Below are 72,089 nucleotides of genomic sequence, written 5' to 3'. Positions count from 1 at the left end.
GGACTTTGAGGGGAGCTAGCACTCAGCCACAGAGTCGGACATGACTGAGCGACTTCACTTTCACTTTTCACCTTCGTGCACTGGAGAAGGAAATGGCAACCCACTCCAGTGTTCTTGCCTGGAGAATCCCAGGGACGGGGGAGCCTGGTGGGCTGCCGTCTATGGGGTTGCACAGAGTCGGACACGACTGAAGCGACTTAGCAGCAGCAGCACTCAGCCACAACTTGAGAACAGAAACTAGGGAAAACTATTTCTATCATGACTCAGCTCAACACTTTTAAGCATCACATGTTCTCTAAAATGTGAATATGAGTTGAACAGTACTTTTTTTTTTTCACCATTACATCACATTACATTTTTTACCATTACATCTGAGAGTTCTCAACCTCCCAGACCACTAAGTGGTTAAATACAACGATGATGGAAAACAAAAAAATAGGCTATTTTTTAGAAGCATTTTTTGTAAAGAAAAAATTGAAGATATGCCAAAGTACAGAAAACAGTATAACAAACCCCCATGTACCTACTGCTCAGGCTTAACCATTTTCAACTCACAGCCAATCGTGGTTCACATATTATACCTCCTGCCATGATATCTGGGCATTTCATTTATCCAGTTTATATGTATCTTATCTTAAGCATCTCCTCTATTCTAGATACTGTGTACTACGTACATAATTCCATCAAAGCAAGCAGGCTTGCCAGTTCTCCTGTAGTATTGCCACCATTCATCTCATAAGTTAAGCCATTTAATCTTCCAACAATCCTATGCAACAGATACTACCATTTTGCAGATGAAAGAACTAAAACACATTCCCCGGTGCGTTAAGCACAAGAGCTGGGTTTCAAATGCAGGCAGTCTGGTTTTGGAGGCCATGCCTTTACCCAGATACCACCGAGCATCACACAGGAATTTTCATTGCTCCACTGGACACTGAACTGCTTATCCAGAGCTTCTGCATTAAAAGTGTTCCCGCCCTGCTTTCCCCAAGATCAATGAATAAAGCCGTCCTCAAAAGACTTTCATGGGACTTCTCTGGAGGTCCAGTTGTAAGACTCCATGTTTCTAATGCAGGGGCATGGGTTCGATCCCTGTTCTGGGCACTAAGATCCTATATGTCTTGGGGGATGGCTAAAAAGTTAGGGGAAAAAAAAGACTCTTTGGGTGGTCCAACTTCCCCCCAAACAAAATAACTTACCAAAACCATGTTCTAATATATTTGTACTTTTGAAATATCAGCTTCCCTTTCTTCTTTTTTCCTTTTAACTATTACCCATTGCTGCTGCTAAGTCGCTTCAGTTGTGTCCGACTCTGTGCAACCCCAGAGATGGCAGCCCACCAGGCTCTGGCATCCCTAGGTTTCTCCAGGCAAGAACACTGGAGTGGGTTGCCATTTCCTTCTCCAATGCATGAATGTGAAAAGTGAAAGTGAAGTCGCTCAGCTGTGTCAGACTCTTCTCGACCCCATGGACTGCAGCCCACCAGGCTCCTCCGCCCATGGGATTTTCCAGGCAAGAGTACTGGAGTGGGGTGCCATTGCCTTCTCCTATTACCCATTAAGGTTTCATGAATCTTAGAATTGAGTTTCTCCTAGGGCATGCTATTAAAATAAAACTTTAAAAGTTTTCTAAACAAGATTATGAATGTGAAATGTTTTGCATGAGTGCTAAGTCACTTAAGTTGTATCTGCCTCTCTGTGACCCTATGGACTATTGCCCAACAGGCTCCTCTGTCCATGGGATTCTCCAGTCATGAATACTAGAGTGGGTTGCCATGCCTTCCTCCAAAGGATCTTCCCAACCCAGAGATCCAACTCATGTTTCTTACGTCTCCTACATTGCCAGGCGGGTTCTTTACCACGAACACCACTTGAGAAGCCCCAAAAGTGTTTCAGTTCAGTTCAGTTCAGTCGCTCAGTTGTGTCCGACTCTTTGCAACCCCATGAATTGCAGCACGCCAGGCCTCCCTGTCCATCACCAACTCCCGGAGTTCACTCAGACTCACGTCCATCGAGTCCGTGATGCCTTCCAGCCATCTCATCCTCTGTCGTCCCCTTCTCCTCCTGCCCCCAACCCCTCCCAGCATCAGAGTCTTTTCCAATGAGTCAACTCTTCCCATGAGGTGGCCAAAGTACTGGAGTCTCTGCTTTAGCATCATTCCTTCCAAAGAAATCCCAGGGCTGATCTCCTTCAGAATGGACTGGTTGGATCTCCTTGCAGTCCAAGGGGCTCTCAAGAGTCTTCTCCAACACCACAGTTCAAAAGCATCAGTTCTTCGGTGCTCAGCCTTCTCCATAGTCCAACTCTCACATCCATACGCTTATCCAATTATATCGTAATGAAATATATGCAATGTGCCTAATACAGTGCCTGGCAGAGTTCACTACAGATATTAATATCTTCATTTACTGGAATAACCATATAAAGTAGGTTGGACAGGCCCTATTAAGCAGATGTGACAGATGAAGAAACTGAAATATAACGAGGTCCTATTTCTCAGCATTTCATTAAGACCAATTCCAACATGAAGTTTCTCGATTCATGAGGTCTCCCAGTTCACATGTGTATATTAATCAAAGCTTGTAGTTCTTTGGGTCTATACTGTATTTCTTCCTAGAGAAGGAGTTGGATCGCCTTTCTCAGGCTGTGCGTGACCCAATTCTGCTGACCTGGAGGAAATAAGGGAGACAGAAGCAGATCTAAGGACAAACACCATCTCGTGTGGCTCCTGCCTTTGGTGGTGTCATTGCAGGGTCTGCAGGCAAGAAAGACCACTGTCCTCTATGAAAAGGGAGAGCACTGCTTCTGGGGTTAAAGGTTCTCAGGTTTGTCCATTCAAATACTCCCATACCGTGTCTGAAGGTCTACCGTTTCTTCATCTGGGTCCTGACACTGACACCAGAGATTACTAAGGCTGTATTTGTTCTCCGTGGTAACTGTGTTGTGCTCACAATTAAACCCCGGGACTGAATTTCAGCCATCTTCCTGTGGCTAGGGGCAGGAAGGGGACCATCTCTGAGCTACTGGGGGAGCATTCCCAGTTTCACAGCATTCCTTGAGGTTGATAGTTGGCTAGCCAAGCCTGCCAGTTTCCTTTCCTTTTACAAGTCTTCTAAAGACCAGCAACTAAAGTCAGCCGGTTCTACATTCCTGGTCACGAACACTGACCATATATTTATTTTTAATGAGTTTTGACTCATAAAAGATGCTTCATCTTCCATCTTCATGATTCCAGTTCACTGCTGGTGAAAATCTCAGTAACTGTGATGCTGCTGCCTACCAGGGGTTAAGATCACCCCACTTATCAACAAAGATGGGATCCTTATCACTGTTCAATTGGTCCAGTTCTAGAATCCATCTGGAATGTCTGTTTATAGAGCTGCTTGTGGTACCAAGTATTTTAACCTAGGTTCCCAAAGAAACGAGGCTGAGAAAAGTACTTGCCATCAAGAGTTTATTTTGGAATATGATTTCAAGGGAAAAGAATGGGATCTGGGGAGAATAAAACAAGGAAGGAGGACAATCCGATTCAAAGGGTGCTTTATTGAGTTCATCACTGCTGAGAGGAACTGGAGCTTTTTCTGGGGACTGAGGATTCATGTAGAATCAGCCACCTGAGGGTGACTTGAGTATTTTTCTTCTGTTTCTCATGCCCTAGTAGGTAAGCTTGCCCTCTGCGATCTTACTGTGTTAAAATCTCTCATGATGATTGTGGATTTATATATTCCTCCTTGTAGAAGTATTGATTTTTGCTTCATGTGTTTTGAAGTCATATTAAATAGAAGCCAGAATTAGTGTATTTTGCTGGTGATATGAACTTTGACCTTCTTAGTGATGCTTTTTGCCTTAAATTCTATTTTATGTAATAATAGCTACCATGGTATAACTTAATTCCATTATTTCAATCTATTAGTATTCATATGTTGTACATGTGTCTCTTGTAAGTAGTATGCAGTTGGACTTTTTCATTTCACAATTCTTGTATTTTAATTGGAGCATTTACTCCATTTACATTTGATCTTAATGACATTTAGATTTAAATCCACTCTTCCTGTGTCTACTGTCTATCATGCCTCTGTCCCACCACCCTCTAGAGGTTTGTCTTTTTCAGTCATTCTATTTCTGATTCACTCTTAGTGAAAATAATACATTTTGATTCTTTTAATGGTCTCACAAAGCAAAACAGAGGCTTCCCGGGAGGCTCAGTGGTAACGAATCTGCCTGCCAAGCCAGAGACATGGGTTTAATCCCTGGGTTGGGAAGATCCCCTGGAGAAGGAAATGGCAACCATTCCAGTATTCTTGCCTGGACAATCCCATGGACAAAGGGGCCTAGAGAGCTACAGTCCATGGGGTCGAAAGAGAGCTGGATATGACTTAGCGACTAAACAACGAAAGCAAAACATCCACTGCTGACTTACCAGAGTCTAATGAGAATTGACACCCTTACTCTCTCCTCAGGCAGTGTGAGCACTTTAGCACACCTAAACGGAATTCACCTGCTTTGTGATTTGTATGCTAGTGTTAGAGTGTATTTTAGTTCTCGCTGCTGCTACTGCTGCTAAGTCGCTTCAGTCGTGCCCAACTCTGTGCAACCCCATAGACGGCAGCCCTAAATATTTCTAACTCCACATTTATCACTTTCTTTACTCTCTAATCATTCTTGCCTCATTGAATTTTGATCAACTAGAGGATTGCCATTAGAATTTCTTTTGTGCAGGTTTATTGGTGATAAAGTGTGATTTTATCATCTGAAAATGTCTTTATTTATCTGGCTACACTGCACAGCATTCCGGATCTTAGTTCCCTGACCAGGGACAGAACCTGGGCCCTGGCAGTGAAAGTCTAAGCGCTGAGCTCCGACTCGGACCTTCCTTGAGCACATTTCTTCCCTGTCTTTGGCGTCTTCTCCCTCTGAGAAGTTTATTTCTCACTTTTTTAAAGGTAAGTGCCCTCCCCCACTTTTTTGGCCTGCCCTTGAGATTTTTCTCATTGTCTTTAGTTTTCTACTTTCATTACATTGTGGATTTCCATGTCTTTATCTTGCTCGACATTTGTATGGTCTGTTGAGTCTGTGGACTAAAGCTCTTCTCCGTTTCTGGAAAATTCTCAGGTATTATCCCACACAAAACTGACTCCTCCCTATTCTCTCCTGTCCTTCTGGGACTCCAAGTAAACAGGTGGTAGGTCTTCTCACTGTATTCTTCAAAACACTTACTCTTTTGTTTATTCCCCGCTCCCCTGTATGTCTTTCCAGTCCTCATTCTGTATCACTCTTTCTAATCTATCTTCTCATTCACAAGCTCTCTTTAACTGGGTCTTTTACTGTCTCAGTGAATCCTAGACTTCTACTTAGAGCAGAGTTCACTTGTTTTCTCGCGTTTGGGGATACTAATATTTGAAACCTCTGTGGCTCTGTTTTGTGTTTCTGATTGTATGAAGTGTACTGTAATTGAAAATTTATAGAAATAATTTGAAGCCTAAGAGGATTTTTGTTTGCTTCTCATAGACACCTGGTGGGGGCCGGGTGCTTACAGATTTCAAGGTTTTCCATGTTCTCAATGACCCATGTGACATGAAGCCTGGTTAAATAGATTGACAGCTGGCTTAGTTCTGGTACCCTCTGGTTCCCAGGATATTAACCCTTCGGGTTCCAGACCCACGTGGTGATTTATGGGAAGGTTCCCGCCTGGGTAAGTCCTAAACATTGACTTTGTTCCTGTAGCCCAAATGCCGTGAATGTGCAGCCGTGACTCTTGGCTTCTTCCCTAGTTTGGCAAATTCTCTTGAGACAGAAATGTTGGTGGGGAATTCCCGGGAAGTCTAGTGGTCAGGACACTGCGCCTGCCCTGCAAAGGGTACAGGTTCCCTAAGATCCCGCATGTCACGCGACAAGGCGTGGCCAAAAAACAGAAAATTGGTTGTGGATGCTGCTGGCAGTTCTTCACTATATTAGTCGTTCTTCTTTGACTTAAAAGATTATTTGGTCCAGGCTTTTTGGTTGTCTTCTGTGGGAGGATTGGTATAAATTATTGAATATTCTCAGAGAAAGCAATCCACTCCAGTACTCTTGCCTGGAAAACCCCATGGATGGAGGAGCCTGGTGGGCTGCAGTGCATGGGGTCGCTAAGAGTCGGACATGACTGAGCAACTTCACTTTCACTTTTCACTTTCATACATTGGAGAAGGAAATGGCAACCTGCTCCAGTGTTCTTGCCTTGCTCCAGTGTTCTTGCCTGGAGAATCCCAGGGATGGAGGAGCCTGGTGGGCTGCCATCTATGGGGTTGCACAGAGTCGGACACGACTAAAGCGACTTAGCAGCAGCAGCAGCAGCAGCAGCTTTAAATATTCTATTATCAGAAGAAGAAAATCCCTCTGTTATCATTACTTCCTCCCAGAGCTCATGATGGTTAAAGCTCTCTGACAGGATAAAGAACTGTTTTTCTCTATTCTAGTAATACATCAAAACATGCATCTTCAATGTTGACAGTAACAAAGAAAAGTGAAAGGGAGATTTTAGATTCGCCTCATTTTGCCTTCTTTATCATCATAATAAAACTGCAAAAGCTGTGATGTGAATAAAGCATTATGGTTAACAAATATTTTCTCGTGTTTACTTCAAAGTCCAATATTCCAAATAACTAACAAATACTTTCCAATAAAGATGGCAATCCCTAAACCACCCCCTTTTTTGGGTGTTAGTTCTAAAAGATCTTGTAGGTCTTCATAAAACTGTTCAACTTCAGTTTCTTCAGCGTTACTGGTTAGGGCATAGACTTGGATAACTGTGATCTTGAATGGTTTGCCTTGGAGATGAACAGAGATCATTCTGTCGTTTTTGAGATTGCATCCAAGTACTGCATTTCGAACTCTTTTGTTGACCATGATGGCTACTCCATTTCTTCTAGGGATTCCTGCCCGCAGTAGTAGATGTAATGGTCATCTGAGTTAAATTCACCCATTCCAGTCCATTTTAGTTTGCTGATTCCTAAAATGTTGACGGATGTCCTTTTCATTATAGGGGACTGGAATGCAAAAGTAGGAAGTCAAGAAACACCTGGAGTAATAGGCAAACTTAGCCTTGGAATGCGGAATGAAGCAGAGCAAAGACTAATAGAGTTTTGCCAAGAAAATGCACTGGTCATAGCAAACACCCTCTTCCAACAACACAAGAGAAGACTCTACACATGGACATCACCAGATGGTCAACACCGAAATCAGATTGATTATATTCTCTGCAGCCAAAGATGGAGAAGCTCTATACAGTCAACAAAAACAAGACTGGGAGCTGACTGTGGCTCAGATCATGAACTCCTTATTGCCAAATTCAGACTTAAATTGAAGAAAGTAGGGAAAACCACTAGACCATTCAGGTATGACCTAAATCAAATCCCTTATGATTATACAGTGGAAGCGAAAAATAGATTTAAGGGTCTAGATCTGATAGATAGAATGCCTGATGAACTATGGAATGAGGTTCGTGACATTGTACAGGAGACAGGGATCAAGACCATCCCCATGGAAAAGAAATGCAAAAAAGTAAAATGGCTGTCTGGGGAGGCCTTACAAATAGCTGTGAAAAGAAGAGAGGCGAAAAGCAAAGGAGAAAAGGAAAGATATAAGCATCTGAATGCAGAGTTCCAAAGAATAGCAAGAAGAGATAAGAAAGCCTTCTTCAGTGATCAATGCAAAGAAATAGAGGAAAACAACAGAATGGGAAAGACTAGAGATCTCTTCAAGAAAATTAGATATACCAAGGGGAACATTTCATGCAAATATGGGCTCAATAAAGGACAGAAATGGTATGGATGTAACAGAAGCAGAAGATATTAAGAAGAAGTGGCAAGAATACACAGAAGAACTGGACAAAAAAGATCTTCACAACCCAGATAATCATGATGATGTGATCAGTCATCTAGAGCCAGACATCTTGGAATGTGAAGTCAAGTGGGCCTTAGAAAGCATCACTACGAACAAAGCTAGTGGAGGTGATGGAATTCCAGTTGAGCTGTTTCAAATCTTGAAAGATGATGCTGTGAAAGTGCTGCACTCAATATGACAGCAAGTTTGGAAAACTCAGCAGTGGCCACAGGACTGGAAAAGGTCAGTTTTCATTCCAATCCCAAAGAAAGGCAATGCAAAAGAATGCTCAAACTACCACACAATTGCACTCATCTCACATGCTAGTAAAGTAATGCTCAAAATTCTCCAAGCCAGGCTTCAGCAATATGTGAACCGTGAACTTCCAAATGTTCAAGGTGGTTTTAGAAAAGGCAGAGGAACCAGAGATCTAATTGCCAACATCTGCTGGATCATGGAAAAAGCAAGAGAGTTCCAGAAAAACATCTATTTCTGCTTTATTGACTGTGCCAAAGCCTTTGTCTGTGTGGATCACAACAAACTGTGGAAAATTCTGAAAGAGATGGGAATACAGACCACCTGACCTGCCTCTTGAGAAATCTGTATGCAGGTCAGGAAGCAACAGTTAGAACTGGACATGGAACAACAGACTGGTTCCAAATAGGAAAAGCAGTACGTCAAGGCTGTATATTGTCACCCTGCTTATTTAACTTCTATGCAGAGTACATCATGAGAAACACTGGACTGGAAGATACACAAGCTGGAATCAAGATTGCTGGGAGAAATCAATAACCTCAGATATGCAGATGACACCACCCTTCTGGCAGAAAGTGAAGAGGCGCTAAAAAGCCTCTTGATGAAAGTGAAAGAGGAGAGTGAAAAAGTTGGCTTAAAGCTCAACATTCAGAAAACGAAGATCATGGCATCTGGTCCCATCACTTCATGGCAAATAGATGGGGAAACAGTGGAAACAGTGTCAGACTTTATTTTTTGGGGCTCCAAAATCACTGCAGATGGTGAGTGCAGCCATGAAATTAAAAGACTCTTACTCCTTGGAAGAAAAGTTATGACCAACCTAGATAGCATATTCAAAAGCAGAGACATTACTTTGCCAACTAAGGTCTGTCTAGTCAACGCTATGGTTTTTCCTGTGGTCATGTATGGATGTAAGAGTTGGACTGTCAAGAAGGCTGAGCGCCGAAGAATTGATGCTTTTGCACTGTGGTGTTGGAGAAGACTCTTGAGAGTCCCTTGGACTGCAAGGAGATCCAACCAGTCCATTCTGAAGGAGATCAACCCTGGGTGTTCTTTGGAAGGAATGATGCTAAAGCTGAAGCTCCAGTACTTTGGCCACCTCAATGGAAGAGTTGACTCATTGGAAAAGACTCTGATGCTGGGAGGGATTGGGGGCAGGAGGAGAAGGGGACGACCCAGGATAAGATGGCTGGATGGCATCACTGACTCGATGGATGCGAGTCTGAGTGAACTCCGGGAGTTGGTGATGGACAGGGAAGCCTGGCGTGCTGCGATTCATGGGGTCACAAAGAGTCGGACACGACTGAGCGACTGAACTGAACTGAACTGAAACCACCCCCTAGGCTTTATTAACAGTACCCCCTTTCTTTGCTCTAGATAGGTCAAAATCACACTTCCTGATCTTATTTATATACATGCTGTTACCAGCTATTTTTTCAAATTGTTACCCCTAAGTCTTCTTATGTATAAACACAAATTTCTCTATCCACATGCCATCTGACTTTAGACGGTCAACAGCATTGTGTGGCTTTATAATACTCATTTTATAGACACCAAAAGTGAGGTGTAAAGAAGCAGACTGCTCTCATTCCAGCTCCTGGATCCAAATCTAGGGTTCTTCCCATCCTGTCATTTCACCTGTTCACTGTGGGTAAATCAGCTCAAGGCCATCCCTCCTCCTCGTTTTCTTAAAGTCAAGTATGAAGGGACTTCTCTAGTGGTGTCCTGGTTAAGACTTCACCTTCCAGTGCAGAGGGTGAGTCTGACCCCGGCCAGGACACTAAGATCCCACATGCCTCCCACACACCTCCAGGACAAAAAATTAAACAAAAACAGAAGGAATATTGTAACAACTTCAATAAAGACCTTAAAAATGGTCCACAGCAAAGAAAAAAAAAAAAAAGAAGAAATCTTTAAAGGAAAATGTGAAGGTGAGACCATACAACCACTAGCGTCCCCCTTTTATTCTGATGTCTTCTGGGCTTGTTTAGCTGTTGGATTTTGTAGCAGTTACGTAAGAAGGCACAGGCAGAGGAGTGGGCGGGACTCTCTTTCAGTGGGCGGAATTCCAATCTGAGCCTTCTCTGCTGGGGCCGCCCTCATATCATTTGGAATAAATAATGATGGTTTAACCATTTACATGTTCTCTGCTACGCCCATTTGCGGAATGTTTTGTCATTTTTTGACAGAGAGTTAGTGTCTGCACATTCAGATAATGACAGCAGTATATGGAGCGGTTTGTCAGCGAGGTTTGTTATGTGGCTAATGCATTTCATGTCTTAGAGAGATAAGTTTTTCTTAAGATAAGAGAAGGAACAAGTGGAGCTCTGGAGAGTGCAATCTTCTTCATCCTTAGAAAACACTCGCACAGGTTCTCATTCGAGGAGGTGGTGGAAACAGTATCTGGCTTCAGAAATTCTGGACTGAGTTAAAGTCCTCTGCTATTAATTAGCTATGAGACTTTAGGAAAGTCGCAAACTTATTTGGAATTTAATTTTCTCTGTTGGACAATGAGGATGAAATGAGATGTTGCAGATTCTTTGTAAATTCCTGGAATACTATTCAAATGTAAATTATCAGCTTTTTATAACATCAATCTAGACACTGAATAGATTAGTGATGGAGGGCGGGGGCGGGGGAGCGTAATCAGGGGTGCAGCTTTGCTCATCTCCAAAGGAAGGAAAGAAGAGGTAGAGAAAGGAAATTAACGGTTTAGGGCACTTCTTTCGCCTCCTGTAATAGGTTTCCCAGGTGGTGCACTGGTAAAGACTCTGCCTGCCAGCGCAGGAGACACAAGAGACTTGGGTTCCATTCCTGGGTTGGGAAGTTCCCCTGGAGGAGGGCACGGCAACCCACTCCAGGATTCTTTCCTGGGGAATCCCATGGACAGAAGAGCCTGAGGGCCTACAGTCCATGGGGTCGCAAAGAGTCAGACACGACTGAGTGACTTAGCGTGCAGGCACAGGCCTGGTCCAGCTCTATCTGTGCCACCGGCACAGAGACAGAAAACTGCCTAAGCAGTACTTCTTTGGGGTAATAGTGAAGATTTCCTGAGACATCTCATGAAAAAGTTAAGAGTATTTTGGATATTGCAGATGCTCAATAAATGCAAGTTCCAATCTTTCTTTCTAAGAAAGGAATTGCTGCATTTTTGAATTTAATTTTGTTAACCTTTTATCGAGGGTTCATTGATGGAATTCCATACGGAAAGGGAAAACTTAAGGAGAAAAATCTCTCCAGGACTTTTTGCTCTGTGATAATTAGCTGGGGGAAATAATGTGCCAATTAGGGTAAGAGGACAGTGAAGCTTAAATATTATCTGAGTAATTTTGAAAACTGTTTTGAACACAGCTTCCAGTTTGTTTCACAGTCTCTCTTCATCCTTGAGCACTCGAATGTAAAACATTCTTCCTTTCATGGATATGGTTTGCTGTTTAAGAGGAAAAAAAAAAAAAAGGCAAGCAAAATGATGTGTCACTGGCCTTCTTTCTGCCAGCTTCAAATTACCCCCATTTAACCCCAGAAGAACAATCCAAAGAGCAGCATCCTTCAGCTGAAATTTCAGCTTAAATGTTTTGATAGCTTTCCAGCTGAATTGTCATTCGTAAGCCTTTTAAAAATTAATTATTAAAACCATTTCCATTAGTCTTTTGCCTGGCCTTCATGCAATCATTTTTCTTGTGCTGTTTAACAAGTGACAAACCACCAGCATTAGCTATAAATACACGGCACCAGATATGGGAGAGAGGGCATATGACTCATGCTGGACTGTTCCCCAGGGCCACCCCAGTGATGACTGTATTCTGGGAAGTGGCGGCAGGTCCGCTCCTAACCTGCAGGCACATTCCAAGGCAGCCGGCCCTCTGAAAAGGATTCTCTTCTTTGTTCCGTCTGCTCCCCTGCTGGGTTCGAGGTCTTGGGACCCTTCATTCACCTGGTCTGCTGGTAAATTCCTTCTTTTATCTGTCCATCTTCCTGCCCTTCCATCCATCCAGTAGACATTATTCATCACTTTATCAACCACCTGCCTAACACAGGAAGCAGAATATCAAATAACAATGTGTTTCTGCCTTGAAAAAGAGCATACTGCCATGTGGGTGAGTCGGACAAATAGGTGAACCATTACTGTGAAGTCACTTCTCTGGTAGAGGAACCAAATGAATGACCTGGAGGCCCAGACAAGGATGTCAGGGAAGGGTTCTAGGAAAAGTTCAGATCGAGGATAATTAAACGTCATCAACATAAAAAGTCTGGAACATGGGGAAGATTCCCAGTAGAATAATGTATGCAGAGGCACAGAACTGCAAAACAGAAGGACTCTGCAGAAGCAGACAAGGTTAGGTAGGAATGGCTAGACTGGAGAGTTCATTGAGGCCAGTGGCCAAAGATGAGGAGGGTAAGGAAGGCGGCCTTATGCTAGCGGCAGTCAAGTCAGGCTCCTCCCACGCTTCCAGGGATTAGATTCGGGGAGCAGCCTAGCTATTGGGCTCACAGGCGTGTGACTTATGTTGGGTTTTGATGAAAGATTTCTATTTCATTTATGTTTTGGCCATGTGGCATGCAGGATCTAAACTCCCTGACCAAGGATAGAACATACACCAAGAGCAGTGGGAGTGTGGAAACCTAACCACTGGACTGCCGGGGAAGTCCCCGAAAGTTTCCTTTGTTTGTCTGCTTTATTTTATTTTTAATTGAAGGATAATTGCTTTATAATATTGTGTTGGTTTCTGCCATACATCAACATGAATCAGCCACAGGTATACTTTATGTCCCCTCCCTCTTGAACCTCCCTCCCACCTCCCTCACCATCCCACTCCTCTAGGCTGAAGACTGGGCACTGGGTTTGAGCTCCAAGTGCATACAGCAAATTCCCACTGGCTCTCTGTTTTACATATGGTAATGTATACGTTTCAGTGTTACAAGATTTCTTTTTTTAAAGGATATGTTCCCTTATAAGAAATGTTTGAAAACCACCGGCCTAGATAATGAAGCATCTTGTGCTAAGTCGAGGGGCATGATCCTTGTCCTCCAGTGTTCAGAAGGTTGAATGATAAAGACTGTCTCATTTCTGCCTCGTTTTCCACAGGACAGTGACTCTCAACAGGAGGAGTGGGTCTCAACAGATGTTTAGATCAGGAAAAACCCATGGGCTGTTTTAACAATACACACTACAAGAATTGAAATCTGACAAAACTGGCTGGTAGAAGAAGCAAACAAACAGCAACAACAACAAATCAAAAATGCAAAGAAAACAGGCTGATAGAATGCAAGTTAGAATGTTACAAAGCACTGCTGGACAGGTAGGTGCAGGCAGGATGCAAGGCAGGTGCAGGAATCTACCTGCTTGGCAGCTCACGTGCCCTCCTGACTCTGGTAACCAGCAGAGAATGTGCAGCACAGGGGAATTTACCATCTGCACTTTCATTAGTCTTATAGAAACCATGAAAATTGAGCAGTTACAACACTCACAGTGCCTTACGTCCAGAATGAGGTTTCCCTTGGCTCAGAGTACCACTTTTACTTGGACAGTCGGGCTACCAGAACATGATTTAGTTCTCTTTAAAACCAGCGCTGAAAGAAATGAGAAATATACAGATATCTATTTTACAAGTCTTATAAACTTTGGCGGCGGGTGGGGGTGGGGAAGCCTTTAAAACCATATTAGAGCACATGTTATGATAAACTTCCTGTTTTCAACTTTATTATAGCTTTACAGTAGGAATGATGTTGGTGCTGCTGAAACATAAAACTCATCATCTACATCAGTCTTTACATTTCTCGAAGTATTCTCACATTGGTTGTTTTATACCCAAAACCCAAAAGGTAGGAAAGATGTAACTGGGGTTCCATACACTCATACAGTTTAAGAATGCGTAAGTGGACATCTCTGGTGGTCCGGTGGTTAAGAATCAGGGGACATGGGTTCGATCCCTGGTCCAGGAAGTCCCATGTGCTGCAGGGCAACTAAGCCTGTGTGCCACAAATACTGAGCCCGTGCCCTAGAGCCTGAGTGCCACAGCCGCTGAGCCTGGGTGTTGCAGCTAATGAAGCCTGTATGCCTAGAGCCCGTGCTCTGCAACAAGAGAAGTCACCACAGTGAGAAGCCTGGGACCCCAGCAAAGAGCAGCTCCCGCTCGCTGCAACTAGAGATGCAGCACAGCCAAAAATAAAAAGAAATTTAAAATAAATGAAAGTGCGTAAGTGCACATACAGTGCATTGTGTTAAGGGAAGAGGTTTACTGAATTCTACACCGCATCCAGGTCTATTGAATTCTACCCCCCGTGTTTCAAAACCTCAACCCTTCTCCACCTTACATCAACAGCTATTTTATAAAGGATTTTCAAAAGGTACAAGCTTCCTGTTATAAGGTGAACAAATATTGAGGACATAATGTACAGCGTGCAGACTATAGCTAACACTGCTGTAGGGCATATTTGAAAGTTGCTAAGACCGTAGATGCTAAAAGTTCTCATCACAAGGAAAAAATATGTGTTTCATCTATATGATACGATGGGTATTAAACAAACTGGTTGTGGTTATCATTTCACAGTATATGTTAATCACTATGCCATACACTGGGCTTCCCTAGTGGCTCAGTAGTAAAGAATCTGCCGGCAATGCAGGGGACGCAAGAGTCACAGGTTGACCCCTGGGTTGGGAAGATCCCCTGGAGAAGGAAATGGCAACCCAGGCCAGTATTCTTGCCTGGAGAATCCCACGAACAGAGGAGCCTGGTGAACTACAGTCCATGGGGTCCTAAGAATTGGACACGACTTGGCAACTGAACAGCAACAAATGTCAATTATATCTTAATACAACTGGAAGAAAAAATCGAAAAAAAAAAAAAAATGACAGACTTAAGCAAACACACAAGTTGGTTGCCATCCCCATGGTTCTCTGATGTGGCATGTTGACCGCATGATGAGTGTTACAGTATAGGCTCTCTCCTGACCCTAGGGAAACAAGAAGAATCTTTTGCTTCCTGCTTCCTCAGTATCTTCCCCATCTACCCAAGCCCGTTTCTTGTCCTGGGATCAACTGACCACAGAGGCGGCACACCTAGTGCATGCTCCCATTCCCAGGACACACTGCTGGCTCCACCTGGGAGGGAACCTGCTAACTGCTAACCATAGTTCCCACCTTCCCTTGCTGATAATATTCATTCTTCTTCATCTTCTTAATTCCAGCTATCCTCCAGGGCCTCCTAAAAGTCCTGCCTGGTTCCAGAAGCCTCCCTGAACTGCTCCCCTGCCCCCTACACCAGTGTCTTCTTTCACTTACTTCCTCTACTGTTGCTTCTCTTCACCAGACTGCTTAACGTTTGGATCCTAGCTTTCTTGTATTGTAGGTGATTTCTGGAAGCATGTGTTTTGAAGCCAGAAACAACGGGTTTGATGGTTAGCTCTGGATGAAACTGGGATTCAGTTTCCATGTGAGAAACAAGGAGAATACCTCATTAGACAAATCTGAGGACAATTAATACAGTGAGTTCTCAGCTGTCTGACCCCCACACCTAACACGCAGTGGGTGTTCAGTAAATGCTGAGAAAATGGCATAAGCTGTGCTGCACTCTTCTTTCATCTCTCGTGTAACCTTGTGTGAACAACAAAGGAAAAGCTAAATGAGTGTTCATTACTTTTCCTTATTCATAGCTGACAGCTCACCTCTGGTCTCAGAACCGAGAAAGCATGTTTTTCTTTCTTGTCCTTTCACAATTAAAATTAGCCCCCATCAGTGTCATCACAGTAATGATGGTAATATTTTTATGACTCATCCACATAGTAGTTTACCATTTACATAGTATTATAAAAGATTTTTTTTTCCTTTTAAAATGTTTATTATCTCATTTGATTCCCCCAGTAACTCCCTGAATGTAGGTAGGGAAGTGAAAGTGAAGTCACTCAGGCGTGTCCGATTCTTTGCAACCCCATGGCTACCAGGCTCTGCAGTCCATGGGATTTTCCAGGCAAGAATACTGGAGTGGGCTGCCATTTCCTTCTCCAGGGGATCTTCCTAACCCAGGGATCGAACCCGGGTCTCCTGCATTGCAGACAGACCCTTTACCATCTGAGCCACTAGGGAAGCCCTTAAGGTAGGTAGGGTAGGTATCATTAAATTTTATACACTAGAAGTCTGAATTCAGTATGGTTCACATTAGCACCACTTTACCCTAATTTACAGTTTACAAAGCATTTTAAAAACCATTTGCTTATTTGATGAGTACTTCAGATCCTACTAGTATTTAACTTTTAATACCTTTAAAATCATCTAGGTATCAGCAGACAATAAACTTGGCATGATCTCTATAACTGCTTCAAAGAGCAAACATTTTTTAAAAGAAAACACGACTTACGTACATTAATTCAACTGTTAACCTAAATGGGCTCAGAATCCTGCTCCCAGCATAAAGGAAATTAACCCCCGAGAAGGACATGGCTTACTGTTTGTAAAAGAGCTTGTTTTATGAAGTCTCAGAATGTATGCTCCTCTCTCTCCTTACTCATCTAATTGCTCAATGTTAATTTATAGACTGACAAAACTGAAAGAGAACTTGGTATGTCTCTGGAATGTATACCACAGCCCTCATATCTTTATGAGAATCAGTTTCAAGTTTCCACAGTTCAAAATTACTGACCCTACCAGCATGACCATACTCCCCACAGAGGGCCTGTTAAACAAGAATTTAGCATGACCCTGGGCAATTCATCTACCAAGGCCTGTTTCTTAACTGAGGACTTGAGGAATTTGAAGCAGCTGAGGTCTTTAGAACAATCATTCTAAAACTCCAAGATAAGCAGATTTGGTGTATATATATTCGGGCTTCCCTGGTGGCTCAGAGGATAAAGCGTCTGCCTGCAATGCAGGAGACCTGGGTTCAATCCCTGGGTTGGAAAGATCCCCTGGAGAAGGAAATGGCAAGCCACTCCAGTATTCTTGCCTGGCGGGCTACAGTCCACGGGGTCGCAAAGAGTTGGACAGGACTGAGCAACTTCACTTCATATATATATTAGTATCAATAAAGTAAAACCTTTTCATTTGTTTTACAAGACTCAGTCTGTACCATGCCCCATGAATGCGCCCAATCCTACCCGATCAGGGAAGCTAGCACTTGGATGGGAGACACCCATTTCCCACCCCTCGCCCCTTGAATCTCTCCTTTTAAGAATGAAAAAATCTGACAAACGAATCTTACCTTTCATTCCATTTGTTCTCAGACCTCACCACAATCCTAAAGTTCGAGATGTCCTCCATAGTAACCTTTTAGGTTTTACCTGTACTGTTGGGCTTCCCAGGGGGCTCAGTAGTAAACAATCCGCTTGCCAATGCAGGAGACATGGGTTCCATCCCTGGGTTGGGTAGATCCCCTGGAGGAGGAAACGGCAACCCACTCCAATATTCTTGCCTGGAGAATCCCCATGGACAGAGGAGCTTGATGGGCTACAGTCCGTGGGCTCACAAGAGTGGGACACGATATATCGAATAAACAAGCTGTACATTTACTCGTGTGTGTGTTAGTTGCCATTTCCTTTTCCAAGGGATCTCCCTGACCCAGGGATGGAACTCGGGTCTCCTGCATTGCAGGAAGATTCTTTACCATCTGAACTATAATCTTGATAGCTTGAGTTACACTAATAGTATCATTCTGTTTCATTCTTGCTATTTTTTTCACTTAAAACAGTTGGAGCTTTATTTATATCTCTATTCATTCATTTTAACTGATCTGATTTCAATGTATGAAAATAACATAGGTTATTTATTTGCTACATTTCTGCATGAGTTTGCAAGTTTTCTGTATAGGGCCAGACAGAAAATATTTTAAGCTTCACAGGACACATATGGTCTCTACGGTTCTTTAAATTTTTTTCTTTAAATATGTTGTGTCAGGGTCCCCAAGATCACCCTCTAGTTCAGTGTCATAAAACTCAGAAAAGTGACTGACAGCTACAGTCTATAGCATAAAGACAGTTTAAAATCAGTAAATGTAAAAGGCACATAGGGAAGAGTTCAGAAAACCAGGTACAAGCTTCCAGGTGTCCTCTCTAGGAAAGTCACATGGACAGCATTTAATTCTCCCCAGAGTGATGTGGGGCACACATGTAGACTTGTCAACCAGGGAAACCTGCCTAAGACTTCATGTCCAGGGCTGTCATTGAGGGTCAGTCCTCACAGGCATGGAGCACCCACATGGCTGACCTTAAGTCACTCAGCTCCTAAATCCTCTGGAGAGCAAACTGATCCCGCCATTCACAAGGCCCCTCCTGCCAGAAACTACTATTAGGATAAACTGTCTGATGTGATTCAGACCCCAGGCAGACACAGGTACTCAGGGAAGGTGGGTTATTTCAAGAGCTTAAAGGTTATCTCCCAGGGAAGCTGGCCAAGGGTCAGACTTACCTTTGGAATGTGCAGGATTGAGTAAGCCAGACTCACTAAGCCCTTCACTGCACACCTGTAAAGCCATTCTTAGCTTAGGGCTATAGACTGGATTTGACTGGAGCCTCAAGTGCTACATGTAAGTCACCTAGTTTTGCCCCTGTTACTTCAAACATTGCTGTTGAGAAACGTCCCTGTAGATGTCTTAAAGAATGAAAAAAAAAAAAAAGAAAGGAAAGTGTTAGTCGCTCAGTCGTGTCCTACTCTTTGCCAGGCTCCTGCCAGGCTCCTGTCCATGGGATTCTCCAGGCAAGAATACTGCAGTGGGTAGCCATTCCCTTCTCTAGGGGATTTTGCCCACCCAGGGATCAAACAAACCTGGGTCTCCTGCATTGGTAGGTGATTCTTTATAGTCTGAGCCACCAGGGGAGCCCAAATAAGCACACAATATATTGTGGGAACAATAACATAAGTAACTTCCAGAAATAAAAATATGAAGTTAGAAATATGTGACTCTCTTTAGAAATCAATCTATAACGCTAGCCACTAGGATTTAAAAATTATGTGTTTATACGTAGGACTATAAAATCTCAGCCTTTCTTAATAAGGAAAGCGATTTTACAACTAGTGAACTAAATATAAAATCTGTTAGATACTAAGAGATTAATGCAAAGGTCTCAAAGAGATATTAAATTTGAGTCTATGTATTGTATCATAAGCAACAAGTTGCTCTGTTGTGTTTTTATGTGGATGTATGAACTATTTTGTTATTTTATTACATCTCTTTTTTAAAATTATTTATTTGGCTGCATAGGTGCAACGTGAGGGCTGTTTTCCCAAAGCAGGTGGAATCTTAGTTCCCCAACTGGGGGATTGAACTCATGTGGGATTGCTGGGTCATATGGTGGTTTTATTCTTTTTTTTTTTTCTCCTTAGTTGTCAAAGGAATCTCAATACCGTCTTCCATGGATGGTGGCTGTACCAAGTGGCAGTACCAATTTACATTCCCACCAACAGTGCAAGAGGGTTCTCTTTTCTCCACACCCTCTCCAGCATTTACTGCTTGTAGACTTTTTGATGATGGTCATTCTGACCGGTTTGTGGTGATACCTCATTGTGGTTTTTATTTTCATTTCTCTCAAAATGAGCAATGCTGAGCATCTTTTCATGTGTTTGTTAGCCATCTGTATGTCTTCTTTGGAGAAATGTCTGTTTAGGTCTTTTCCCCACTTTCTGATTGGGTTGTTTTTCTGGTATTGAGTTGTATGAGCTGTTTGTACATTTTGGAAATTAATCCTTTGTCAGTTGTTTCATTTGCTATTACTTTCTCCCATTCTGAGGGTTGTCTTTTCACCTTGTTTATAGTTTCCTTTGCTGTGCAAAAGGTTTTAACTAGGTCCCACTTGTTTACTTTTGTTTTTATTTCCATTACATTAGGAGGTGGGTCATACAGGATCTTGCTTTATGTCATTGAGTGTTCTACCTATCTTTTCCTCTAAGAGTTTTATAGTTTCTGGTCTTACATTTAGGGACCTGAAATATTTTTGCGTTAATTGACCTTTTGGGTCTTTCATGTATTACTTTTTTCCCCTTAATTCATCCTTTCTATAATCTGGACGCTTCCTTTGTCAGTTACTGGTAGACACATCGCAAGTTCACTGCAAGTTTGTGGATTGCTTTTTCATATTTAGTGTCTTTTGTAGGATTTAAGTTTCTACGTTTAATACAAACAGATGCATTTATCTTTCTATGCATCATTTTGTGTTACATTCAACTATTACTTTGTAGTAGGTCATGATATTTTTCTATGTCTTTTTCTTTTCTGTCTTTCCAAAGTATTATTTTTTTCCCTTTTAAAAAAAATTATTTTTTTTTACTTTACAATATTGTATTGGTTTTTCCATACATCAACATGAATCTGCCACAGGTGTACATGTGCTCCCCATCCTGAACCCCATTCCCTCCTCCCTCCCCATACCATCCCTCTGGGTCATCCCAGTGCACCAGCCCCTAGCGTCCTGTATCCTGCATCGAATCTAGACTGGCGATTCGTTTCTTATATATTATACATGTTTCAATGCCATTCTCCCAAATCATCCCACCCTCTCCCTCTCCCACAGAGTCCAAAAGACTGTTCTATACATCTGTGTCTCTTTTGCTGTCTTGCATACAGGGTTGTTACCACATTTCTAAATTCCATATATATGCGTTAGTATACTGTATTGGTGTTTTTCTTTCTGGCTTACTTCACTCTGTATAATCGGCTCCAGTTTCATCCACCTCATTAGAACTGATTCAAATGTATTCTTTTTAATAGCTGAGTAACAATCCATTGTGTACACGTACCACAGCTTTCTTATCCATTCATCTGCTGATGGACATCTAGGTTGCTTCCATGTCCTGGCTATTATAAACAGTGCTGCAATGAACATTGGGGTACACGTGTCTCTTTCAATTCTGGTTTCCTCGGTGTGTATGCCCAGCAGTGGGATTGCTGGGTCATAAGGCAGTTCTATTTCCAGTTTTTTAAGGAATCTCCACACTGTTCTCCATAGTAGCTGTACTAGTTTGCATTCCCACCAACAGTATAAGAGGATTCCCTTTTCTCCACACCCTCTCCAGCTTTTAGTTTGTAGACTTTAGAATGTTCTCAATCTACCGAATTTTTTTGTATATGGTGTGAGAAAGGTACATTAATTTTTTCCCACATGGACATGCAATTGTCCTAATGCCATTTATTGAAAACTCCTTTAAAACTATTGAGTCTGCACGCCTAGTGCTCTGTAACGAGAAGCCACTGCAGTGAGAAGCCCACTCCCCTTAATTAGAGAGTAGCCCCCACTCACAGTAACTAGAGAAAACTCGTGTGCAGTAGGGAAAACCCAGCAAATAAAGCCAAAAGAACTTTATTTTCCCACTTTGTCATATGAAGTTCTCATATATCTGGACCTTTATTCTACACAATAGATCTATACATCCCAAACTTGCACCACTAGGGCTGTTTAATCACCATGTCCTGTTGTCTTGCCTAAGATATAGGTGCCCCCCCTTATGATTCTCTTAAAAAAAAACCCCCAAAACTGTCTTGGCTCTTTGTCTTTCCATATTAAGTTAGGTAGGTTTATTGTATTCCATGAAAAATTTTGTTGAGAATTTTGCTTGGAACCTCAGTGAATTTCTAGATGACTTTGGCAAGAACTGACACTTTAATATATTAGCTTTTCCCATCCTGAAACATGGAATATTGCTTCATTTATTTTGGTTCTGCTTTTATATAATTCTTGCACATTTTTTACTAGGCATTTTACTAGCTGTATTATAGTTTTTACTGTGAATGAAACTCTTTTAAATATTACACTCTAAGTAGAGCACTACTAATTCTTGTATATTGCATATTCTAGCCCCGAATCCTCAACTTTCTTATTAGTTACAATACTTTTCAATTTTCCTAGGACTTTCAAATAAACAATTATATTGCCCACTAATAATAATTCTTACTTTACAATCCTTATGTCTATTTCTTCTAATCTTCCTGTGCTGGCCAGGCCCTCAGCGCAATGTGGAACAAGATGCACAAGTCATCCCTGTCCCACTGCTGACGTATCTAGTTACTAGTTACACCATTAACTCATCATGTTATTGTGGCACTCGAGATCAAGCTCCCTGACCAGATCGGAGCCCAGCCCCCTGCTTTGGTAATGCTGCAGTCTTTACCACTGGACCACCAGGGAAGCCCCAAACCATGTTTTTAGTGTGCACGTGTGTTATTAACTCGTGTCCAACTCTTTTGTGACTCCATGGACTGAACCTGAGGTGGGTTGCCATTTCCCTCTCCAGGGGATTTGCCCGACCCAGGGACTGACTTGTCTCCTTCATCTCCTGCATTGCAGGCAGATTCTTTACCCACTGAGCCAGTTACCATTTACCATATTAAGGAAGGGAAAGTTGCTCCGTTGTGTCCAACTCTTAGCGACCCCATAGACTATAATGGAACTCTCCAGGCCAGAATACTGGAGTGGGTACACTTTCCCTTCTCCAGGGGATCTTCCCAACCCAGGGATCAAACCCAGGTCTCCCAAATTGCAGGTGGATTCTTTACCAGCTGGGCCACGAGGGAAACCCATATCAAAACCATATTAAGGAAGCTTCTGTCTATTCATAATCCATCAAGAGAATGTTTCATTTGGCTGTTTCCCCCTATATTTTGGTCACGTCAAGTGGCATCTGGGACCTTAGTTTCCCAATCACGGATCCAACGTGTACCCCCTGCAGTGGAAGCACTTAGCCACGGGAATGCCAGGGAGGCCCTCATTTTGTTGATTTTTAAAATGAGTGCTGCGGCTTGTTTCCTCTTGCATTCATTGAGACGGTATTTTTCTTTATCCATGTGGCATGTTACATGGAAAGATTTTCCCAGTGTCTATCATTCTTCCATTCTGGCAATCAATTTTACTTTCCCACAGTGAGTGTGTTGTAATTGGTGAAAGTGAAATTCTACAATTTAACCATGTTCATGAGAGACTGAACTGTATTACTTTTCCTTCACATACCCCATTTAACTTCAGCGTCACAGTTGAGCTTCCCCCTCCTTTAAAAAATTTTTCTACTACAGTATTTATAAAGGTGGTTTCTTGAATGTTTGACAGATCACATCATAAATCATCTGGTTCTGGTGGATTACTTGGGAGATTTCAAAAAACAGATTCGGTGTTATTTTACAATGATCCACATTTTAAAAAATATTTAAAACTTCAAACTTATCTACAAATATTCACAGTAGCTTTGTCATTAAAAGAAAACACACACCTTAACCATGCGCGTGTGTGCTCAGTCTCTGTAGTCGTATTCGACTCTTAGTGACTACAGACTGTAGCCCGCCAAGCTACTCAGCCCATGGGATTCTCCAGGCAAGAATACTGGAGTGTGTTGTCATGCCTGCCTCCAGATCTTCCCAACCCAGGGATTGAACCCACATCTCCTGCTTTGCAGGTGAATTCTTTTAACAGCTGAGCCACTAGGGAAGCCCCTATCTAGGTAACAACCTTAACTATATCCTTATTCATATCTTCTTTTGTATCAGCTTGTTTTACTGAAATTTGCCAGTATAAACTCTATCCTGGCCCCGTCACCACTGTTGTTTATCTACAAGTCATGTCCCACTCTTTTGTGTCCCCATGGACAGCAGCCTGCCAGCCTTCTTTGTCCACAGGATTTAGTTAGCTTTGAACTTTTTCCCCACGTTATGTGGCCTGTCAAATCTTTAAGAAACTTTCCTAAGTACTGTTGTGTTTCTCCTGACCAACATATAATGCTTTGTTAATTTACATACTAAATGTCAGAAGTTTTAATTGGTGAAATTAGTGGCCTGTAAGATTACATAGACTGGCCAAGAGTGGAGTTGCACACCCACCCTGCAAGAACAGGTCAAGAATCCAGCCTGGTCTGAACCCTCACCCTTTGTGAAGATGTCCTAATACAGGCCCCTGGAAGGTCCTCTGTCCAGCCACGAACAAGGTTTTGTTAAGGGTAACAGAATTCTGCTTCTTGAAGGGGATGTTTAGGTAAGGCAGTAGTTAGGGCATCTCAAAGGCAGAGAACAACTTCCTTAAGCCTACAGAAGAGGCAGTAAGAACTGTTTAATTAATCTGTGTTGGTGATGTAAGTTGCTAAGAAACTGTCTTCCTTATGACCTGGCTGTTAGGGGCTGATGGGAGGGCAGGAGAGTGTGTGTGGGGTGAGTGGGCATCTACCAAGGGTAGTACATGAATACACAGGTTTAGGTCAGCTCACAACTGCCACACCTATTTTCTCCTGCTTAAAACCCCTAAAATATATGTGTACTGGATCTTCCTTGTGTGAATCATTTTTTCCCACCTCTTTTAAGCTTATTCTTATTCCTGCCGTTTCAAAGACTATCAGGTGTGTCTGATCTGTACAATAGTAAATTCCTTCCCAGTGGCATAGAAGAGAGGCCTCCAAGAGGGCAGACATCTGTTTTCTTCAGTGCTTCACCACCAGCACCCCACTGCACCCGCACATTAAGGGGGCGCGCACAGCAATTCCTGAGCTGAGCTTGGATGCTGGGAAAGCAAGACTGCACCGGACATTTCAGCTCTTCTCACCGGACCATTCCTTTCCCTCCCCCTAGTGTCAGGTTCAGAGGCTGCTGTGCAGCGCTCTGCACCCCGGTCCTGGAGGCTGCAGCACCAGCGGGGGTCTCAGGCCCCCTTCCCGCAACTGTCAGGCTCTGTCTCCCTATAAAAGCCCCACAGTTCAATGTCTCAGCCAAGATGATGATCCTGAAGGTCAGTGTCTCTTCCAGTTCCTCTGTGTACTGCTCTGTTCTCTCTTCACTTCTGGTAGTTGGGACTTCCTTTCCTTCCTTTTGCTGTTGGCTGTGTACAGGTTATATTTTATTTTGACATTTGAGTTTGGAGCTTTGGGATGGTTATCTTAGCTCAGCTGGCCTTTCCATTGAGATTCCTGGAGACAAACCACGGAAGAGGGTAGAACAGTAAACCGCCATCTTAAGCCACAATTCAGCAGTTTTCTATTACACTGCTGTAAAATTCACTCACTCACTGATGCATTCTGAAAAGCAGAACAAATGAAGAAAACAGAAACTGAAGTGTTAGGAGAAAATGTTTATTTAGTAAAACAGTACCAGTCAGGGATTTTAAGGGGTTCCTTTAAAACACGGCAACTGCAAAGTGATTTGGACAAAAATTTCATAGGTGACAAAGGTTCAGATACCATATGCACTATGCTGAAAGGCACCAAATAGCTTTATTTGTATCACTAGTACTAAGAATAATTTTCCCTACACTTCCATCTTTTCTAAGGAACATGCAATCAACAAAGACCTAGTCGGCTTTAATGTTTTGTGTGTGTCTCAAGTTACCACAATTAAATGTAAGAGTTACAGGATGGAGAGACCCATATGTTTGTGTTGAGAAAATATTAACCTTTAATTGTACAACTTAATTCTCAGGTATGCCTTTGCTGTTCATTCTTCCCTACAACACTGGCATGATGGAAGAATAATTACTTGATCAACACTTACATCTTAGTTCTGTTTTTCAACATGGAACCAAGGGTACAATTAATTTAAATACCTTTAACAATAAAAAATTGTGTATTAGGTAAAATAAATAGGCTTTTTTTTTCCCCAAGGGTATGGTATGAACTGAACTAACTCCACTCCTGAAGTAATTGAGTGTGTTCTAGTAAGCAGGTCCAGGGTTGGCACTACATGAATATCACCTCCGATTAGGTTATAACAACTTAGAAAAGACTTGAGAGACCAGAGTACCACCCGAGGACTCTAGCCCTGCACATCCCGGAGTCTATGTTTCTACCGTTACAAGTCACTGAAGCATGCCCACTTTGTAGAGTCAGACAGACAAAATAATTTGATCACTGTCATCTGGCGAGAAAGTAGCAGATGCTGTAACGTGAACCCAGGGCCCTGATTCCAGGAGCAACTCTTTGGTGCTGCCATTGTGATGCTTTATTCACCAGGCAGTCAGTCATTTACTTACCTCAGTTTTTTTATAACGAAAACACTGTGAAGAATCAAAGTGAAAAAACTGATTAAATCCTTGGGAGTAGAGTGGCAATTAAATAACTTAAAAAAAGAAAGAAAGAAAGAAAGGTGTTTGGAGAATACGCCCAACTTTTTTTTTTTTAATTTTGCTGCGCTGGGTCTTAGTAGCAGCATGTGAGAACTTTAGTTGTGGCATGGGAACTCTTTAATTCCCTGAGCAGGGATTGAACCCAAGCCCCCTGCACTGGAAGCACAGAGTCTTACCCTTGGACCACCAAGGAAGTCGCCATGCCCAGGATTTTTGAGAATATTTCTACTGGACACCTTTGTTCCAACATTATCTTCTTCTGAGAGAGGAGGGGACCTTATTTAAACAGGAGTAAACTTTTTTCCCTCCAACAAAATTTATCATGCCAGACACTGAATTTATGAAGACAAATAAGCTTGTTTCTGTCCTCAAGGAACACTACACACGTAGATAAACTGGTGATGATTTTAGTCCCAGTGCGAAATAGCACTACTAGCACCATAACGTGCTAAACGAGAAGACAGCGGAAGACATGTTTATGGCATGACGAGAACTCTCCCCCCTTTCACCTGGGAGGCCCAAGATTCAGGTAACATTAGGACATTTGAACAGAGTTTTGAAGATCGAGTTATTTCCTGAGGGCTTAGTAGGGGCCAGATACTGTGCGCTAAGGGACTATCTGGATTATCTAATTAAATAACCGCTACCATTTAGCAGACAGGTAACCCCGTTTCACAGATGAATTCAGGTGGTTTAATCTAGGACTCAATCTGCTAAATATTAGCACTGTGAGCTGAGACACACGAACGCACAGTGAAACAGGTCACCGGATGGAGTCACAGGGATACGGGGGTGTATACATCCAAATGTTCCCATTTACACAAACGGCTATGAAGTCAGGATGCTGCAGGAGTTAGCCAAAGGTCACATGACACAGACAGAGATAACCCTTTTTCCTCTCAAGGGCTCTCCCATCCCCAGTATGATCACGTTTTCCTGGAAATGTTACTTTCTTCCTGCCTTTCCCTTTAGGTCCTTCCCTTTAGCTTTTCCCTTTTCCCATCACCAAAGGCCACCTCAAACCATGTGCCAACTTACCAAAGGGCGAAGCTGTTGAAGGACAAACGGTTGGATGGCGCTGGCCTACATCTAAAACAAGATATTTACTGTAAATACCAGTGTTTCATAAGCAATGATCTGCAAAGGTTGAGAAACAAGTAAAACAGGTTTGCCAACTTTTATGAGCACTGCTTCTCACACACTCAACCTGTTACACACAGAAGTAACTGCAAGGCATGGATTAAACCCCAGATAGCCACAGGACTCGAGAAGAGACTTGCACTGTCTACCCAGAGCTCTGCCTCCAGCCTGTACAGCCACAAATCCCTGTATGGCGTGGCGACAGCAGGTTTTCTAGGCACTTGAGTTTGCGTTCCTAACGTGAGCCCTGGGACTCCTCTACCTGCCCTGTCCAAGATGCCTGGGATCTGTTCAATCATTTTTTACACACAAGCAAACAGTACGGACTGTTCATTCTGTTTGTTCAGTTTGAAACGAAAACTTTAAATGCTTCTGTGGAAATAAAAAGCTTAAATAACTTCCTTAGGGTCACAATAAAACTCTGCCATTCTTATTATGTATGCGGTTTTAAAAATATACTTTAAAGGTTCCAGGAGGATGACTATTGAGGCTGACTGTGATTCAAATGGGATGACTTTGTTCATGCTGGTGTACAATTCTCATCTCCTGCTCTGGTTTAGGTTTAACATATAGATGGAGAGAGTGGTTATGCAGCATTGCTGGTACCACTGCATTTACTTCCCACATTCAAGCGAAGATCCAGTTATAAATCCTACTGATTTGAGAACTATAACAATATGAAGACCAACAAGAGCCGGAGTATCAGCAGGTTTATTAATAAGAGAAGGGCAAAAGTGAACATTTATCTGAAGGCACGGTTCTGAAAGGTATGAAAATTAGAATCACACATTTAATCACACACTCTACGTGCTCCATTCTAGACTGACTGTATACCTGAGGGTCAATTTCTCCCATGTATTTAGTTTTCCAATCTCTACAAATGTCTCAGACCCACAGCCTGCATCTCTGAACCACTTACGTACGGTACCCAGAGTGCTTGCTCTGAGCTCGGGAATCTCCATCACTTTAACTGTTTGTGATTACAAGCAACTTAACTTTTCTGAGTCCCAGTTTCCTCAACTGTAAAGTACACTAATAACACTTAAAGGGCTGCTGCAAGGGTTAGATGAGAACATTATGAAAGTATCTAATAAAATACTTGTATCATAAAAGGTGTTCCATATACATTATTACTGTCAGATGAATACTCAGACAGTAATACTGAAAGCTGTATTAAAATAAGGGACAAATTGAGGGGAACACCCAAGGTCTGAGGATTGCTGATACAAAGATAAAGAACTGACAGAACAGACGTTCATTTTTACAAGAGTTTAAAAAAACTGATCGGAATAAATGTCTTAGAAGAAATCTTTACGTTAACTATAAATAAAATTTGAAATGATTAGAAAACATTCTGTGCATTCCTCAAGATTTGGTCCCCTCTCAGTATATAAAATACTGGGCCATGTAATCAACGATGGTATTTCTTAGCTTTGATGAAATACAATTTCAAAAGATTAAAGGATAATGTATTCAGCATAATGCATTTATAATATTGAGGGTGCAACAGGCCTTTCTAAGACAACAAAACCCAGAAGTTACCAAAGATTACGTAATGGTTTAAAATAAAGTTTTAAAAAACACATGACAGATTAGGAGGAAGTACTTGTAACACATATAGTAACCCAATCCAAAATATATAGCGTTCCTAGAAAACAATGAGAACAAAATAACAAATCAAAAGAAATATGGGCTAAGGGGATGAACAATTAAACAAATAAAAACCAAAGAAAGAAAACCAACAGAAATGTGAAAAGATATTAACTTTGCTCTTAGACAAGGAAATGAAAATAAAGAGGTACTTTTTTGCAGCTATCAGATCAGCAAAAACGAACAAGAATGGTAATGCCCCGGGGGCAAGCGTGTGAGGAAACAGGCACTCTTTTATACTACCAGCCCAAGGGTAACTTGGCACAGACTCCTGGGAGAACAATTCTGCAGTACCCTTAAGTATTTCAAATAGATGTGTTCCTTGACACAGCAATTACACCTTTACAAATGGTCTTGCAGAAATAATCACACAAAACATGCATCACAATACTGTGCATTTTGCAGAACAGCTTACAACAGTGAAGCACTGGAGCAACCTTTGCATCCACCAACAGGGAATCTGGTATATTTATATATGGAACTAAAAAAAAAAAATACTTGAGACATAGATATGGAAAGTTTTCCAAAGCATGGAAAAAAGTACAAGATATGGTATGATTTCATGGTATAAGAAATCCCACATATATCAAAAACATATTTGTGTGTAAAAACACAGGAGCTTGGAAGGATCACCATTATTAATACTGCAGGGTGTAAGAAAAAGGCAGCCAGTGGTATGTGACTGAAGAGAATATTTTTATACACTCTTCACGTTTAGTCTAAATAATACAGAATGACCACATATTTAGAAAGTTATCTCAGAATGCAGGATTTACCAGTACCTATTTCCCAAACTCTGTTTCTCTTTCAAAGTCATACCTTTACTTGAAATAACCCAGTATTCTGGTTAATATGGTATTTTTTTGTGCTCCTATGTTACTACAAAATTTTAAACAATGATTATTATACATAAATAGGATATCTAAAACAACAATTTTCAGAAATATCTACAGAATAAGGGAAATTTATGTCAACATTAAGACAACTATATACCTTTAGCAACCTTTATACTTCTTCAGTCAAAGAAATCTTACAAAACCCTTATTTTTCCAGGGAATTTGAACTCCTATAAAAGTTTCATGAAGAACAAGTAGCAAAGAAATTTTTTCAAACTACTTAAAAAAAAAACACAAATAGCCCCAATCCTATATTTAAGTAGCTTTAGACAGCACTTATGGACAAACACTGACCATATAGCTTAACAGTTCTAAAGAATCACTTTGAAATAAGCAAGGAAAAAAGGTTGGAACTTTTAAAAGCCAGTTATAATTGCATCTGGTTAATCCCAAAAAAGACAGCTAAGTAGATGAACAGGTTCTACTACTAAGATTTTAATTGATGGAACAGTTTTACTCAGCCTCACAGGAATAATATGCATAAAATTATGCAAACATCCTCAGGACAGGTTCTCTTCCATAAAGTTAAAGGAAGTTAATGCTAATATTAATAAATAATCCTAATTTATATAGATATAAAAATCCTAAAAGTGAAACTGCTACTGGTTTCATAATGCCCTGGCAACTTAAAAGTTAAAAATAAAACAAACTAAATCCCGCCTTTCATTGAAAGCCAGAAAAAGCCAGAATTTGATACTATCATCTCTTTAGTTTAAAAACAAACAAACCTAAATATTAAGCCATTAATAATGAAAAGAGATCATTTAATTGCTTATTATAACTGTGCATAATATTTTCCACTGAATAATACTTTACCTTTATCAAAAGGTAAAACTGCTTTTTTTTAAAAAAAACAACTGAAATGAACAGACCTAAAAGGCAAACTCATGTGTATCAGATTCCCTATTATAAGTGACAGTCTTCAACTACTGAAGCCTATAGGAGACATTTGTTTGGAAGCATGGAATCCTACTATTGGGAACTGATGAGATAAGAAAGATGTAATGAAACCGGAAGAAGCTAAATAATTTAAGCCAAACGCATAGCAAATAATCATGAGGAGAGATAGCAAATCTTTAAACTTGATAGAAAATAGCTGGAGTTTAATTTCAGAACATATCAAATATTATAAAAAATCCAACTGTATTATGTTCTCTATCAATCAATGAAATGAAAAATGACAACTGGAAAACAATGGGGGAAAATGGGAACATTTTAACATTTACCCAGATTCTGTAACATTTGAAACTTATAAGCACATGTTCATCAGAAAAAATTCTAATAAATGTAGAGTTTTTAAAGAAATCAAGGCATGTATTATCTAAAAGGTGGGAGACAGCTCAGTATAACAGAATGCTTTATAGTATTAACTAAAACAAGATCAAGTGAAAAAAATTTTTTTGACTCAACTACAACTCAACTTTCACATAGAGCTTTTTCTAAGTGCTGAAGTGAGACAAAGCTGATAGCCCAAATTATATTACTATATAATCAGGAAAGTGTGTAATATAAAGATACAAACACAGGACTATCAAACAAAAGAAACAAGCAATAAATTAAAAAACTACAAATTAGGAATTTAACCTATAAGGCGTTTGGAAGCCTAAACCACAATGATATGCTAAATGAATGCTTTTTCATATTGGAGAATATGAAAGGAAAATTTTATATTTTATTCACTGAAGTTCAAAGATAAATTGATGGGGAACCTCCAAATATGCTTAACCTGAAAATATGAAAAAACACATTTCATAAAACTATCTTAGGTTATATGATGCTTCCATAATGCACTGTGATACTTCTCTTGAAGTATTATAAATTATTAAATAACTTAAGCATTTCACAAGTTTCAAATGAAAATGTGAAACTAACTGAAATATGTTTTACATCCAAGTACGTAACAGAGTAACTCTCACTTAATAAAAAGAAACTTTAAAACACACACACACAAAACTTTCGTTTACTGAACAAATAGAACACAATTAGAAAGACAGCACTCACTTGTTCAAGAACAAGTCTCCCTGCCTGGACTTCATGGTTTTATTTAACTGTGACTTTTTCATAAACACAGGCATCTTCCTGAGTACAAGTGTCAAATGTGAACTGAAATTCTGAATGCAGGCATAGATAAGTTTATGGATACTTGCCAAGCTGTTGAAACAATATGTCCTTCTTCAGTACTTTTGATTCTGTGGCTGCTGTTTGCTTTGTTTTTCACCTATATAGAATGTGAATGTGTCTCAAAAAATGAAAAGCAGAGGTGGTTTCACGCGGCTGAAAAACAAAGTTACAGAAAGTTAATTTTAAGTAGAGTGTTTTCAATAAGAGCATGAAATATGAGAGTATCATTTAAATCAAACAACATATATCTAGGACTAATTATCAGGTGTTAGCTTATCTTTATCTATAAATGTTTGGCACAACTATGCTCTGACAAAAAAGGATGACAAACATGGTTTTGAAATAACAATAATAATAGCTACCATTTATCAGGAGCTTAGTGTGTACCAGGAATTATTGTAACATTTGACTGCTATTAACTTATTTATAACATTAACCCATTTAATCTCATAACAATCCTATTAGGGACGTACTGTTATAATCCCAATTTAGCAGACTGAGAAAATGGAGAAATAATCTTCCCAAAGTAACACACCTAGTATGTGGTAGTACCAGGATATGAGTTCAAGAAGCTAGGCTTCAAAACTCTATCACTAAGTCACAGTGATTTCAAACCATTTCCATTAAATCGGAAAGCTTGTATCGTTTTTATTGCTAAAATAAAAATGAGTTTGATCTACTTTAAACAGAACAGCAATTATTCACTGAACACTTAAAATAGGCTATGTACTATTATTAGGCATTATGGCTGGCAGAACAACAGCTAGCGCGTTAGCATTTATCAGGACTTAATGTGACAGGCGCTGACTAATGAACCACTCTGCACTCATCACAGAGGTCTGTCCTTACAACGATCCTGTGAAGTGGATACCATACCTATTTTGCAGATGAGAAAAGCTCTGAGGTGTGAAGCAGTGCCTTTCCCTCCTCCAAATCACACAGCAAACTGTCCGGCACTGCCCAGGTGGCTCCAAGGGTCTGATGTCAGAGGCCCTGCTTGTCGGCGCACACCACAAGCTCCACACGGCCGGCACGCCACCACCCAAGTGAGGACGTTCCTTGGCCCAATCCCCGAGTCTCCTGTCATGTTAGAGATACGAGAGCACAACTGCAAAGATATGACAGTAATGAAAGTTTACAGTAACTACATTAAAAGAAAGAAAATCAAGCCTCTGTGTACTATTTTTGCCAAATCCTCTATCCGTGTTAACGGTTGACAGTCCAAGTCAGCTGAAGTAAACATCCACCTCCCAGCCGACTCAAGTGTTACAGCTGAGTGTAGGATGTTTACATGAACTGGAAACTTGGTTTAAAGCAGGACTTACACAATCCTTTACCGTATTTGCACTGGTCCTTTCCTTGAGACTCAAATTTAAATTAAGGGATATATGACGAATAACTTATATGATTTTTTTAAAAAGATAATTTTGTAGAATCTTTTGAAAAAAGAACAGGAGGCACAAAGATTAACATGAATGAGGCAAAAGTCCAATCAAGAGGTATTTCTGAGACAAGGTTTAGAATCCAGGGGAAAAGGCACAAGTGATGTTCTTCTCGTAACTGGTGGCGATATAAGCAGACATCTCATGAATGTTCCAGACCTAAATGTGGCTGGGTTTACAGCCTTCCCTTTCAAACAAGCCAAACTGCATTTACAGGAACCTGCCTGATGGCTGGGATGGCGCATAGGGCATCCATTCTTCCTCAGGAAGGAGATTCCTGTTTCAAGTTGAAGACAAAGTTAGCAGCACACCTGTGAGGCGCTCAGGGCCCTGAAGCAGCCTTCTTGCCCCCAGCCTCTTCCCATCTCCTTCCCATGCTCCTGCCTCAGGATGTTCACCTCAGGAACATGTCTCCCACACCCTGACCGGGTCCTCCTCCTCCTGCCCGAGTGTTGCTAAGTCACCTCCCAGGAATCCGTCGTCTCTCTGGATTCCTCTGATTAAGAAAATACTACCACTGATACCTCTAGAAAGCACTTTAAGCAGCCCAATCAATATACTTGCCTCGAAGAGAAAAATCCTCAAACTTGGAAGTAAAATTAAACGACAGAATTATTGCCAGCAAACTCTAAAGTGATCTCTGGAATTTCGTATGCCTTCTGGGCCCTTTGGAACCTCCTGTCTCTTCAGGCCACTTTTCCTGATCCAAGATTAAATCAGGAGTTCTGATTAAATTCCCAAGTTCTCAAGATTAAACACACACATTTTTTTTTCCTCTACAAATATACTGTTTTTTGCTTCAAGTATTCCACCGCAACACTATTTTTTTTCCTTCTGCTTTTCTTTGCAAATATATTCAAACAGGTTTCGTGGGCCAGACAATGAATATGATGCTTTCTCTGGGAGAAAAGTGGGTCTCAGGTTTCCAACAAATCTTTTTCAAAACAAATTTTTGGATTACTATATGTTTTTAAGTTAGGGATTGTATGAGTATTTCTCTTCAGTTGCTAATTGGGCATGGATACTGAACAGGGAGGGGTTCCCAGGTGGCTCAGTAGTAAAGAACCACCTGTCAGTGCAGGAGACACAAGAGACATGAGTTCCATCCCTGGGTCGGGAAGATCCCTTGGCAAAGGAAGGGGTAATCCACTTCAGTCTTCCTGCCTGGGAAGTCCCATAGACAGAGAGGAGCCTGGTGGGCTATAGTCCATGGGGTCACAAAGAGTCGGACATGACTGAACAGCCACCATACCACTGACCAGGGAGACGAACGGAAGATGAGCTCCGTGGTTCTGAAAGCCTAGACCTAGGACAGCAGCAATGGAGCACGTGGGCATTTAGGAGAAGCAAGCATCACCACAGACCTACTGAACGAGAAAGTCTCGCAAGGCCCAGCAATCAGTATTTTAATTAACAATCTCTCCCAAGTAATTCTGATACCTGCTATTATTTGAAAACCAACGCATTAATAACAGTGTTACCAAACATGCTGGAGAGCCAGAGCAAAGGTAGCAGTGAACATCAAATTGTCAGGAAGTTTGTAATATGCTACAGAATGAAGAAAAAAAGAAACCCACCCAACATCAGAACACCCACCACACTGTCCGCCCGTAAGGAACCAGGCTGGGGAAACTGGCAGAGACAACCTGAAACAGCATAGTTTTGAAAAGTGATTAAGTTCGGACTCACACTTGAAACTTTTTTCCTCCTGAATATGCACCGCAAATGTACCTCTGTTTATTCACTCAATGAATAAAGCTTTATCCAGAGGAATGGAGGGAGCCAGTCAGGGTAAAAGGGACTCCGGCACCAAGACCAATGAGGACCCGTCGAGCAGTGTGCTTTCAACAGAGAATATCTGCACACAAATGTGTCTAACTGGAAATGAACTTGCAGACACAATTTTGCAGTTTTGCTTTTAAAAAGTAATCCCTTAGAAATGTCAAAGCAAATGCTAAGGAAAAAAAAGCCTGTCATTTTCAGAATACTACTCAGCAACTAAAAATGTTTTACTTTCACTTTCAATCAAAATAATCTTCTTAAGACCTGTCAATGAAGACCACACACTTCTTCCTCAATACTAAGCTAAAATGTGGGGAGACAAGCTCTTACAGGATTATTAGCAAACACTACTGCTCAAACATTTTAAAGCATTTGTCCTATACAGTCAATTGTTACACTGGCAGGTCATTTGGGAAGTCGGCAGTTCTTCCAAACTAAAACATAAAGAAGTCATCTGCAGATGACTTTTATAAGGTGGTATTCCAGTACACGGAGGCAAGGGCATCCAGAATTAAAGCTGGCATGGCCTCTGATTCACCTCACCAGGGCAGAATAACATGGAACAAATGTTATGTAGCACAGATTGTACACTAATCCTGCAGCCAGGGGTGAGGGGCTGGGCTGGGCAGAGGGTGACAGCTTTGTGCCAGACATGCATCCTCCTTTTAGCACACATCTGGGCTTTCATTTTAACAAGCCTCTCAAATCCAGCCAGGCAAATTATTAAACTGGGCAGTATCTATCCATCTTACTGAATCTCAAGGCTGTGTAACACAACTTTTCATAGGAAACACTGTCCCTTGTCTAACAGAACAACCCTGTTAGCAGAGGACTCGTTCTACCCTTCGAGGGGACATGCCTCGGGCTCTCAGAGTCCAAATGGCCCCATCCGTTTGCTGCTATCTGGACTCTGAGGCCTACATTGGAGGGTCAAGGAGTACACAAGAAACCTGCTTTATTAAGAGCTCAGCAGGAAGGGACACTTGCTGCATGCGAATCATCAAGCTTGAAAATTATACTTCAAGTTGCAGAGCCACCTGTGTCTGAAGCAGCTCACCATCCTCCACCATCCTCCTCCCCCTCCTCCACGCTGGCCACGTCAGGCTTGTAAACTAGCACTCTGGCAAAGGCGTGTTTAAGAAGTGGGGCTGCTGTAGGAACACATCTGGGCAGCTACACGATGCCCCAAACTGTCACCTGCTCCTCTGCAGAAAGGTAAAAGGACATAGCAGCCCCTGCAGCAAAACAAAATCGCTGGCGCAGCTCCATGCACGCAAGGTGCCCTACTTGGTGCTGATGGCCAGGAAAACAGATAATTATAAGGATTTGATGTCCTCACTCTCAGAAAGCTTATGATCCAATCAAGGAAGATGTGCACGTAAAAAGTTACCAAGGGCTTTACCTTTTGGTTTAATTATGCACTGAGCCCTATACAGTAACATGTTCAGCAGTTTAATATTCATACATGATAAAAATACTAAAGCTTTACTGAAGAGAAAGGTTTCAATAAAACAGAAATGTTTCCCAGTGTCTACAAGACAAATAGAGGTAAGAAAGCAAATTTTCAAAACTCGGAGAAAGAGCTGTTGTAAAATTATACATTATCAACAGTGTGGATTGAATGTCGGCTGTGAGAAAAACCCTGTATTCTTCAGCTCTGTGGGGAAACCCCAAAAAATAGATTCAGTGCATCTGCTCACAAGGCAGCGACATGCGAATGAGGAAGAGAAAAGCCAAGCAGTGACCTGAGAATATGCAGGAAAACATACTCAATAAATGGAGACAAATATAACCAACGGTGAATGCTGTAAAAAGGCTGAGTAGTTTGAGGTCCTGCAAAAGTTTTTAGAGGACAGTTCTGACTAGGAGTTGTGACGTCACTCAGGGTGGAGAACAGGAAGCTAGGGTGGGGGGTTGTTGAGAGGCAAGAGACAAAGTGTATACACACATTTCTTCACTACAGAGAAAACTGAAAACTTCTAGGTTATATACTGCTGGGCGGTAGGGTGGGGCGGTGGTGATAAATTTACTCTCAAGAACGTCTACAGAATTTCTAAAGGAGGAAATCAGTCTTCTGAACTGCTGGGAAGTCAAACTCTAGCCTACTTGGAAAGGCAATAAAGAATGTGAGTTCACTGACAGGGTAAAAACAGAAATAAGAACCCATAGTGGAAAAAAAAAAATTTTTTTTTTTTAACAGAATTCTCTAAGGCCCAGCAGCAGCAGCAGCATCTTAAAGTCTGGAAGCTCGGCTGGCATCCGCTCCAGGATATCCTGTTTTGAGGAGAGCATCCCACACTACTCGGCATGAAACACGCATTCACACAGAGTACAGTGAAGGCAGAACCCCAAAGATTCCTGGTGTTCACCCACACACTTTACAGGCACCCCCAGCCCCGCTCCAATTCTACCTCTTAGATGTAATTACACTGAAATGACGTCTGCGAATAGCCGGTAGCAGCAAACATCTGACTGAAAGCTTAGCTGTGTGGTACAGCTTCCAGTCGGGGATGTTTACAACAACAGACTTTCTGCACAAGTTAACAGAAGGCATCGACACAAGTATTGCTGGTCACCATCTCTAAATGCTTGTTAGGCCTTTTAGTCCTGAATGCTATCTGTGACATTTGGGGACAAAAAAATGATATGGTTAATGAAATTCATTAGCAAGAGATAAGTGGTTTATCAACAGCAATTTTTCCTAAATAAATTAATTACAAAAGACAATATGCATTGTAAAGTTATCGTGGCAAATTAGTAACGTTAAAGATATGACCCAGTTATTCTACACGAAGATACACTTTCTATTTGATATGTGCAAAAAATGAAGTTTTCTCTCCCGGAACCCAGAGTTTCAGAATTAATAATAAACACACCAGAATGACAGTCCGAATAATCAGAGAGACCATACATGTGCCTGAAACAGTCTGAAGGTATGCCTGCTGCGCTGATGCTATCATTAAAAGGGACTCTTCCATTAACAAGAGCATCCTAATCTAGGTTGCTAATACAGTGGGTTCCACTGGCAGTGGATCTGTACTAAGACTAATACTTTTTTCGCCCGTCCCCAGCTGAGTTAGCTTAGAGATGCATATACAGTCCATGGAGATAACAAAGCAAGGTAGGTAATAAGAAAATGAACTCATGACCGTGGCTTTGTTTATAAAGCAGCAATACGTTAAAATTGTTTTGTTACCACACCACTTTCCTGAAAGACAGAATGAAGATTAGGTGACATGTGAAAAAAATCGGCACTCCACCAAAACCAAGAGTTACTTTCATCTAAAGTATGTGAAGTTACTGTTTCTTAAAAAAAAAAAAAAAAAACCCCAGTTCAAACAATTAGAGTATACAATTAAGTTTCAGTGATTTCCAAGAAATGAACAAACATACACAGACACCCTACAGGATAACTACTGAACACATCAATACACACAATTTTGAAAGGCTACTAATTTTCTAATTAATTTCTTTGAGAAACTATGGAGTAAGTGATTTCGGTCTTTGATATTTACTGTGGTAATATTTAACGTTGCTTTGTGAATTTTTTTTTTGCTTTAAATGTCATAAGTAACTACCCATTACAGAAACAATGCTAGAAATAATGAGGAAAGTGCATGTGGTCTCTATGGATACAAGATGACCTTCATTGTTCCTGAAGACAAATACTTAAAAAAAAGAACCCAACGGCTATTTCCAACAAAGGCTATTCAAGCTGTTCTACAACTGAAAATTTCCAGGTTTAAATTAGGAAAAAAAAAATTATTTCATGCCCAGGTAGGCACACGATACTTGACTAATTAGGATACTGCATACTGAGTTGCAATGAACCAGCGAGTGCAAGTCTCTCCTTCAAACAATTTCCCTGTTTTTGTTTTTTTTTAAAGGTTGATCAAAAGACTGACATCTTTATCAGAGCTACCATATTTAATCCTCACATATAATATATAGAACTTTTCTTCAGGGTTGTTAGGGGATTTTGTCAAATGCTGTAATTTGTTTATGATGTGTTCTTGAAGACAGCTGAAAACTAAATGTACAGAAGTTGAATAATTAAGTATGTTATAATAAAATCAATTATGAAGTATTCTATAATTACAAAGTATCTAGACATACACTGTAATTACAATATGTAATCTATATTTCACAAATGTTCTTTTCGTTCTTGTATTCATCATTAAAAACAGAGTAAGCAGGTTGAATCTAATGAAGGTATAGCTGAGGCTAAAGATGAACACGTTTTGGTATGCATAACAACTTCCACACTTGACACAAATCTATTTCATATTTGACAACAAACTGTTCTTACTCTTGGCATTAGCACAAAACAATACACTTCTTGTTCTATGAGGCTTATTTATTATTTACTCATTATTGCCAATTGCCATTGGGAACAGAGGCTTGAACGTGCTTTCACATGATTTCTCAAGTTAGCCTATAACTAGAGTCCTGAGGTTAGTAGTAGAGCAGGTGTTTACAGATGAGGAAGACGGTACAAACTGGACAGGTGGTCTGAGCAAGCTCAGCCACTGACTCACTGACTGTGAGCCACTCTCAAGGAACCATCTACAAGGTGACCACCTCTGAGGACAGACCAGCCTGGCAAACTGAACACCAGACAACCAATGAGACGATGAAGAGGAGAGCACTGAAAAGCATGGAAATCGTCACCGTGACATCTGACGTCTGCATGGTGTGCTCACACCTCCCCTGTGGGTTTTCATGGTGAGCTCCGAGGGGCAAGCAGGGTGGGTATCATCATCTCTACTCCACTCAGCTTATATCGGTTCTGCTATAATAATGAATTATGTGTTCTCTGGAAGCAACTACCCATGTCAGATACTTTACGAGATTCAAACTGATTATCAAATGAAAGTTTACCTAGAAAACTTACTATAAAATATATATGTGTGTGTATATACTGATACATGTTTGTGTAAAAATGACCTGTTTTGACTTTTTTAACTTTTCCCCCATTTCTGTCACTTCCAACAGGATGGGTTGTTTTTTGCACTGCATGATCACTGCTCAGACACACAAACACCCTTTGGGGTAGTCAGCGCTTAGGCTTACAAGGCAGAGAACCAGTTCCTTTCTCCACAAAGCTTAATAAAACATCATCAGATACTCACATGGTATATACACGGCTCAAGCCCAAACCAGCAGCATCAGCACTACCCACGACACTCTAAGAAAAGTAGTTCTCAGGCTTCTACCCAAACCCACTAGATCAGGAATTAGGGGGAATCAGATGCAGAAATCAGTGTTTACAAGCCTTCCAAGTTGTTCTGAGGCACACTAAATTCTCCTAACCACAGATCTAGGTGGTACCATAGTTCCAATAACATGGCCAAAGCCCACTGACAACACAGCCCTGTGTTAGGGCTTGTCTGGGACTGAAAGGGACTATCAGTTTTAATATCCAGACAGTCCCGGGCAGGCAAGGACTAATCTGTTACCTTAATCGCCATTACAGATCAAAGCCCAAAATACTATTCACGTAAAAAATGGGGAAAAAAAAGGCGGGGGGGAGGGGAAAAAATGGATCAGTGATATTATGGACTGAACTCATGTTGCCTTTTGGGTGGAGAAAGGAGGTTACATTGAAATCCCAGGAAGTGTTAATGGCTAATTTAGTTTACCATTTCAGGGTAATTACGCATTTTCTCCATTACTGCTGTGAACAAAGAGAGCTTTCCATGAGAGGGGTGCCATATATCTACATATAACCACTGATTTGTTATGTACTTACTCGAAAAGAAAAGCTTGCCCAGGAATGCTTTGGACGGGAGGGACCTGGAGGTCCGGTGGTTAAGACTCTGCGCATCCGATGCAGGCGGTGCACGTTGGCTCCCTGGTCAGGGAACCGAGATTCCACACGTCCTGAAGCACAGGCAAACAAAACAGACGAAAAACCACCTGGGGGAGGGAGGGCAGGGCAGTGTTCTGGACAAAACGGTCAAACACTGTATTAAACTATAGGGCAGTCACAAGTTTGTATTTTTTTAATTTTTAAAAAGTTTTCAAAATTTCCTGGCTGCACCACATGGCATGTAGGATCTTAGTTCCCTGGCCAAACATCAAACCCCTACCTCCTGCAGTGGGCGCTCAAATTCCTAACCACTGGACTGCCAGGGAATTCCCTGTATTTTTTAAAATAAAATTCTCTGACCACTGACAGTGAACTGATGGCAGCCAGCTTCTTAAGAGTCTCACGACTTTTAAGGATCTTTTTAGATTCTCAAAATACCATCCACTGAAGGTCCCAGGTCATAAACGGGGGCAAAAATCAGTCACCAGTGACACACAGCGCCGACCCCAAGCGTTAAGACCACTTGAATCAGGATAAGCTGAGCAGGTCTGTGGTTCCACAGCACTTGGGTAAGTGCTGAAAGGCAGAGTCTCTTCAGCCAACAGGATGCAAGAGGCTCCGAACTCTGCTTTACAGACTTAGATAAACACCATGAACTGCACCCAAAACTGCTAACTTGCTTAGTCTGAGAGTGCTTTCCATGGCTCATGGATACCATCAGCCAAACTACAACACTGAAAATTTCCCATAATCCTGGATATGAATGCATCATGATGAGGCAGGTCACATTTCAACAAGTCGACTTTATTTTCAAAATCCACACCTGGAAGGACAATTGCCAACTTGGGCCTCGACATACAAGCAAAAGGAGATTTCAGCAAATAAGGATCTAAGACCCTAACTGTGAGCCTTAGCGACACAGAATATGTATCCACACACACATATATCAGACATATCTCCACACGTGAAACCCAAGTGGGTGTCATGCATCTCACTGTGAATGTCTTAGTATCAGAGCTGTTTCAGTCTTCGGAGATGATCCATGTATATCTACCGAGTTTTAAATTCTGTTTTCAGTTTTCCCTTTTCTAATAAGAAATCTACTTGAAGCTCTACTTGAGAAGAAGAGTCCTCTTCTAAGAACAAGAGGTATGAATGGCTCTCCCAGTCATTATCTTAAATAAAGTCTGCTTACATTGTGTCCTTACAGTCACACCTGCTCAGTCAAATCTCTGCACTTCTACTGAGATACTGGCTGTGTGACTTTAAGTTACTTTACTCAAAACAAGTTTTTCAATCTGCAAAACTAGACAATCCTATAATGTGAAATTAAAAAAAAAAAACTCTCACAGAATGGTTGTGAAGTTTAAACAAAATTATGTGAGCATAAAAGCATATCTGAAATAATAAAGCACTGTACAGATGTTGACAGCAGTTTCAGGTTTGCATCCACATTTTCTTGCAAACCTTCCTCCCGAGTATGCATCTGAAAGACAGGACAGCCATGAGGATCATGGTCTGTGGGAACACGACAGGGTTCTACAGAATTCTCTTTGATGTGACATTCACTGGCCTGAGCAAAAAATAAAAACAAAAGAGCACCAACAACAGTGGCCTATTTCACACCAAACAGGGCTAACTGGGCCCATCCATCAGCCATCATAAGGACAATAATACTATAAACAATACTCTTAGTTTTCAGGTTTAGGTTAGGAAAAGACTTCCTAAAGGTATAAAAGATAAGCCTGATTTTAATTATATTTTTCACGGCTAGTGGATTGGTCAGCCCGTGGCTAACCTGAATGCTACTAAATGGGAACAGCACCCACAGAAGCACTGAAACATATCCTGTGGGAGTGAAGACAGAGGAGACGCCCCTGACTGGCCTCCTGTGAGCCCACCCCTGCTTCTGAGTAGCAGCACCTCTGGCTGAGCTGCTCAGGCCCCTGGATCATAAACCCGCCAGCAGCCCTGGGCCCCTCACCCACAGCGGGATGCTCTGCAGCGGGCGGCTATCGTAGCTGTGCAGGTGGCAGAGCACCTCCTCACCCGTGCTTGGCAGGTCACCGCCACTGTGCAGACTTGAGATTCCCATTACTCAGTTGAGTCCTGGCTGAGCCAGGCTCCACCTGGCCATCCCAAAGGTGGAGGGCACCGACCAGCATCTCTCAACAAACCTGTGACCTGTGAGGGGCAAACCTAGGACCTGTTTTGGGGAAGCCCCGGCCCAGTGAACTCAGGGCATGAGGGGCTGTTTCAGGCACTGATCTAGGTGTGGGGGGAACGGTGAATAAAATACCTGTTTCCATGGAGCACCCCTCTGAAGCAGGCTACAAGGCTGCATGAGGCATGTTAGGGATTTAAACACGAGCGCAGGCAAGGAGAGGCCAAAGGAGACTTTAAAGGCACGAGATTAGATCACTGTTTAAGAACCATCAGAATGCTGCTGACATGGATGACGACCTGGGGAGGTGGGAAGGATAGGGAACCAGCTGTTAAGACTGCTGCCACAGTCCAGACAAGCCATGAAGGCCTGTTTCATGATGATGAAAAGAAATAAGTAAAAGGTATAGACATGAAATTGACTTGTAAGTAAAAACCTTCATGGTTTCTTGGAGGCTATGTAACAGACGTTAATGGTTCACTGATAAATCCTGAATGTTTTTGCTTTTTCTTTTGAAATTTTCAGCTGAATCTCTGGTATTTGTTTTCAGAAAATGTTCTCTCTTTTTTTTCTATCCCTTAAAAGCGGAGGAAAAGATATAAATTCTAGGGAAAGATACTAGCTACCAGGATTCTAGTTCATTTTAGTCTGATTCTGGTTTTATAAAGCCTAGTCCTGAGTTGTTGGCTGTATCTTCTGGAAAGAGGAGTTTTAGAAAAAAAAAAAAAAAAAAAGGCATGAACACTAAAGGGGGAAAAAAACAGCCATCAGCTAATTAATGGAAGGAAGTAGTACGTGGGGACAGAACAACTTAAAATTCAAATCAAGGCCAGTGAGCTATTTGAGAGGGAAGTCTGAGGATGAAATGACAGATTCCATTAAAGGTTCAAAAGACAGTGTGACAAAGTACAGTCAGGGGACGGAAGGAATAACAGTAACGGTTACGATCGTCTTCACTGTATTCCCAACAGACCTCACGGTGGGGCATGAAACCAAAAAGTGCTCCAGGCTGCGAAGCAGATGTAGGTAGGGAACTGAAAAGGGTGTTCAAACAGCCGTCAATCTGAGGCAACAAAAGGAAGTGAAGAGCACTCGAGTCCAAGGGGTCAATCGGGATGTCGCGGGGGAAACGTGTGCAATTTCTCATGAGAAAAATAATAAAGACCTCAACAACCCAATGCTGCCATTCTCAGCTGGGAGCAAACACGCACCTCCACGCTGCTGGAATGACGGGCACGGCGACGCAGGCAGCACGCGCGGGCACGCGAGCTTCTCGTCCATCTTCTGCGACGATCGCACACACGGTCTCCAGTCTCTCGCTGGGACAAAGGGATCACGTGCGCCCCTGACAGCACCACTCTGTGCTCCAACCACAGAGCACTCATCGTTTTATAAATATTTTCTGGAGTCGTCTTCTAATAGCCTGCTCTTAGGAAGGAAGGACTGGATAATAATTAAGAGCCTGAGCTTTACAGTCAGAACTAGGCCAGGTATTTAACCTGGTGACTTGACTTTTCTATGGCTACTCTCCCATCTGTAAAATGAGATTTAAAAACACCTATCTGGCAAGGGTTTTCACGAGGGCTGAATAAGATTACGTAACATTCATCAATGCTGAGCTCTGCAGCAGGTGTAAAATTAGTAAGCAATAAACGGGAGACAAAAAGGAGGGGAAAAGACTTTTTACCTCCTCTTAGCATTCTTCCTCCCCCCCACCCACAGCTTTCCCCATTTTAAATTCTTTACATTTCATTTTTGGAAACCTTATTTATTCTTTCAGCCCAGTTCAAATGCCAAACTGTCTATGAAAACTGGCCACTTAAAATGTATGGCAGAAAAGCATCAATAATAGTTGATACCTCGTGCTCTAAGTGCCTCACATATATTAACTCCTTTAATTCTCCTAGCACCCTGTGAGGGAAGTACTAGTATTATCCCCTTTTTGGAAAGAAGGAGTGTGAGACAGAAAGTAGTCTGCCCAGAGCAACACAGGAGCTCGGGGACCGGGCTCTGGACCCTGAAGCCCGGCTCCAGAGGAGGTTCTCCCCCAGCTACGTGCGGTTGCTGTCGCCGAGCAGGAGGAGTGATCACTGCAGAGAACTTCGGAGCTGACAGCGTTAGTGTTAGTATACCTGGGGACTGTTTTTCTGTACAGGCTAAAATCACTCACTACAAACAGCTTCTTCCAGTCATTAAAAATACCCCTATAGCTCCGTTTCTCAATGTACACAAGATAGAGGAGGACAAACTACTATTCATACACAATTTGGTTTTACTGTTTTTTAGGCTGCTATTGTGGTTTAATCACTAAGTCACGTCTGACTCTTGTGACCCCATGGACTATAGCCCATCAGGCTCCTCTGTCCATGGGATTTTCCAGGCAAGAATACTGGAGGGGGCTGCCATTTCCTTCTCCAGGGGATCTTACCAAGTAAGGGATAGAACTTGGGTCTCCTTCACTGCAGGCAGCTTTTTTACCATCTGAGCTACCCAACTTGAGTTCCATTTTCTCAGTGCACACATCTAAAATTCTAGTTCCCATCTAGGGGACTAGGAGGATAATCAAGGAGATGGATAATAGAGATGGATCATTTTATCCCCATATGGAGAATGCCGTATCACCTACCACACTGGACTGTCAAAAATGGCTGTCATCTAACACCTGGGGCAAATACAATATAGTCATCAGGAGTTCATTAATACCCTCAACAACATATACCGTATTTGCAGGTTTTGATTTTATACACACACAGACACACACAAATACACACATATGATGGCAAAGATACTTTTTTGCAGATAAAAGATATTAACACTACTCTTCACACTAAGGCAAGCTCGGGGTATTTTTTTGTTTTCAGTTTTTTTGTCCACGCTGTGTGGCATATGGGATCCTAGTTCCCTGGCTAGGGATCAAACCTGTGCCCTGCTGCAGTGGAAGCACAGAGTCTCAACCGCTGGACTGCCAAGGAAGTCCTGGTTCAGGAGAATGAAACTGAATCTTACCAAAAATAAAGACAAACAAGAACATTCTTTGTGTGGGAGACAAAAAGCTAATATCTTCCCTTTTAAATCAAACTTTCTAACACAGAATCAGAGCCAAGAATAAAACATACCCGCCCAAGGGATAATGTTTAGCTTTTACAGAAAATTATAAGCTCTTGAATGAGAAAGGCTTAACAGGAAACTACTGTTTCTTCACAATCAGAGAAGCACTGCTTTCTCTACCTGTTCTCTGAATGCATTTCTGGAGCCTTATTTTAAGACAGAGAGCATGGTGTAAGATGACAATGAACTTGATGTGCTAGTTTTCTTAGGAATGGCCACTCTCCCCACATAAAACACAGCAAAAAGGCAAATGAGCCAGAGTAAACCAAAAAAAAAGAAAGTCATTGTTTCTGTTTAAGAATTTTTCAAAAATAAAGAACAAAATCTGCATCACTTGAGAGAGGAACTACATCAAGTTCAACTATTCTTAAATTAGTCTCTAAATGGGTTTCTATTTAAAATAAGACAAGCTGTCACTTACCACTGGCTGTGGGTCCATATTGAGCAAGTGGCAGGGGCAGAGCAGGGCTGTATCAAGACAAGTCTCACTGGTCAGATATGGACTGGTCAGACACAGCCTGACCTCGGAACTCACTACATTTAGCCCAGGGCTATGGATGGGAGGCAAGAAACCAGAAGAAAGGTCAAACAGCTAAGGCAATATAATGCTCACTGTATTAAAAGGTGGGCAGAAGCACTTCCAGCTCTGTAGGTGAACAGAGTCTGAACCTGGGACCACACTTCATAGACGCGGCCATCGTAACAGGCTACACTCCCATGGGCTAAGCTTGGCTTTACTGTGACATGTGACATGTATGGCAACTGCTTGTTTACTTGCCTGTTTCCCTATTTCCCCACTACGGAATGGCTGTCTGATTCATTCCAATATCCTTAGTCCAGGGATAAGTGTAAAATAGCACAGGTATAAAATAAACGAGCAACAGAGAAGGCGGCAGCAAACACTAAGAAAATTAATGTCTGCGTCTTTACTGGCTCCATATTTTGTCTCAAGAATCTCTCACCTTAGATCAGGGGAGGATAACATAAACCAGGCTTATTTTTTTTTTATGTTTATGTAATGCGAACCATTTAACCTCTTTGGATGCAAGCTGTCTCTTCTATAAAAGGAAGGAATCGAGACCAACAAATTCTTAAGTTCACTGGTTCCATGATTCTACATGGGAATCATATTCTAGTAATAAAGATCTGTTGATATTAATATTTGCCAAATGCGTCCATGTGGTCAATAATTATGCTGATATCTGACCCCAAGGTTGAGCCTTGACTACGATGCCAGTCAACTGCCACATGAGCTTGAAAGGGAAAAAAAAATCCCCAAAACACTATTTTTGAAAATACATGCAAGTATATAATAAATCTTAGTAAAATTGAGAAGATATAAAACAGAATTTGCTTTAGACAATACACACTTGGCTTTGACAGGGTCTGGCTGGGATCTTTATATCGGGGAAAATATGTAGTTTAATGTTTCTGAGGCAACTGGAAATCCAAGTCACACTGAAATATGCAGCGAGCTGGTGCCTCAGGGCTAGGCTCCTGTCCCCACAGGCCCATGGCAACAACGCCCCGATCAGGTCACTTCCCTTCCGAGAACCCGTCCAAGGCCTCCCCGGTGCTTGGCGTGGAACGCGCATCCCCTCTCTGATTCCCCCACTCCTCTGCACCAGCTTTTGGGGCTCCTCTCTCTTCCTCCCCCTGCAGAGGCTCTGCACTTTCTCTGCCATACCAGTTGTTACACCGCCCTTCACATGCCTGGTTCCTTCACACCCTCCTCAGGCGGGGTCTTGACTTCAATGTCATCTCCGCAGAGAGGTCTCCCCAGCCTGCCCACTTTGACGGGGCTGCCCCCACCCACGTCACTGCATCTCCCCCGCTGCTCTTCACAGCTCTTATCCCGACTTGAGATGCTGTCCTCTGCTCGTTCCTTTACTTGTTTACTGTCCACCTGTCCTGTCAGAGCCTGACGGGTTGAACCTTCGTGAGAACAGGAACCCTGCTCATCCTTTTAACTCCTACAGTTCTAGAGCATCGAACAGTGTCTGCAAGCTTTTGGTGGAGAATCTGACAAACTTCTTGCAAAATTCATTCTAAAAAATGTAAATAGAAGTATCAAACATTTGCTGAATAAAATGCTAACAGTAATGGGAGCTATTATGTTTAAAAGCACGATTCTAGCCTCTTCACACAAAACTGCTCACTTAACTTCACAATGGCTCCATGGAAATCGATGTTATTATTCCATTTTACAGATGAGGACCTGAGGCTCAAAAAGTGAATCACAAAGCGAATGGCATAAAGGTGATGACTAAAATATGAGCCTGAATCTTCTCTCCCAAATTTTCTGTTTCCTTTCTGGGTATCAGTGCCTCTGCTCTGAAATTTTCTAGGTTCTAGACTTTAAATCCACCTACATTTTAAATCTTTAAAATATTTAAGAATTGTTATAATCCTATGATTAAAGAAAAATAAAAAGGATGACTCAAATAAGGTAAGACAAGATTATTAAAATGAACTTGCCATTCCTGTCAGATGATTCCAATAAATAAGAGAAGTGAGAAGTAATGACATTATGCCGCATCTAAAATAATTTCTATTTTTATGTCTAAAAAGATGGAAGGTAATCCTAAACTAGAATGAAAAAACTGACACTTATCTGTTTAAGAGTAGTATAAAGGAGGCCAGTTAAAAGAAACAACAGGGAACTCCCAGGCAGTCCAGTTCTCTGTGCTTTCACTGCAGAGGCTCAGGTTCAACTCCTGGTTGAGGAACGAAGATCCCACAGGTTGTGTGGCATGGCCAAAAAATAAATTTTAAAAAAACAAAGAAGAAAACACCAACAGCATGCTAGTGAGCTAGCAACAATTGGAAACTGAATTTTTAAAAATATGAATAAAAATTTATAACGGCATTAAAAACATGAAATATTTAGGGACTGTAGTGGTTAAATTTTGTGTCAGCCTGGCTAGGCTTCGTGCCCAGGTGTTTGGTCAAACACTAGTTTAGGGGTTGCTGTGAAAGTATTCCACAGATGTGATTACCATGTACAATTAGCTGATCTTATGTAAAGAAGATTGCCTTCCACAATGTGGGTGGGCCACATCTAATCAGTTGAAGGCCTTCAAAGCAAAACGCTGCAGCTTCCTGGGCAAGAAGGGATTCTGTGTCAAGACAGGGACAGAAATCTTGCCTGAACTCCCAGACTCTGGGCCGGTCCTATAGATGCTGGACTCAGGACTGCAACAGCAACTTCCCTGCCAGCTGCAGCCTGCTGGCCCATCCCATGGATTTTGGACTTGCCAGCCCCCACAATCCTGTGAGCCAATTTCTTACAATAAACCTCTCTTGCTTTCTCAACCTCTTCTTCCCTGTCTCCCCCCCACCCCATATTCTTCAGCCACTTCACTCCTACGAATTTAGCCAAGAGAAATGAGGGCATATGTTCATATAAAGGTATGTCCATGGATGTTCACAGCAGCTTTACTTGTAAAAGCCAAAAACTAGAACCACCACCCCCCTCATCAAGACGTGAACAGATACACAGATTATAGTATGTATCCTTCCAATAGAATATTTCTTAGCTAAAAAAGGAATAAACTATTAATACACACTACAAAATGGATGCATCTCAAAATAATCATGTTGAGTGAAAGAAGTTAAATTTAAAAAAAGAGTGCATCCTGTAGGACATGCTGACTAAACTAAAGAAAAAGAAAATAAACAGTAGTTGCCTGGGTAATAAAGTGGGGGGAGGTTACCAAGAGGGACTAAAAAAACTGAGGGGTGACAAATACGCTCAGTATCTTGACTACAGGTATGGTTTTATGGGTATAAACTAAGTCAAAGCTTATCAAATTATACACTTTTGATATGCGCAGTTAACTGTATAACAATATCTCAATACATTTTTTTAAGATATTTGTAATAAGTGTTAATTAAACTTAACAATGCCTTCCTCAGGAATTTCCTGGTAGTCTAGTTGTTAGAGGAGTCTGTGCTTTCAGTCCTGTGGCCCAGGGTTTGATCCCTGGCTGGGGAACTAAGATCCTGAGGTGGGGTGAGGTGGGGGAAGCCTTCCCAACAAGAAAGAATAACAAAGGCTATCTCCTGACTTGGGGTCAATTATCAACAGATAACCTAAGGAACAGTTTCTATCTTGAGTCAGCCTTCTTAAATAAGAATGATCTTTAATCTGAGAAGGGTAAATAAGGATTAAGGGGGGCAGGGGTAAAAAAGAATGAAAGAAAAAAATCAAAGCCAAAGATAGGAAGGAGATGGGAACAGAAGAAGGAACTGCTTTAAATTAATATTTATAGACTGAGAAAAATTATACCATAAAACATTATATGTATCCGAAAACTGGGTAATTTCCAAGGAATCACAAATAAGTGCCGTGAGAATGGAAGTAGAATCCTTGCAAAATCCTAGAACAGATTTGTAACAACCTGACTAATGAGGAACTGGCTTCTCAAACACTGTGTGTGTTCGCGGTCCTCAGCCCTGCTCCCTTTCCCTTCTCGGCCCTTCTCCTGGGTTCTGGCCCCCGTCCCTTACACACTCACGCCCTCTCAATCCTCGTTCCACTTCTCCTCTCACGCCACAACAGTGGCTGCAACCTTCTAAGGGGAATCATTAATTCTCTTTGATAATCTAATGAAAGCTACAGCTCAGAACAAGGTATATTTACAGAAAATTTTCTGTAAGGTTTCAAGAGCTCCCCTGAACCCTGGCCATGCATCCCTGAGCTTCTCAGGTAAGGAAATTCCTCACAGAATCCCAGCCTGGGCTTCGTTTTTAAATGAAAACCCATGCAAAACCAGGTACACGCGGCAGTGGCAATGGAAAATCTGAATGCTGACAAATAAAATTCCAACAGGGCCGAGGATCTCATGATACTTTCATGGATACGTTGGGGAAATAGTTCAACTAGGCAGGTTCTTAGGTTACCTAGTGAATGCTAACTAATAAGACTTAGGAAGGAAGTTTCTAATGACTATTCTGTCAAAGCCCATCCTCTTGAATATTTGTTTTTAAAAAGGTGATTTGAACCAAGACACAGAAAGCATGCTTATCAAATTCTGGATAGAAGTTGTGACTGTGAGTAGCTGGACCTTAGACTCTGAATTTAAAACATATTGACTGATTCAGCCTAGAGATGAAGCAGAGTCAGGAAAGATCCTCAGCTTCAAAGACCTTTCCATACACATACTCTCCTCTTCCTCATCTACAGTAACTGACAGGAATTTACTGCACCCGCCAAGACTGCACATTCCTTGAGAACAAGGCTTAAGTCTTATTTATCATCAAACAGCACCTTGAATGTCAGTATCACAGTCTGCTTGGGATACATGATGCCATGCTAACAAACAGCTCCAAAATCACGATGCCTCCAACACAAGGGTTCATTTCTCACTTACATTAGATGTCAACCATGAATCGGCTTCAGCTCTGCTCCATCACTCAGGAATTCTGTCTGAAGCTCCGTCATTCTGGGACCAGCCCCAGCTAAGGGAGGCTGGTTCCATGACAGAAGGAAGAGAGCCATTGGCAGAACCACAAAACAGAATCTAAAACATCTGCTCAGACATGGGACATGCCACTTCCTCTAACACTGTATCAGTCTAGGAAAGCCAAGTGTCCAAACCTGATGTCAACAGAGTGCGAAATACAATCCTCTGATACAGAGGGCCCTAGGAGAGAGGCAACACACCCCGTGAACGACCACACAGTCCACCACAGTGCCCTCTGAAGGAGAAGGCGCTCAGGAACTGGCAGCACTATTTACACAGCAAGCCTCATACACCACAGGGCGGACGCTGTCCTCGGTCCCGCTCACTAACGCGCCAGCCCTGCGCGGAGCCGGCCACATGGCAGGCAGTGCGTGAGTGAGTGACGCCGCTCAGTAGTGTCCCACTCTTTGCGACCCCGTGGACTGTAGCCCACCAGGCTCCTCCGTCCATGGGATTCTCCAGGCAAGAGTACTGGAGTGGGGTACCATTTCCATCTCCACATGGCAGAGGACGCGCTAAATGCTCACTAAGTGAACAGTGGTTAAGATGAACGGGGGATCTGGAACCAAAACCCCTGTGACCAAGTACCACACCTGCCAATGACTGACTTAGCAGAAAGCCACTTTCCTGATTCTGGGATGGTTGCTGTAAAGATTAAATAAAAATATATGAGAGAGCACCATGAAAACTGTGCTCTTTTATACAAATGCTATATCTCTGGATAGTCAAAATGAGATAAAATTTGATTTAAAAAAATTCACTTAAACTTTCAGGGTAATGTAATACATTATATCCTGCATTTATTTTCAAAGCATCAACTTGCAAGTAAAAACTGAGAAAGCCAGACTTCAAGCAGTCCACATGAAAAAGAGACGACGTTTTAGTTGACCATAAGCTAAATATGATCAAAGGATAATGCTGCCACCAAAAAATGTGATATGAATTTCAGGCTGTTTTAACAGAAGCACAGCATCCAGATAATAGCCTCATTGTCTTCAGCAATGGGCAGTCCACATCTGAGGCCGTCAGTCAGTTTTGGCCACTGTATTTTGAGAGGTTACTGACAAACAGACTTTGTCATGAGTTTAGCAACGTGCACGGAGAAAGGTCTTGTAAACCATGTCATGTGCGTATGGTTTGAGAATTAGGGCTTTTTTCCCCCCTTTGTGGCAAAAAGACTCAAGCAGGATTTAACAGTCACTTTCAATCATTTTAAGAGTTACTGTGTGTAAGAAGAGTTAAGTTTCATGTATATAGTGCCCTAGACAGGCAAAGACAAGTAAGTGAAACTTAAGAGGGGAACTAAATCAAGTTCAATAAGAAGTTATTTCTAACACTCAGAAACCTAAAACAAGGAAGGGTGCATGACAGCACAGAGATGTTCTTGAGGTGATCCAACGGGGTGGAAGCCGTACAAATCTTACTCATTCCTCTAGGTAACCTAACAGTTTTGAGGCATTTGAAAATGTCCAAACAGTATTTCTCCTTCCTGATTAAATAATACTATCAATACTACTAACAACAAAGAACAAAAACTGAGGTAAGAAGTAAAACAAGAAGTTCTTTGGCCTGACAAATACAGAAAGGCATGCTGTTGAAGGAAATGAAATTTCAAGGCTAGATAACATTTAAACATGCACACAGCATCTAGGTCTGTACAGAAGAAATATGTTTAGTCAAAAACTGTATTTGTTTTAGAAGTTGGTTTTTCTTGTATGACCTAACTCACCAATTGCATGAAGGTGCAAAGGATTTGACAGTTCCTACAAAGGCCCTTGAGCAAAAATGTGCTAATGTTAAACTAGTGTTCAAATTACAAGACACTACTAGTGTTACTGACTGACTTGTATAAGGATTCAGACTTCCCAAGGCGAACAATCACACAGGATGCCACTGGCATTTAAAAATGGTCCCTCGTTAATGTCTTATTTTGTTTCCTTAATCTGTTCAAAACCCAGCACTTGTCCAATCTCATTCCCAGCTTCCAACTCCCAAGTACTCTGGTCTCTCTAATAGGTCATAAGTAGTAAAGATAAGTGCTCAACTTATCTTTATATCTTGGCCCCTCACCTTCAAATTACTCACAGTCAGCTCAAAATTACTGGTTAAATTTCTTTTTTTAATGAAATATTTAAAAAAAACTAATGAGGTTTTCATTATATTTTAATTGTTACACAAGAGAGGCAGTCACACTAGGCTGTAAGGATACACTGGATATTATGTTCTTGTTACAGTGAGAAGTGAATAAGCACTCTTTACCGAGTATCTTGCAAACAGATTTCTCTTTCCTTGGAAGTGTTCTTTGCATCATAAAAGGGCACACTGGACAGGATTTAGAGGCACACAGGATTTTCAGGGTACTGACACAAGTTACTAACACCCCACTTCCTGTCCTCACTACAGGTACATGTGTGAACACTGAACTTAAAAAACAGGTTCACTGACTTATTAAATCTGTATGTGCCTTTCTGGGATATATGTGTTAGCTGCCCAGTGGTATTCTACTCTTTGCGCCCCCATGGACTGTGTCCACAGGCTTCCCTGGTGGCTCAGATGGTAAGTGAGTCTGCTTGCTACGCAAGAGACCTGGGTTTGATCCCTAGGTCAGGAGATCCCTTGGAGAAGGGAATGGCTACCCACTCCAATATTCCTGCCTGGAGAATTCCATGGACAGAGGAACCTGGCAGGCTACAGCCGAGGGTGTTGCAAAGAGTCAGACACAACTGAGCAACTAACACCAGTATGCATATATAAAGTCAGATTTTTAAAAAATCTATTCTTCCAAGACAAAAAAGTTAGGGCAAGTGTAAAGGAAAAAGCTGCATACCTATCGTCCACCAAGAAGGGTGAAAGTTGAAGACTGACTAGGCACAGGTTAAGGCTGGTTAGGAACCTGCCACTGGGTTTCCTACAGTTGTTGCTCCTCCCCTCCTCTCCTGCCGGCACTGTCAGGAACCGCACAGGCCATGGGGACAAAATGCTCTGCTGCAGAAATCAGAAGAACAGTTTCGCATCTCATGTCAACCAGAGGACAGAAACAGCCTATACTCCACTGGGAAACCGGACAATGAGGCAGGAAGGAGATAGTGAAAGTGAAAGTCGCTCAGTCCTGTCTGACTCTTTGTGAGCCCATGGACTATACAGTCCACGAAATTCTCTAGGCCAGAATACTGGAGTGGTAGCCTTTTCCTTCTCCAGAGGATCTTCTCAACCCAGGGATCGAACCCAGGTCTCCGGCACTGCAGGCAGATTCTTTACCAGCTGAGCCACAAGGGAAGGCCGTAAGGAGACAGAACAGTAACTAACTAAAAGTGCTATTTTTATTTTAAATTAGATACTCACATATTAAAGAAATTGCCTTTAAACGATGGAAACGATGTACAATTTAAAAAACTGCTTAAGAAGCTGCTAGAAATTATAGCCAATATCTGTTGAATGTTTTCTGTGTATTGGGCACTCTTCTAACTGCTCAACATACATTAACTTGTGTTCACCCTTCATCACAGCCATATAAGGTAGTATGACTGAAATCCTCATTTTACAGATAAGAAAAAGGAGCCACAGATTAGACAGCTTGCACCGGATCACAAAGCTAGGAAAGGGATTGAGATTCAGGCAGGACAGCTCCAGGGCTCACTCTTACGGATAGGTTTCAGTATGTTAGAGGCTGCCCAAGTAGTGGTAAGAACACACCTGCCAATGGAGGAGAAGCAGGTTTGATTCCTGGGCCAGAAAGATCCCCTGAAGGAAATGGCAACCCACTCCCGTTTCTTTCCTGAGAAATTCCATGGACAGAGGAACCTGGTAGGCTATAGTCCATGGGGTCACAAAGAGTCAGACATGACTTAGTGACTGAGCACACACATGCACAACACTGTGTTAAACTTTGACATCTGAAGGTCTTTTTGAATTTATTAGCATTAGTCACATAGAAAGAAACTTTTTCAAGACTGTATGGAATTATTATTAAAATGCTTCCACAACCAGCTTTCAGGATTAGATGATTGAAGCCAATACATTACTTCATTTAAATCACTACTACCTAATCTAATCTAACTTTCCATTTAATGTATCTTTTGGCTTCATTATACTTCTTGATAAGTGCATCTAGGTACTTCTTATATACTTAGCATTGTGCCTGACAAAATGTCACTAAGAGTACTTTTGCACAGACTAGATCTCTAATGTTTTACTCACATGAGTACGCGTTAAAGTAATTCTTCTACTTCTCAAGTCCTGAATGCAATTATTCAAAAGACATTTGAATACTTAATGAACACCAAGCAGTATGGATATGAAGATAAATTAGATGGCTTCTGCTCTCAAGGAAAGCCACAGTTACAAAATAATGAAACAAGTGCTTTTGTGGAGCAATGACCAAAGCTCCAAGGAACCACAGTTCCTCAGCATGAAGAGAATGAGGGTGGCTCCACGAGTTAAGACATGGAGATGGAAAAGAGCATTTCCTTCTTAGGGAATATCAAGCAATTTCAGTAGGACTACAATGCGAGGTTTCCAAGGAAAGCAAGGGAAACAGTGATAAGAGATGAAGGATGAAGCTGGAGCTAATAAATAAGCTGTGTAAGTCATAATAAAGACTCAAGCATTGCAAGGGTTTAAGCAGGACACTGATAAGGCCAAACATGCTAGCTATCACACTTTCTATTTTAAACAATAGCACCCCGATTTCATGAACTCTTACGCAAACGTCCACATTTAAAACTGATCAACATAAAACTGCGCTGGCTGAAATTGGAATGAATCTGCTTAGAATGAATCCTTTATAGAATATAGCTTCAAAACCACTGCTTTTCATAAGAATTAATATAGCCACACAGCTATGTTTTATTTACTTCATGCCTCTCTTTACCAATGTGAATCTAACGTCTCAGGTGCCAGGATTCATTCTTAGTTTCTCTTCAATCATAGAATCTGAGGTTACATAACCTCAGATATGCATATGACACCACCCTAATGGCAGCAAGTGATAAGGAACTAAAGAGCCTCTTGATGAGGGTGAAAGAGAAGAGTAACAAAAGCTGGCTTAAAACTCAACATTCAAAAAACAAAGATCATGGCATATGGTACCATCACTCATGGCAAACAGATGAGAAACAATGGAAACAGTGACAGACTTTATTTTCTTGGGCTCCAAAATCACTGCAGACGGTGACTACAGCCATGAAATTAAAAGACGCTTGGAAGAAAAGCTATGACCAACCTAGACAGCATATTAAAAAGCAGAGACATTACTTTGCTGACCATATACACATAGTCAAAGCTATCGTTTTTCCCGTAGTCATGTATGGATGTGAGAGCTAGACAGTAAAAAAGGTTGACATCAAAAAAGAATTGATGCCTTCGAACTGTGGTGCTGGAGAAGACCCTTGAGAGTCCTTTGGACAGTAAGGAGATCAAACCAGTCAATCCTAAAGTAAATCAACCCTGAATATTCACTGGAAAGACTGATGCTGAAGCTGAAGCTCCAACACTTATGGACACCTGATACGAAAAGCTGACTCATTAGAAAAGACCCTGATGCTGGGAAAGACTGAAGGCAGAAGGGGATGACAGACAACGAGATGGTTGGATGGCATCACCAACTCAACAGACATGAGTTGGAGCAAACTGGCATGCTGCAGTCCATGGGGTCGCAAAGAGTAGGACACTACTGAGCAACTGAACAACATTAGGCCTTCAAAAATCAATAGCAAAGTTATAATATAGGAAAAGGAAGATAAAAATGATCAGCTTTTTCATTTATGAGTTAAACTATAACGTAAGTGATTATCCTTTCTAACTTCAAAGTCAGGACTTATGGGTGAACAAATACTAGTGTATTTATGGCCACAGGATATTCAAAACTGGAACAGTTTTGGAAAATATAGGATATATGATTGTAATTGGTATAATGTAATTTTTTAAAGATCGGTACACTTGTTTTCTTAGTAGTGACTTTGTATCTGAAAATGCTTCCACATCCATCACTTGAGAATCTGTTCTCCCACCTTTTAAAATGTGGAGCTCCAAGTGAGAGCTCTGAAAATGATCTTCAGTGAAACTGCTTATCTTTCTCATGGCCGTCTAAAATGTCCCCAGCAATAACATGTAAAACTGACTAATGATATGCATATGCCTCTCCTAGCAATTCACTACTCCTGACTCTTCACAGTGAGATATGCTCATTAAAAAAGCAAGATTACCATCCTACAGAAAAGGTATATAGTGATTAATGTTTTATATCAAAATAATTATATTCGCTTTACACAATTTAATCAAATCCCTACAATCCTCTCTACCCTCTCCTTCCCCGCTGTGGGGAACATAACCACTTAAACAGTCTCGAGAATTTTTAAAGTATCATCCCCTTTATAAATAGACTGATTAAAAACAAATGTTCAAAACAACATTTAACACACATTAAAAGAAAGTTAAAGAATAAACTCACTTTTCTCTATAGGATATGACACTGGGAAGAAACCAACAACCATCCTCTATCTATCTATGGAGCATTAAAAGTTCCCTCCTAGCACCTGGCTCAAAGCCAACCAGTGACAATTAGTAAAAGGAGGAAGAGGGGACGGAAGTTCAGGATACCAACTAATTCTTCCATAAATCATTCGACCAACATGTACAGCACAGTCACTTCAAGCATATGTAAGATATGGTCCTTAAACAGAAATATAAACGTCTTTATAAGATAAACACCCTCTCCATATGATAAACTCAGTCCAAAACCTAGCATTCAATGCACCATTTCTGGGCACACTCAACACTCCCTAAATTTGCAAAAATAGCCAACTATTCTGCTATAAATTTGTTTGGGATGAAGATAACTCTCTTTGTTATAGTAAAATAAATGTTACCACATGCATTTTAGGGAAACAGTTTAATAAATTACTCACATATTTCTGTCAAATATAAAAGCTGGAGAATTTGTAATCATTAAGAACAAAATAATTTTTTTTTAAAAAAATAGCTTTTTACAAATGAAAACATACTTGAAAGTAATCCTACAAAAAGCTACAAAAAATCCTCACATGTAACTAACAATCAAAACACCACCCAATCGCAAACATTTAACTATATATTCAAGTAGAATGTTTCAGAGTAAAATTTCCATCTCTTTCCCACTTAAGGGAAGTGTTTGAAAACTATCCCACAGACAAAATAGATATTTTTTAGAGACTGTACAACTACTATGTTGATTTCAACAATACATGAATAAAGTTAACTTAGAACAAATGCTAATAGTTAGGAATATTAAATTATATACAGTGTTTAATTGTCCTTGTATTAATACAAAGAAGTTCATAAATTATCTCAAGACAAATCTGTATTTTTCCCAAGTTTGTGAAAACTGAAAAAACCCTTCTATTTAGACTAACTTCTGATTAAACAACATTCAATAACAGATTCAAACAGTCTCCCAGATGGAGGAGCTGGGAGAAAATAGAGGACAGTTTTTACAAAAGAACTTTGATGCTAAAGATAAGATGATCCAACACAAAAAACCAGTGTGACCAGAGGCTTTCCCAGTGGCCTTGTGATTAGGACTCCAAGCTGTCACTGCGGGGGGCACAGGTTCAATCCCAGGCTGGGGAACTGAGATTCCACATGCCAGGTAGTGTGCGACCAAAAAATCAAAATAAAAAAACCCAGTGTGACGGGAGTCTGCAAAATATAAACACTGAACAGTAAAACCCTTTAAGGAGAATGAGTAAAATGCAGTTTATGGGATCATCTATGACTAAAAATCTGAACTCAGCCTTTCTTATTTTTAAAATTTTTCTACAAATTTCTGCAGATTACAAGGTCTAAAAACTTTAAAAAATCCTATAGACTTAAACATCTTTATTATATTAGGTAATATCTTATACATAAGAAGTCTACCAAATATTTAAGAACCCAATTTTATGTAAAGTATGTTCCACCGATTGCATTTTACAGAAAAAAAAATTAAATGACATTTTAAAAGTGACATTGGGTTAAATAACGACACTAATAACATAAATCAGCCTTAAGTCCCAATTAAAATTTCTAATCATTACCCCTATTCTCATAGATCTCGGCACAAATATTTTTAAAATGCAGTAGTCTACTTATTTTTTTGCATGTACTTAAAATTTTTTTAAATTACATGCCCTCAATTATGATAAACCCAAGTAATGAAATTTTTACCTATGTTCTAAATTAGTAATCCTTGAGACAGTCCTTTGAGATTAAAAAAGCAAAACAAAACTTGAAAACATTTCTTTTAACATCACAATTTCAATCTTCATTTTTATTCATTTGTTCAGGAGAGGAACTAAGAGCCTATATTAAAAAATTAATGGCATCATTCAAGCTGTTCCCTTAATTTTTATAATATTCAATTATGCTAAGAGCAATAAAACTGTGCCCATTATTCCAAAGTTGGGCTCTCAGTCTATATTCAGCAAGAAAATAGTTTCCTGCTTTCTGTCTAATGCACAAGAACAAGACAAAAAACTACTAAAGTGCTCAAAAGATACTCCAACAACACTTATATACTCAATGCTTAGCTCTTAACCTTCAAATCCCTTCTCTAGGAATAAGATTTCTCTAAAGCTTCGGAGGAAGGGTGAGACTCTTACACAGCCAGGCATGAACAGCATAAAACAAATTTGATTAATTATCCTTAATTAAGTTTGTGTCCAGTTCCTCCCTTTCCCCTTTATCCCAACATAAAGTCTGAGCTAACCCATAAGCAAGTTCTACTCATATTAACTCACATTCCTTTTTTAAAAAAATGTCATCAAAGCCAAATGATTTTGGAATGAAAACTCCCCAAGGACTTCATTCAATATCTCCTGGGATTCCAAATAAAACCCAACTGCACTAACAAAGAGAGAGAGAGAAAAAAAAGCTCCCTTGAAAGTTTCAAGAGTATGCAGTTGTTCTTTTATCAAAATAGATTTTTCACAAGTGACCCAAATAGAATTACAGCTTAGGAAAATCAAACCTTTAATTCTGAAAAATAATTTGCACCTAGAGAAAAATTCCACGTAATGGTTTTCACTGCATGTGGACTTTAGACCAAATCTATTTATTTGGATTTTGCTGAAGTCTGGGTATAACCACTTGTTGGCCTTTGCTGCAGGACCACCGTCCTAGTGAGAGTATCTTACAACAAGCTGCTTTTGATACCTTAGTAACTGTACAACCTTGGGTAGGGTTCCAGACAAACCTGACCATAAAATTTTGGCATTTTAATTAGGTTTCAATGTACTCTGTAAACTGTACAGCACAAATCAGATGGCAATTTTTCCATTCGGTTAAAACGTTACTTAATAGGCAGCATATAAGTGGCACAACTTTGAATTCAGGAAACCCATAAATATTAACTTTGCCCCAAAACACTTTAGGGACAATTCAAGGAACACACTGATAAATCTTAACATTATGTCAAAAATCTGTTCTTAAATTGTTGTATGACAACTATCTTTTCAAAAATCAAATCACATTTGGTAAATAACATATAAAAGGGATAATTATTTGAAGGCACCCTTTAGGGAATCCTTTTTCTAAAATTTAGAATTTTCATGTAACAGAAGTAACCACTACTTGTTTTGTAATCTTACACTTGTAAATATCAAATTTCTTAAAGTTGAGCACAACTGCTTTTCAGGGCCAAATTCTTCCCAGCGTTACTGCGCTTCTCTCTCTCTTTCCCAAGTTTTAAAAATGTCACCCCAAAAACCAGCTGTTCATCTGTAGTAGAATATACAACACTAGAAAAGTCAAAAAATAAATTAAGTGATTCTTTAAAATGTGAAATAGAAATATATGGACTCCCGAAGACAAGTCAATGAACTATTTTTGGCAATGATCACAATAAATGCTGGATTAAAATGATTGTTTTTTGAAAAATCAAGAAACTCATATCTCAAATCACTTTCCCATATGCCTTTGTCACCTGGAGGAAATAATTCAAGAAGTTTATCTCCATGAACGCATGACCTCCACGATGGCACCAAGGTCAACAAGACTTACAGAATCGGGGATATGCTGATTAAGTACTAATTTGCCCAGTTCTACAGCTCCCTTTAGACACAGAGAAGGAAGGAAGACAAACAAAAATTTATTTATCTAGTACAGGAAATGATGTTCTAAGTCTTAACATTTAAGTACCCCATTACAGGATTGTATACAGACATATGCCAGCAACTGCCATAGGAGTAAAGCCTAAAAGGGGCATCAGAGCACAGAACCAGGTACAAAAATAGCTGCAGAGAAAGAATTAAGATGGTACACTGAAAAATCCTCCCTCACATCTTGTACTGAAAACCTCTGGTATCCTGGCTACGGCTACTAGGACTCCATTTCAAAGTGAGAGCTCTCTCTTCATAGAACTTTTTGAAAATGATGAATAACCAAAGATCCATAAACAACCAAAGCAGCACCCATGTATTAGAAATGCTTAGGTAAGGAGAAAGTTTGTGTAACATATGCGGAGCCTGCCAATTAACATGAAATTCACCAGGTGTCCTGGCGTTCCTGATTCTTTACCAAAGACATTTCCTTAGCGGTCACAATCCTGCACCTTTTACAAACCAGAAATTTTCTTGGATGAGATTTTAAACTCTAAAGCACATTACCCACTTGGTAATCATCTGTTTAAGCTAGACTTCCACTCAAATAAATCTTTATCATGTGAAATTACTCTAATGGAAATTTCCAAACAACTTTCAAACCTGGAAAGAAATTGTTACAGCTAGCACCTGATCTTTCGAAAAGTGACTGTGTGGAGAGCAACTGAACTATGGATGATTCGCTCCAACGTCTGGTAAATAGGTTGCATGCATTACAACAGCGGAAAATTAAAGAGGGAAAAAGAAATGAGCAGAAGCAGTGGTTATTCGCAATCAGCAGAGGACTGCACTGATAGCTCGCTTCCAAGTTACTTTCAGGGAAGCTCCTGATTGGTGGGTGGCACGGGGTCAATGTGATTACTTAACCCTGGCAGTTATAACTAAACTCCACTTTGATGGGCTCCAAAGCTTATTACCAAAAAAAAAAAAAAAAAAAAAAAAGACGGCTGCTGGAGCATATCAAGTACTTCGGTGTCCTGCCTCTCTGTTTTTCTCGAAGAACCCGGAGCCCTGACACCTGAAACTCATCAGACAAACACCACTTCGTTTCAGGGCTTTAGGGTTTCGTATTTATTATTTTTAAAGTCCACTGGGCATCGATTCAGTTGGGTGGTGGTGATGGTGTGAAAGATTAACCCATTTCCTAACTCCTGACCATTCAAGCAGTTCCCTCTCTCCCAAGTAACTTTTTTTTTTTTTTTAAACATTTAGTCCTAAAATAACCATCAGCAACAAACATCCAACACTGGCATGGCAACGTCCACGCCTCATACCCTAATGCTACCCACAGGCAGGTCTGTTCGTCTCCGGTCCCTATGCAGGGGTGGGCTCCCCCTCTCCCTTTAGTCCGGTCCAGCGAGGCTTCCCCCGAGTTTTGCTGTAAAGATCCTCCACTTTCGCTGCCCCGGGGGCAAAAAGCAAGGCGCCTCGTCCCCAGGACGGAGTTTCTCCCAACTGCCCGACAAACATTTCCTGAGAGCTCAGCGGACCCCCCCGCCCCGCGCGCACCTGGCCCGGCCCCTCGCCCCCTTCCCACACTTCACCCCCCGAGAGGGGCCCACTTGCCCTCCCGCCGCCGGTCCCCACGGCCCGGTCGCCCGACCGACTCCCGCCCGGCGGCGGCACTTCCCCGGCCCCGAGCGCCCGGCGCTCCGCGGCCGACCCCGAAGGGCAGGGATGCCAAACGGGGTCCCCCCCGCAGCCCCCCAAACCCGTGAGAGAGACGCCGACCCCGCGACGCCCCCCAGAGGCCGGGGACCGCGCGCCTGTCAGCACCCCCGGAAGGGGTCAGGCAGCGGGCTGAGCCCGCCGGCTGCCCGGGCCGCTGCTGACACCCGCTCTCCCCGCCGCCCGCCCCCCACCGCACTCACCTGGCGGACTCCGGCCGAGGGACCAGCCGAGGGGGTCGGGGGGGGGTCTTGGCGCGGAGGCCGCGGGGCCTCCCACCCGCCCGCGCCCGCTCCAGCCGGCGCGCGCCCGTGGCCCGACGCGCGCCCGGAGCGCAGCGGGGAGGAGGGGGCGCGGGGACGCGCGAGCGCCGGGGGAGGGGGCGCGGGGCGCTGGGGGGGGGGGTCGGGGGCGCGGCGGGAGCAGGGGCTCGGCGGCGTCGGCGGCGAGAAAGCCGTCTCGGCCGCGTCCGTCATGGCGCGCAGCGGCGGCTCCCTCCGGCCTCCCAGCTCCCTCGCCTTTAGTTTGACCTTTCCCTCCAGTGTGTCTGACGGAGAGCGGCGGTGCGCGCGCGTGTGTGCCTGTCTCTCCGTGTGTGTACGCGCGCACGCGCGCGCGCGCGTGGGGAAGGGGCCGGGTTCGCTCCGCGACGCCTGACGTCACTGCTATGGCAACGGCAGCCCCGCCCCTTGCCTCCGGTTTTTCTAGTCCCGCCCCCCTCCCCCAGTGCACGTTCCGGGGCCTCACGTGCTCACTCACACGCACGCACGCACGCACGGACGCACGCTCGGAACGCGCGCGCCCAGATCGTTGGGAGGGGTAGTTGGGAGGTCATCGGGGCCTCCTTGTAGCGTCCCTGAGTTCAACCAATCCAGTGAGGAGAAGCCGAGGGCGGGGCGGGTTCGGCTGACGGAGCGGCGTGAAAAATTTCCCAAGGCAGAGCGAAAACTCTTCCTGAGCGACTGAGCATGCCCGGTGGTGAAAGGGGCGCTTAGCCTGGGGGTTTATGTGGGATGAGGGGAGGCGGTCCGGTAGTCCAGGAATGGGGGATCCAGGGAACCAGTATAGGGCTGCTCAACTGATGCCGAGCTGGGACTGCGCAGTGAGAGACTCAAGCAACCCTGGATTGCCATCTGGCCGCCGCCACTGTTGCTGTGTGACCTTGGGCGTGTTACTTACACACTCTGAACTGAATGTCTTGAGTCAAATGGGATTACTTAGTGGTTGTGAGGATTAAAAGAGAGCGTGGAAAACGCCTCACCTTTCATATGCTGCTGCTGCTAAGTCGCTTCAGTCGTGTCCGACTCTGCGACTCCATTGACGGCAGCCCACCAGGTTCCCCCGTCCCTGGGATTCTCCAGGCAAGAACACTGGAGTGGGTTGCAGTTTCCTTCTCCAGTACATGAAAGTGAAAAGTGAAAGTGAAGTCGCTCAGTAGTGTCCGACCCTCAGCGACCCCATGGACTTCCTGGTTCCTCCGTCCATGGGATTTTCCAGGCAAGAGTACTGGAGTGGGGTGCCATTGAGTAGACCCTAAATAGTATGGAGCCCACAGCCATGAATGAGGACAGAGGACTCGGAGATGAAGAGATTAAGTGACCTGTTCATTCTCAGGTAGAGGCAGAGACCCAGGCTTCAAGTTCAATACTCTTGCCTACATGGCTTTCCCTCAAGGAAGCGGGGTGTGGGTCGAGGGGAGGTGGACCACTAAGAAAAGCATGTGAAGAACTTCCTTTGCTCTCTGGGAATCTCTTTTTAATCCACACCAATGCCCTCTGGACAGCCTTGGTGCAGTTTTTGGAGGGCAGCTCTCTGGCTATGAATTTGCCCGAATAAGCACCAGAATGGCACTTTCCTCAGTTTCCTTGGGGAGCCTCAGTTTTTCCTAAAGTTGTGGTTAAAGTGTAAACACAGTAGCAAGGTCCTCCACAATTTCTGGCTACCAGAGGAAAGATTAACTCAGTTAACCAACATATACCCTGCATCCAATGAGTAGGCAAGAATGCCTTTCCAGCTCACAAAAGACCTGTGACCTCAGGTCTATGCGGGTACCCTGTGATTCAGACACACTGGTGATCTCATTCTTCCATGTGCTTCTAGTCCTTTCTCTGACTTCGCTCTTAGTCACTAACTGCCTCGTGGTATTTATTGAATGCTATAGTACTGTTTAACTCTATATTTGCTGTTAAGTGTTTAAAAGTATTTGTCTCCCTCCCTGTCTTAGAGTCCCCCCAAAATACCTAAGTCTGATCTGGGTAAAGGACATCATCAGCTTCTCAAACATGCTCTATGCTCCCTACTTTCCGGAACTCAATTCACTGGAGCCTTTCAAATTTCAACTAAAACGTACTTCTGTCCAAAAAGCTTTGCTGGATCTACTTAGAATGAAATAGTGCCTTTTTCTGAGTACTTGGTGCATTCCTTGCTTGGGACATTGTTCCTGGTAGACATTGTGTTCTGTGATCTGTGTCCCTCACCTAGGGAAAACTTCTCTGGACATCCACATATGAGTTGGCTCTTCCTATTCCTTGCTCTCATAGCATGTTATGTTGTAATAAGTCATGCCTTACCCATTCCTTTAAGGTTTGATTTATTCACCTTCTCCATCAAATGTAAAAGTCTGAAACTGCAAGAGGTTTTTAGCTCCACTTTGCATTTCCAGCATTAACCTCAGAACCATAACTACAGAATGACTAGCTGTTGAATGCCTGAATGGCTCCTTGCCTACTTCATAAAGTTCTTAGGGGCAGCTTTTGCTTTGTGTTTATATCTCAGAACCAAATATTTTCTGGGAAGTTATAAATCTTTGACTACTCTAAAATGCACCAGAAATTACATGGTCACACTCATGCAATGAAGGAAGGCCTTGGCAGTAGCAGAAGACACTGAGCAGAGCAAGAAGTAGAAGTTCACAGACTTCCCTAGTGGTCCAGTGGTTAAGAATCTGCCTGCCAGTGTGGAGGACACAGGTTCGATCCCTGGTATGGGAGGATTTCACATGCTGCAGGGCTGCTAGGCCCATGCACCACAACTACTGAGCCCACGAACCACAGCTACTGAAGCCTGCACCCTCTAGAGCTTGTGCTGTGAAACAAGAGAAGCCACCACAAAAAGAAGCCTGAGCATCAGAACTAGAGAGTAGCCGCTGCTCATTGCAACTAAACAAAGCCTGCACGTAGCTAAAATAACTTAAAAAACAAATAAACAAGAAACTTCCAAAGAAGAAGTAGGAAATCCAGAAAAGAAGAGGTCGTGATTTCTTACTAACTGCTGGTGCAGACCTAGAGAGATTTTCAAATGTTGTTAAGGATAACAGGCAGATTCCTCCAAGTGATACTGCTCCCATAAAGGAGAAAAGTTGTGCAAAGAGGAGTCTTGAAAAAGAGATCAAGCAGTGTTTGCTTACTCTGTACTGGTAGCATTTGTTCCATGTGTAGTCCTGGTCTCCCATTGCTGTATTGTTTAACTCCCTATATGTGTGTGTGTGAGTGGATCCCTACCAGGCCTACTCCTCTTATCCCTCACGTGAATGGCACTGCCAGAGTTAGTCGCTCAGTCGTGTCCTACTCTTTGTGACTCCATGGAATGTAGCCCACCAGTCTCCTCTGTCCATGGAATTCTCCAGGCAAGAATACTGGATTGGGTTGCCATTTCATTCTCCAGGGGATCATCCCGGCCCCGGGATCAAACCTGGGTCTCCTGCATTACTGTCTGAGCCTCCAGGGAAGCCCAAACACCCAGTGCATGCCAAATTGCTTCAGTAGTGTCTCTTTGTGACCTTAGAGATTGTAACCCACCAGGAAATCCCCTGTCTATGGGGCTTCTCCAGGCAAGAAAATTGGAGTGGGTTGCCATGTCCTCTTCCAGGGGATCTTTCCCACCCAGGGCGTGAACCCACATCTCTTATGTCTCCTGCATTGGCAGGCAGTCCTTTACCACTAGCCCCACCTGGAAAGCATCCAGTAGCACAAGTCATTCTCAGTTTATCCCCACCTCCATCCTGTTAGTCTCTGAATTCCATAAAGTCATCCTTTTGAATGACGGGGATAGCCATGAACTGCTCCCCATGCTCTCAGCCTTCACAGGATCCCTCATCTGGACAAAACCCTCTTTAACTGGTGTCTTCACCTCATCTTGACTGGTCCAGCCCAACTTCGACTGCACTTTAGAGTCCAGAGAGACTTTTCTGAAAGGCAGAGAATTGACCATGTCATCAAATAGCTTAAAAATCTTCCATGGCTCCTCTGTTCCTCTTTGGGAAAAATGATCAAACTTCATCCATTTTTTTTTTTTTTTAACGCTTCATCCTCCGCCAGTTTCTTCAGCCAGGTCTCCCACTACTTTTGCAAGAAATCTTTTGCTCCAGGAATGTTGAATACTTGTAGTTTCTCATACATACCTTGTTCTGTGTATACGAAGGCTCCCCTGCCTAGGATTCTCTGTCCACGCCCTCTCCACCAAGTTAATTGCATTTGTGCTTGCTATGTCTGTGAGGACAGCCATGCTTCATCCCTCTGGCATGACTCTTATTCAGTGGTATGAGTATACCTTATGTGTTCACATGTCTTATCTTCACTAGACTGTGAGCTACTTGAGGGCAGGGGTTTTGGTATATTTCATTCCTGTATGTAACTCTAACACCTACCAGGGGGACTTCCCTGGTGATCCAGTAGCTAAGACTCCCGGCTCTCAATGCAGGCGGCCCAGGTTCAACCCCTGGTAAGGGAATTAGATCCCACATTCCGTGCAACTAAAGATCCTGCATGCCACAGTGAAGATCAAAGATCCCTTGTGCCGCAACTAAGACCCGGTGCAGCCAAATAAATAAATAACCACATTTTTAAAAAATGTTGGGTTAGGAAAAAAGATGCTGGGTAAGTGCCTCATTACAAAGTGAGAAGAACGTTCAGTTCCTATCTGGAGAGATCTCTTGCTCCAGGATTTAGAGGCCCCTAGAGGTGGAGTGGGGCTCCCGCAGAGTTGCAAGCACACTCTCTACTGCGGAACACTCCTCTCTCTCTGGGAGAGTCAGCGTCTTTGACGAGAACATAGACTTGTAGGGAAAGGTGGTGAATGAGAAAGAAGTGGGAAGTGAGAGGCCGTGACTACCCAGTTAGCCGAGAAGCTCAATCGGTCCTGGTGGCGAACAGGGGAACCCGCCTTCATAACCTGTTCAGACTGATAGACTGAGGTTACTGTGTGGGTAATGTGTACGGCACAACCCTAGGGGAAGCTGTTTCCATGGGTGTCTCTACGAATGACTTCCTCTGTACTGTACTCAACATGTAGCTGTCCTGATTGTGATATATACAAGGCACATCTCTGTCTACTTTGGCAATTTAAAGGATCCCACTTATTCTTTTGATAATACAAATAGATAAATATTTATCGAATACCCACCAGTTTTCATCTCAAAAACTTAAATGACTTTTATTGTATAGAGTTATTTCTAAGGATCTGTACATATTTTGAAGTACTTACTAGACTGATAGCGTTACCATTCATTTATTAATTCTAATAAGCAACAATTGAGCAGCCAAGTTCCAGGCATGATTCAAGAGGTTGGATTCAACAAATGTGTTGAACAGTAACTATAGGTCTTATATAAAAAACTATAAATATTAACTGAGTCCTTCAAAAATAAAGAGTTTATAGGGGTTTCCCTGGTGGTCCCTGGTGGTCCAGTGGCTAAGGCTCTGAGCTCCTAATGTGCAGAGTTCGATCCCTGATCAGAGAACTAGATCTCACATTCTGCAGCTAGAGATCCCGAGGGCCAAAACTAAGACCTGGCAAAGCTAAATAATTAAATAAATAACTAAATAAAAATGTATGCATTTTTCAGTTTCTTTATGCCCCTTTACATATGAAGATAGTCTCCAACTTCTCCTTATTTCTCTTCAGTAGATAGACACTCATCTACTAAAACCTTGAAATGACATCTAATTCTTGCATTTCAAAAAATCCAATACACTAGGATGCCCCAGTGAATGGAAAGCTTTAACATACTTTTCCCCCACTCCTAGCTCTATCAAGAGAAGGGCCAGAAAGGTTAGTTGGCTTCTTTAAACGTCTCCTGGGAGTACTGGAGAAGCCACCTTTTGTAGAATAAGTTCGTGGCTACATTGTCCAGAAAAGAGGGTATAATCAGACTTGGATTCCTGAATCACTCTGTGGAAGAATGCTGATCTTTAACTACAGACATTTTGGACTGTTAGATGGGCAAGAAATAAATGAAAATGTTGAGGGGGGCAGTTATTTTTTTTAACAGTGAGCTTTACTCTATGGCTTCATTGGAAAAGACCATGTGGCCATATTTACACCCCAAATTTATTGAGCTGCTCATACAAGTAACATTACATTCTCCAGAACCCAGTTAAGAATGGCTCTGTATCCTTGCTTCCAAGTTTTTGATGGCCTAGCTATGTGTGACTGTCACTGCTAGAAAAAAATCATTATGTTCAATTCCAGAAGCCGATAATTAGGCCTCTCAGGAGAAACCAGTAGACACACACAGACACACACACAGTACTACGTAGACTGTCAGGTAACTTTTACCATTTTAACTATTGTCTTTATCTGCATCAGCACTCTTTTTTTAGAGCTATCTTTAAAAATTATGTATTTATTTTTGGCTGTGCTGGGTCTTCCCTGCTGCACAGGCCCTCCTCTAGTTGCAGAGAGCCGGGGCTGCTCTCTAGCTATGGTGTGCGGGCTTCTCACAGCAGTGGTTTCTCTTTTCGCAGAGCATGGGCTCTAGGGCGGAGAGGCTTCAGTAGTTTGGGCATGTGGGCTGAACAGCTGTGGCTCCTGGGCTTGAGAGCACAGGCTCAAGCCCAAGTGCACGGACTTAGTTGCTTTGCCACATGTGGAATCTTCCTGGACCAGGGCTTGAACCTGTGTCTCCTGCATTGACAGGTGGATTCTCATCCACTGCACCGCTAGGGAAGTCCCCTCATTATTATTTTTTTAAGTCAAGAGGTTTAAAGAAGTCTGAAATAATAATCTGGACTATTCACAGCAACTCAGGAAGAATGAATGAGGTGACCCCAGGAAGGGAGGGGCCTTTTTGTGGATTGTCATCTCAGTCTCTCTGCACTGATGGTCTTGTGACCTCAGGTGGCATGCAGCACTGAACCAGGCTTCTGTGTGTGCATGGCCCTCCAGCTCCTCCAGGACTACTCTGCAGCTAGCTGGAGGCAGGGTTTGTTCCTGGGATTTTGTGCGTGTGTCGTGATGAAAGACTGCAGCAGGGCTGAGTGAACTGTTCATTCTCCAGGGGATGGGGCTCAGGGTTCCCCCCCATACTCCCCACCCATCCCCCACCCCCACCCAGGCCACAATTTTGTCCTGAGACAGGCTGCTCAGTCTTTCTGTTGGGCTGGCAATTTGAGGGAAGCTAGGGGCCAACAGCCATAATGGACTAGAAACTAGGAAGGTGAGTGTTGTTAAATTACAATAACATCCACGATTCCAGGGAAGCTGCAAAAGTCATTCCTGTCAGATGTGCTCAAAATCAACAGCCAAATTACTCTTGCCAAATGCTCTGAGCTACTGAAGAAAGCCGTGTACTATTTAAATGGTAGCTCCAACCCTCTAGTACCATGCCTGAATAATAATCATGAAAATTCTTATCAGTATCCTCTGTAACGCATGGTAATGATTATTTATTGATTGACTACCACAAGCAAGGTTCTCTTGCAAGTGCTTTAGGTGTGCCGGGATACTTGTCTCATAACAACCTTGCAAGGTTATAAGGAGTAGCCAGAAATAAGAGTTGTTATCCCATCTGATAGATGGGGAAAGAGAAATTCAGGGCACATAAGCAACTTGCTCAGTGTCACCGCAGTGGTGATATCAATTTGATTAAAGTATATTCTTTAGAAAAAAAAAATAACTCAGGACTTCTCCATGGGACTTGCCTGGTGATACAATGAATAAGAATCTGCCTGCCATTGCAGGGGCACAGGTTTGATCCCTTATCTGCAAAGATCCTTTATGCAGTGGGCAGCTAAGCCTGGATACCACAACAACTGAGTCCATGCTCTAGAGCCCATGAACCACAACTACTGAAACCCATGCACCCAGAACCTAAGTTCCACAACAAGAGGAGCCACCACAGTGAGAAGTCTCTGCACGTCAATGCAAAGTAGTCCCTGCTCACTGCAACTAGAGAAAGTCCGTGCAGCAATGAAGATCCAGCATGACCAAAAATAAATAAATAAAACTTCTGTTTGTAAAAGTTAATTACAAGCTCAGGGATATTTTAAACAAACTTTTTACTGGAAAAAAAAAGTTATGATGGTAAAGATTAAAAATCAAGAGGTAGCTTCATTAAGCAACTCCTATCATGAGTAATTTGGAATGAAAGGGTTTTCGAATGATCTCTACCTTAGTTTCCTTAGAGAAGAGCCAAGTTCTTAATAAGCATGTCTGCAAAAGAGGAGGAACCTGGGGCTGAATCTTATTTATAGAGGCAAAGGGTTATTTTTATTTCAACCTCAGAGTCTTACTCTCCTCTTGAATTCACCAGTTAATGCAGGAATAGCAAATGATGTGGAGATGAAGTCTGAGTTGTCTAGGTCCGATTTGCCCTACTGGAAAT

At 42.1% G+C, this 72,089-nt stretch overlaps 1 long non-coding RNA gene and 2 other non-coding genes across 3 annotated transcripts; all 3 read right to left on the bottom strand.

Moving 5' to 3' along the window:
- Nucleotides 1-25,119: 25,119 nt before the first annotated feature.
- LOC114116349 (uncharacterized) lies at nt 25,120-33,163 on the bottom strand. The gene is made up of 2 exons (XR_003590278.3): nt 32,808-33,163; nt 25,120-32,084 (listed from the first exon to the last, which is right to left on the bottom strand). It is a non-coding gene; the product is annotated as an uncharacterized LOC114116349 (long non-coding RNA).
- Nucleotides 33,152-33,239, bottom strand: MIR30B (microRNA mir-30b). The gene has a single exon (NR_107970.1). It is a non-coding gene; the product is annotated as a microRNA mir-30b (primary transcript).
- A 4,370-nt stretch (nt 33,240-37,609) lies between these two features.
- On the bottom strand, nt 37,610-37,679 carry MIR30D (microRNA mir-30d). The gene has a single exon (NR_107972.1). It is a non-coding gene; the product is annotated as a microRNA mir-30d (primary transcript).
- Between the last annotated feature and the right edge of the window lie 34,410 nt (nt 37,680-72,089).

This window comes from Ovis aries, chromosome 9 (assembly GCF_016772045.2).
Source record: "Ovis aries strain OAR_USU_Benz2616 breed Rambouillet chromosome 9, ARS-UI_Ramb_v3.0, whole genome shotgun sequence".
Classification (NCBI taxonomy): Eukaryota; Metazoa; Chordata; class Mammalia; order Artiodactyla; family Bovidae; genus Ovis; species Ovis aries.
This window is presented reverse-complemented; position numbering and strand designations above follow the sequence as displayed.